This window comes from Sus scrofa, chromosome 8, assembly GCF_054392235.1.
Source record: "Sus scrofa isolate SSC_HxYL_T2T_F1_AM1 chromosome 8, Sscrofa_HxYL_maternal_Yorkshire_Landrace_v2.0, whole genome shotgun sequence".
NCBI classification, from domain to species: domain Eukaryota; kingdom Metazoa; phylum Chordata; class Mammalia; order Artiodactyla; family Suidae; genus Sus; species Sus scrofa.
In genome coordinates this window covers 32,903,192-32,969,787 of record NC_139390.1, presented here as the reverse complement: position 1 = coordinate 32,969,787, position 66,596 = coordinate 32,903,192, and the positions used below count along the sequence as shown (strand labels likewise).

General features: G+C 40.2%; 1 protein-coding gene and 2 pseudogenes across 6 annotated transcripts; 1 reads left to right on the top strand and 2 right to left on the bottom strand.

The window, feature by feature from the left end:
- Positions 1-1,850: 1,850 nt before the first annotated feature.
- LOC106504636 (large ribosomal subunit protein eL33 pseudogene) lies at positions 1,851-2,362 on the top strand (annotated as a pseudogene).
- Positions 2,363-9,170: 6,808 nt separating this feature from the next.
- TMEM33 (transmembrane protein 33) lies at positions 9,171-33,049 on the bottom strand. Of its 6 annotated transcripts, none has more exons than XM_021100356.2 (8): positions 32,921-33,049; positions 32,709-32,777; positions 29,395-29,489; positions 29,003-29,190; positions 23,290-23,357; positions 22,563-22,696; positions 19,482-19,565; positions 9,171-14,539 (listed from the first exon to the last, which is right to left on the bottom strand). In XM_021100356.2, the coding sequence occupies exons 2-8, from the start codon at positions 32,748-32,750 to the stop codon at positions 14,410-14,412; spliced, it is 741 nt and encodes a 246-aa protein (XP_020956015.1). In that variant the 5' UTR covers positions 32,751-32,777; positions 32,921-33,049; the 3' UTR covers positions 9,171-14,409.
- Positions 33,050-52,809: 19,760 nt separating this feature from the next.
- On the bottom strand, positions 52,810-58,193 carry LOC106504635 (heterogeneous nuclear ribonucleoprotein A1-like 2; annotated as a pseudogene).
- Positions 58,194-66,596: the final 8,403 nt, after the last annotated feature.

The window sequence follows — 66,596 nt, the reverse complement described above, 5'->3', positions numbered from 1 at the left end:
AATCTGCCTCACTGAGCTTTAAGACATGATGTGCTTCTCCCTACTGTTTGGGCAGAGAGTGGCCGGCTTTTCTCTTTGCTTCCATATGAGCTGTATAACTACTGAACGAGAAGATGAGCAAATCTGACAGCTGCTCCAATGCTGAGTGTTTGAACTGTAGTAATGAACACCAGGAGGGCATAATACTCTGAGCCCAGGAATGGAGTGGAAGTGAGGACCCAAGACCAGTGAGTCAATTTTTTATTCAAATGCTGGACAGCGCAGCTTGCTGATTAGAATAAAGACCCCAAAAAAAACTTGTCCAAGAAAACTTAAATAAATAAATAAAATATGACTCACAACCACAAAATAAAAATGTAGCTATCTGTATAAATCTTCATGGTGTGCAAACATGTTCACCTCAAGCAATCCTCAAAAGAATTCTCCACTGGCCACATTGTACAAATGAGGAAACTGAGGCCCAAGGAAATTAAAAGAATGTCTAAAGACTGGAACCACCGTTTGTGGACTTTGTGACACTTACTTCTGATGTTATATATATTTGTAATTCCTTGGTCGTGTTTTAACATTTGAGCTAATAAGTTGAATCCATCACCAGAAAGAAAACCAGACATCCTGAATTAAAAAAAAAAAAAAAAAAGAGCCCAGAGGATGTGGCAAAACATTTATTTACTTTTCCCCAGGAGTCTCTTATCCAATCATATCACAGATTCCACCTCAGACAGTAGGCACTTTTCTCTCTTGGCTGCAAGTCTCTCCACCGTCTCCTTCCCTCTATACATCTGTTCTCCCAAATCTTTCCCTACCCCATGCCTCCTCTTATCTGGACTGCCAATAAAAGATCATTCAGTTCCCACCACCAAACAAACCTTTTCTTGTGAATGCTGACTAGTTCTCAAATCTCAAAGCCTAACTTTGGACTGATTTTGTTTCTAATAGTACGACCAACCAGACATTCCAAACTTTCAGCTAAGATCAACCTGAAAATATCAATTACATAAGAAAAAAAAACCACATTAAAAGCAACCCTAAGGTGGCAAAATATAAATAATTTTCAGAATGAATGAATACACATGGGTAATCTATTCTAGCTCCTGGTAAACTTGGGTTAAGGGGTGGGAGCCACAACAGGACACTGAAGGCAAGAGATAAAGAAGAGGCCCCACCCAAGGAGGGGAATCTTACAGGAGACCTTTGCACAGCAAACAATTGCATCAAAAGTCTAAAGAGACTTCTAGGAAAGTTGCCTTTTTTTTTTTTTTTTTTTTTGTCTTTTTTTTTTGCTATTTCTTTGGGCCACTCCCGCGGCATATGGAGGTTCCCAGGCTAGGGGTCGAATCGGAGCTGTAGCCACTGGCCTACGCCAGAGCCACAGCAACTCGGGATCCGAGCTGCGTCTGCAACCTACACCACAGCTCACAGCAATGCCGGATCCTTAACCCACTGAGCAAGGGCAGGGACCAAACCCGCAACCTCATGGTTCCTAGTCAGATTCGTTAACTACTGCGCCACGACGGGAACTCCGCCTTTTTTTTTTTTAATCTTGGTGCCAGATGGAAGAAAAATCTCCCCTAGTAATTCATAACCACAAGCCAGTATTTATAACATTTGTGCCCCAAATTTATAATTCCTCTGGGGAAAAAAAAACAAAACAAAAAAACCTAGAGCTAAGAATTGAATGTAGGAGTTCCCTGGTGGCTCAGCAGGTTAAGGACCTTGCATTGTCACTGCTAAGGCTCTGGTTATTGCTGCAGTATGGGTTCTTCTCTGTTCTGAGAACTTGCACATGCTGTGGGTGTGGCCAAAAAATAATATAACTGGAAAAAAAAAAAAAGTTTAAAGTGGTTCCAGAGCCATCTTGGAGCCTGTGGAGGCCTGCTGGGAACAGGACATCTAAAACAACAAATATGTTGGGGAGGTTGTGGTCCAAGGCCATTTTTGATGGTTATAAGTGGGATCTCCAGAACCAGAGGGAGCACATAGCTCTTCTTAAAATTGAAGGTGTTTATGCTTGAGATAAAGCTGAATTTTATCTAGGAAAGAGATGTGCTTTCTTACAAAGCAAAGAATAACACAGTGACTCCTGGTGGAAAATCTAATAAAACCAGAATGATCTGGGGAAAGGTACCTTGTGTTCATGGCAACAGAGGCATGGTTCGTGCCAAGTTCCAAAGCAACCTTCCTGCTAAGGCCATTGGACACAGAATCAGTGTGATGCTGTACCCTTCAAGGATTTAAACTTATTGAAAAGTAAATAAATAAAAGTGGATTTATTCTCTTGTATTTTTGTTAAAAATAAATAAATAAAGTGCTCCCAGTTTGGTAGTGGCCCAAGGCACATGACAGAAGCACGTTTAAGTTCTTTCACCTCAACACTTTAAGTATGCATGTTCAAATTTCTAAAGTTTAATGGGAAAAAAAGTACCAGGTATTTATCATTCTAAAATGGTAGAGGGGAAAAATGGGTAGGGAAAAAAAAAGGGAGGAAAATACAAACACAAAAGACAAGCAAGAAAGGAGGGGAAAAGAAACAAAGTTGGGACAAATAGCACAAAATAAGACACTAGAAATAAACCCATATATAACAACAGTGACAGTAATTATAAAAGGACTAAACTCTTCAGTTGAAATCTTTGGCTACCCCTTAGCAGGTGGAGTTCCCAGGCCAGGGATCAGATCCAAGCTGTAGTTTGCCACAGCTTCGGTAATGCTGGATCCTTGACGCACTGTGTGGGGCTGGGGATCAAACCTGTGTCTCAGTGATCCTGTTATGCCACAGTGGAAACTCCTCAAACTATATATATATATATATATGTATATATATATATATATATATTTTTTTTTTTTTTTTGTCTTTTTGCCTTTTCTAGAGCCGCTCCTGCGGCATATGGAGGTTCCCAGGCTGGGGGTCCAATTGGAGCTGTAGCTGCTGGCCTACACCACAGCCACAGCAACTCGGGATCCAAGCCGAGTCTGCAACCTCCACCACAGCTCATGGCAACGCCGTATCTTTAACCCACTGAGCAAGGCCAGGGATTGAACCCGCAACCTCATGGTTCCTAGTCGGATTTGTTAACCACTGCGCCACGACGGGAACTCCATCAAACTATATATTTTTAAATGTAGCTACACAGTATTGCTAGTCAGGGTTCAGTCAGGGAAGCAGAACTGCTGAGTTATGGGACAAGGGATTTATATTAAAAGTAGGCCTGATACAGCTGTGGGAGGAGGTAGAGACCTGAGTATCCAGAAAGGGGAAATAGAAAATAAAAATAATGACTCCTGCTCCTAAGTCATTTTTCATGACTGTTGAAGAAAATTATAGGGGGGAGTTCCCTTCCTGGCTTAGCAGTTAACCATCCCAACTAGGATCCACGAGGACCCAGGTTTAATCCCTGGCCTTGCTCAGAGAGTTAAGGATCCGGTGTTGCCGTGAGCTGTGGTGTATGACACAGACACGGCTGGGGTCCCCTAGTTGCTGTGGTGTGGGCCATGGCTGCGGCTCCTAGACTGGAAACCTCCGTGTGCTGCAGGTGCGGCCCTAGAAAGATGAAAGAAAAGGAAAGAGAGGAAGGAAGGAAGGAAGAAAAAATTGTAGGGGAAAAAATGAGAAAGAATATCCCATTCATCTGCAAAGTGGGGACACAACAGGAATTTGTGGAGTGTCCTATGGGAAGTCATTGCTCCTGTGCGGCTACCAACTCTGTGAGTCCACAGCCAAGCAGCAGAGGCCTGCCTGGAGCAGCATTCAGGAGGAAGAGCTGGAAGAAGCACACAAAGCACACAGGTTGGACTCCGTTGGGCATCAGCTGCAGTTATTTGTCACCCTACTTACAAATTCAAAGTAAAGGCCACTCCTTCACATCTACCTGCCGACCCTGACCTAGAAAGGCAAACTGGGAAAACAGTTCCCAGCCTGGCTGAACTGACATCAAAACAATCTAGAATAGCTGTTTATAAGAAACACACCTGAAGCATAAAGGACAAGAACAAGAAAAGACACACGAGGCAAAAACTAAGCTGAAGAATCTTGGTGTATTGATATTAAAATGCAACAAAATAGACTCTTTTTGTTTTTGTCTTTTTAGGTCTCTTTAGGGCCACACATGAGGCACATGGAAGTTCTCAGGCTAGGGGTTGAATCAGAGCTACAGCTGTCAGCCTACACCACACAGCTCACGGCAATGCCAGATCCTTAACCCATTGAGCGAGGCCAGGGATCGAACTCACATCATCATGGATACTAGTCAGTTTCCTTAACCACTGAGCCACGAAGGGAACAACCTTTAACTTAAAATTTGAATGTCATTAGGGGAACCATGTACTTTTTGACTCAGTTCAGTCTTCCCACTTCTCCTGACACTCCAATCATTGGCCAGTTCACCTATTCTTGTTAGAAAACCTAAGTACGTTGGTATCTGTGGCATTATCCTTTCAGTTTATTTTTCTTGGGTAAGAGCAAATACTGAGTTGAAAACTTGGGATCCTGGCCATCAGTTTCATTTTAAGAGCCTTGATCAACATCAATAGCAACAATAAAACCCCAAAACAAAAAAAATCCTCAAAAAATCCTATGTGATTTTGTGCTGTGATTTACAACCAGATTTACTAAGTGGTTAATTACAACCCAAATTAATTTTGTATTTTTCAAAGGGCTTTTGATATATTCCATTTAATAGTAATAATAAAGTGAAAATATAGGGGATGGTCTAAACAGTCTGTAAATAAAGGACTATACAAATGTTATAATAAATAATTAAGCAGGTCTTGATTATTAAGTTCTACTGGTGTCTGTGGGTGAGAATGTATTATATACTTCAAGGTTAAAAAAAAACCTGAGTAAATGGTACTACACAAAATTTGGTATAAATGGTAAGAGTTTTTTTTGTTTGTTTGTTTGTTTGTTTTTGGCATGGTAGTTATCCATTTACGAGAGAATCCTACAACAAAATGTTCATTTGCAGGAGAGTACCTACTTTCTCCTTGTTCAAAACTCTGAAGATAGGAGTTCCTTGTGGCAAAGTGGGTTAGGGATCCAGCACTGTCACTACAACAGCATGGGCTGCTGCTGCAGCACAGGCTCAATCCCTGTGAACTTCTGCATGCTGCAGACTTGGACCAAAAATCCCCCCAAAAAACAAAACCTCTGAAGACACATTGTCTAAAATGACCTTCTAAGGTTGGACAAACAGCAAATGTATGGAGGTATCTAAGTATTGAATAATTATTTTACAAATTTAAAAAAAGAACTAATCTTATGAATACCCAAATTATGATGGGATACCAAAGAACATCCATGGGCTGCTGCCCGGACTCCTCCTTAGACTATAAAAATGTGTGCTAAGCGGACATGGTCTGAATGAGGTTGGACTCTAATGATTTCCTTCACAAATGCTCAGGCAGGAATTCCTGCTGACCTGTCTATGGAATTTGGATTTCTGTTTTAAAATAGAGATAAAAAGTCTACGGGGAGAGTTCCCATTGTGGCTCAGTGGAAACGAATCTGACTAGTAACCATGAGGTTGCAGGTTGGATCCCTGGCCTCACTTAGTGGGTTAAGGATCCAGCGTTGCCATGAGCAGTGGTGTAGGCCGGCGGCTACAGCTCCAATTTGACCCCTAGTCTGGGAACCTCCATATGCTGTGGGTGCGGCCCTAAAAAGACCAAAAAAAAAAACAAAACCCACTACTTGTTTCATAAATATAATGAAAAAATTCACTGGCTCACTTAGGCACCTTGAAAATTAATAGTGATTATCAGCCAATTAAAATGGTCTAAAAACTCTGTAACATTAAAATGTTGAAATCATTAAGAAGCCCTTTATATCCTTGACTGAGTGTTTAATGTAAAAACCAACTGGAGGAGTTCCCGTCGTGGTGCAGTGGTTAACGAATCTGACTAGGAACCATGAAGTTGAGGGTTCGATCCCTGGCCTCGCTCAGTGGGTTAAAGATCCAGCGTTGCCGTGAGCTGTGATGTAGGTCGCAGACGCGGCTCAGATCCTGCGTTGTTGTGGCTCTGGTGTAGGCTGGCAGCTACAGCTCCGATTGGACCCCTAGCCTGGGAACCTCCATATGCCACAGGAGCGGCCCAAGAAATGGCAAAAAGACAAAAAAACAAAAACAAAAACAACCAACGGGAGAAGTTCCCTCTGTGGCGCAAAAGAATCAGTGTCATCTCTGCTGGTACCAGGAGGCAGGTTTGACCCCTGGCCCAGCACAGGGGGTTAAAGGATCTAGCAGTGCCATTGCCATAGCTGTGGCCTAAGTTGCAACTTTGCCTTGGATCTGATCCCTGGCCTGGAAACTCCATATGCCACAGGGCAGCCAAAAAATAAATAAAATAAAATAAAATGAAACCAATTGGAAATCAAATCAAATCAATCTATGTTCCTCTTTCCAGCCCCCTCGCATGACTCTTTATCATAGGAAAAATGAGAGCCAATAGAATTATTTTTCCAAAAATATGCCACCAAGGAGCAACTTGCCTGTACCATAGTTAATATAAGATTCTAACATTTTATTATTTTTTATTATTTATTGTCTTTTTTTTTTTTTTTTTTTTTTTTTTTTTGAGGGCTGCACCTGAGGCATATGGAGGTTTCCAGGCTAGGGGTCTAATCGGAGCTGTACCCACTGGCCAATGCCACAGCCAAAGCTGTGTCTGCAAACCACACCACAGCTCACGGCAACCTGGATCCTCAACCCGCCAAGTGAGGCCAGGGATCGAACCTACAAAATATGTCTAGTCGGATTTGTTTCCACTGTGCCACGAGGGGAACGCCAAGATTCTAATATTTTAAAACTTGAGAATCTGAGAACTACCAGTATACAGAAAATAGACTAGGAATGATTTTATAAACCACCTTAAAAGTTGCTTGTGCATTATATTATCAAAGGTTTAAGAGATACTTATGTTTTTCTTTTTTTCTTTTTTTTTTTTGTCTTTTTGCTATTTCTTTGGGCCGCTCCCGCGGCATATGGAGGTTCCCAGGCTAGGGGTCCAATCAGAGCTGTGGCCACCGGCCTACGCCAGAGCCACAGCAACGCTGGATCCGAGCCGCGTCTGCAACCTACACCACAGCTCACGGCAACGCCGGATCCTTAACCCACTGAGCAAGGACAGGGATCAAACCCGCAACCTCATGGTTCCTAGTCGGATTCGTTAACCACTGCGCCACGACGGGAACTCCATACTTATGTTTTTCTAAGTGTATTAGTACTATATAGATGTGTAGTTAATTAGATCTGTCACAAAACCACTGTAGAGCAACTATAATGAACATAGAAACCCAAATGGATAAATAATAAACCTTAGAGATCCTCTGACTTTACCACAATATAAACATAAAGAAAATAAGCCTTCTGCTAGTTGCAATTATAAGGGTAATTTTTTTTTTTTCTCCTTTTTGGTCATGCCCACAATATGTGGAAGTTCCTGGGCCAGGGAGAAACTGCAACACAGCAGCGACCTGAGCCACTGCAGTGACAACACTGGGTCCTTAACCTGGTGAGCCACAGAGGAGTTACCTAATTTGAAAAAAACATTTAGTTGCCAGCAATATAACCATATAACTAAAAATATCAAAGACCTCAAAACATTTTTCTAAAAACTGTTCTTTTTGTAAGAAATATTCTGCTTTTGAGATTGAGGACTGTCTTCAGGAAAGGCAAATATAAAGTTTATATAAAAAACATCAGTTCTGAATTCTCTTGTGACTCAGCAGGTTAAGGGTCCTGCGTTGTCTTGGGTTGTTGCTATGGCTCAGATTCGATCCCTGGCCCAGGAACTTCCACATGCCACAGGCAAGGCCAATAAACAAACATCAGTTCAAAATATGCCTAATAATACAGTAAGCCCTAAAAGGAAGCTTAATCTTTCAAATAAAGGGATTAAAAAGGTAATTTCTACACTCTTCAAAAAATGATACTGGATATCATCTTAAATTGGGTATTACTAAACTGAACTGCAAAACATGAACTTAGTAATTCGTAGTATCAAGGACCATTATTTCAAGTCAGAGACACCTGCACAAAAACCTTTGTCAACAAATCACCTGTTTAGTCAGCTAACTCAAGGATCTCGGCTGACCAATTCTTCAAGATGTCTGTCCACTCAACCAGGCTTGAGGAATGAGATGACCTTTCCCTTCCCAAAGCTCGGAATTACTTTATCAACAGCTTCAAATATGCTCATATGTCAAGGGAAAGAACATTATGAATTAACAACATATATACTCCTAGAGTTCTTGTAGTGGCTCAGGAGTTAACGAATCCGACTTGGAACCATGAGGTTTCAGGTTCAATCCCTGGCCTCGCTCAGTGGGTTAAGGATCTGCCGTGAGCTGTGGTGTAGGTTGCAGACCCAGCTTGGATCCCACATGGCTGTGGCTGTGGTGTAGGGTGGCAGCTGTAGCTCCGATTGGACCCCTAGCCTGGGAATCTCCATATGCTGTGGGTGTGGCTCTAGAAAAAGGAAAAAACAAAACAAAACAAAAAAACCCCCAGTGTATATACTCCTAAGATCCTATATCACTAAGTCTTCAGGAGATCAATTCTCTTAATACTTTGTATTTACAGAGCTATCAAACACTTTTCCCCTTAAGTGGACAACTCATTTACTAATTTAGTATTTATTGACCTGTCAAACTGTCTTTACAACTGATTTCCATAATGCCTCTTAGACTATAATCTCTAAGTGGACAAGGATTTAACTTGTTTGTACACTGTTTTGCTTAGTTAGCATCAGTTATTAAAATTGCCACAGAAAATCTCTGCCGACTCTAAACATCTGGAAGAGAAATACATCCTCTATGTTCTTCTCTGTTGATTCATGACTTTGAATATATTGTATATTGTGAAATCATTTAGGGTTACAAATAACTCATCCACTAGGCTGTAAATTTCACTAAACAAAAGAGTACAGGAGAGCAAGCAAATAGCTGAGAGATCCACTGTAACTTTTCTTTTTTTTTCCAGTTTTACCGTAGAGCACATTTTTTCCCAGTTTCATACTAGATCCAAAATTACACCAGTTCTATTACTTGAGATGAGGTGAAGACAATAGAAGAATTCAAATTTACCTTATTCTAACAATAAGGCAATGAAGCACAATGGAAGGCTAAATTCTAACTAAATGCTTTTTTGCAATATTAACATTTTCAAATCAGCTTAAATCCAGAGAGATTTTTTATTACACAATTTGATTTTTACATCAATAAAATCTTAGCTATAACAGTACAGATGAAGGAACAATTTAATTTGTATTGAAATAAATATTAGATATACAAAGCACATACAGTGAAACAGGGTCACAGTAAATTACAAGTGGAGACATTATTTTGCTCAATCACCAAAGAGAGCCCTTGACACTTCCAATTTCACACCATCAAATTTATCATTCTTGCTGATTTAAGTAGAACAGAAAACAAATATGGATCCCAGGGCTTACTTTCACAGGTACCAGCATAGATAATTTACTATGGCGATCCAATTTGGAAATCAGTAGGGACCAGTAAACCGCTGCATAAAAGAAAGAGTGAATGAGGTCCTTTTTCCTTAGTGTCAGCAGGCTATGATTATTATGTTTATTAGATTTTCTTGAAAGGACTTCACATTTTCTCAAATATTCAGGAGCAATATATTTCCCCTCTGAGCCCTACATTAGCATTTATGTGCTTTGGTCTTGAATACAGGGGAATGATGAATTTTTCAATTTATTTCATAAATTTATACAGTCTGGATGGTACTGGCCTGAAGAGTATATAACTCCCCAACCTGTATAATATTAGATATTAAAAATGGATTCAAGAGAAGTTACTAAGAAATGCTGACATACTGTATATACAAAATTTTTTCAATATATCCCATTATATAGAGCACCACAAGTAATGCATTTATATATCAAGCAGTCATTTATGACTCTCTTTCTACTCTTTGTGACCCTTTTACATTTGTTCCAGTACAAACACATCACAAATGTTACCTACCCAAGACTTTGCCCATTTGGTCTCAACTTACAAATACATACATAAGCAAAAATTCATGTCAAAAGCACTCTATTTTAAAGTTACAAAAGAAAATAGTCAAAGTTTGAAATTAAACTGTCGTGAATTAAGAAAAAAAGGTTTGAAAAAGGACTGAGCATCCAAAAAGGTAGCGTTACAAACTATGATGGAAAAAGTGAAATGACTCTTGGGCCTTTCCTTTTCCTGGCATAAGAGCTAATTTTTAGATTCCAGCAAAGATATCCAACAATAATTTTTCCTATTATCTTCTAAGAAAAAGAATCTCCTGGACTAAAAAAATACTGTATCTCTCGTCACATCAACTCAAATTCAATGCAGGTCAGTGTGAAATGCACTGCACAATTTTACTGCACAAGAGGAGAAAGACCAGAGTGAAGTCCCTCCCACAGGAACGTGTTCCTTCTAAGAATCCCTCCAAAAACCATCTTAGAAGATAGACATATCCTAGAATAACTGCTACCAGGAAACCTCCCAAACTTTTAGAAGCTCTTTTCTAATCCTTAACACCAGATCCAATCACAACTTTCCACCCAGAATATTTTAAGAGGAATGCTCATTAAAATGATCTCTGGAAATAACCCCTTGACTTATAAAACATGCCTGCCTTTGGTATTCTATCTGTTGAGCCTCATATAGCCTCTACAGAATTCTGAATTCTAGAGAAATTCCAAGGAGGTGTTCAGTGAAACAAATTTCTGCAACTCAAACTGAATTTACAAATCTAGATACTATTCTTAATATCCACAAATTTCAATAAGCTTGTGTATTATTGTGAAAAGTCTAAATTTTAAGAGATGGAATGCGCAATACCTTGTGTATCTACAAAATGACCATGAAAAAAATTTAAGGACCACTTTTACAAACCTGAAAATGAAGAGAATAATTTTATAATTGATGAGTTTACATGATTTAGGCACTTATGAAAACAAAAACAGAAACAGCAGAAAGACCATGATCTGAGAAATGCCACCAATTGTGGCCTATTTTACTTTTTACCTAGAAAGCAGATATTAATAGGGTACTTGTTCTGGTTTTTGAACATTTTGGTATTTTAAAATTGTACTCACAGCAAATGCTTACTAAATATTTACTGAATATTGAATAACTGCATATTAAAGAGTCATAGAATTCAGGTCCTTACCTAAGTCAGCATTTAATGGTATTTTACCTTCCAACAAGGGGTGTAAAACAGCTGGGGACTCCTCAAGGAAAGAGTGCCACCTACTGCTCATAAACATAACTGTGGTTACTTTCTCCCATGAGGTCTTCATTACAGAATAAAACTCAGTCTCAATTTAGGTGAGAGCTTTGAGTCTAGCAGTGGAAAAGGGATTTGGTTGGGTGGGTGGAGGGGAGTTTCGGCACTATATTAATTAAATCAAATTCCTATAACTTTAGATAAGGATCTTTACCACAGTGCTTCAAAATTAACTTCATTCATTCTGATTTCAAACTTTAACTCACAAACTTAATCTGAATTTTTGATCCTGATTTTTTAGGAAGAAATGAAGTATTTCAAAAGTTTTATAGTTCTTAGCTTTACAACAGACTTCATAAAACTTTCACAACTTCTGGCTTAATATTAGCATGCCTTGATTTTCCCTGGAAGGGAGGTTCCTAAATAACTAAATTTAATAATGTTAGCTTTCTTTCTTGCTTGCTTCTTCCAGGAGCATCTAACCATAGTGACTTTTACTCCAAGAAAATTTAAGTACAAATTGTTATTTAAGAAATTTCTCTTTGGATTAATGTTAAATAGAGTTAAAATTCATGAGAATCAAGTGTACAAAAGAATATAGAATCTGTGTTAGACTAAAGTAGGTTTTATATGAGGCCTCCACCTGTCCAAGAAGGTTTAATATCTAAAAGTGCTAGTGGCACTATACCACTTCCTAAAGAATTAAATATTCTAGATGTTAAACCACTTTTTTGTAAATCTGTAAGTAAAAATAAATTCAGCTATGCAGCTATAATTTCTCCTAGTACATTCATTCTATATACTGCTATTATATTTCCTTAATGTAAAATCTGATATACAAGTTACACTGTAATTTCAGATGTTAAATTGGCTCGTTGTTCATACTCATACTGCACATTTTCTAACTACAATTTCATGCAAACTAAACTCTATTAATGCTCAAATTGTAAGATTTATTTTTTCATGAGTTTGAGTATTTTATTTATAAATCAAGCCTTCCTTTAAAGAGCATGAACCTATCAGAAATATAGCCCCATTATGTGGGGTTGACTTTTGAAGCACAAACTGTTTTAAATTGTTGTAATAGTAGTTTTAATGTTAAATTGTTTTTTAAAACCAAGATAAATTATTTCCTTTAGGAAAATCTTTTTGACCAACAGTAATTTTTAAAATAGGAAAAACTAAAAACAGAGGCATATAGATCATTAAAAGAAACAAGGTAAAGAACAGAGCACACAAAAAGAAAATAAATGGAAAATCTGGTGAAATATGAATAAATTCTTTACCTTAATAGCCAATAGTTAATAGTATTGTTATAAGGTTAAATTCTTAGTTTTGGTAAAAGTTGTACAGGTACAGAAAATGTTAACATAAAGGGAAGCTGAGTAAAGGGTATACAGGGACACTTTACTATTTTTTTACAACTCTTCTACAAATCTAAAATTATCTCAAGATTAAAAAATTATAGAAAACAAAAAGACTCTAGTAACTTAAAAATAAATATGCCTTCAGCTGCCAAAATTTCTTGATATAATTCAAATTTTTAGAAACATCGTTAGAAATCAATAATATATTGTTTACTTAACGTTACAGTTACTTTATTGCTCTAGAAAAGTTAGTTTTTAAAACCATCAAATTACATATATAGTGATGAGACTGGCCACACACACATACACACACTACACACACATAATCGACTGCATATTATGAGGCTACTTCTCTAACTTAGTAGATAAATATTACAAAATTACAAAAATAGCTGGTTACAGTTGAGCTATTGAGTAGGTATCACATTTCCATAGACTGAAAAGTTGAATAAAAAGAAAACTGATGTTACTGATAAGTCACTGAGTGTATTTGAAAAATCCAAGTTACATGCAGACAGAAGAAAACTGGTTACAAAAACCATTACATGACTCTAAATTAACATTTTGCAATATTTTAAACATTTCCAACCATGCAACAGTAAAAGATCAGAATGAATTTTATAAAAGTTGATGGAAGCTCAACAAATGGATTTAACATATTATACAACTCAAATCACAGTTGCATAATACATCCAATTTCCCCAAATTTATCTATGCATTACAAAATTGAAATGCACACTATTTCTCCCACAACTCTTCTTCCAGCCCCACTGCCAATCAATAACCTTACCTATAAACCTTTCTATTTAGTCTTTTAAATCAGATTTGATGGGTATTGTGTAATCTTCATTATTATTTCAGAACAGACACCAAGTTTAGTCATACACTCAATCTTCAGTTACATTCCTTTCAAAAGGCATGTGAACAGCTACAATTGTCTATGGAAATTCAAGCCTAAGTAAGAAACTGAGAAAACCGGCAGTCAAGAATCTGCCCTAATTCTGTAAACTACAATAATACTAAAAGCTATGTGTCCACATTTCTAAAAGAAGGATTTCCTACTTGAGAAATATTATTCAGTGGGTCTCTGAAAGGAAAACTACTACTTCTCTCTGACATAAAACACTTAGGTGACCCCAAAAATTTATACCCAATTAGCTAACTAGCTTACAGTTGGGCTTTAAAAAAAAAAAAATTCAAAGCCAAAGAAGTAATTATGAAAATAAAATTTTGGAAGGTCATTAGCATAAGACACATATAAAATTCCTCTTATAATGGTATATCCAAAATAAATCTGTCCTCACAAAGCGGCACAAAGTCACTTTAAAAACAATCTGAAATTAAATACAGTGCAAAATGTTTCTGTTAAAATCATCAACCAAAATTACTGAATGGCAAAAGAATACTGTCTCAAAATATACTGAATTTACATGTTAGTATTATCTTAATGAACTCATGCCAGATACAAATTCAGATTACCAATTAGATTGCAACAAATTTTAGAGCTATTTTTAGAGAAATAAAGAACTTCATGATAAAGGCACAGCAGCATCTAAAGAATTTTTGATACATTTATCACAAGATCCAGACTTCCTTAGCTATTAACAATACATTACAATAAAAGTTTCTCAGAAAATGTTTAAAAGGCTTGATTTAACATGCCAGGAAAATGATTATTTTTCTACTGAGATGCATTTATGTTAATTATATAAATTGCATTGAGGTCAGTTTTACACTTGGAATTAACCACCCCTAGCAAAAGTACCAGCAGCTAATAATGCTTATTTATATTACATCTAACTTAGCTGGTTGTTAAACTATGCAACTGTTGGTGCCAATCTGCTTATAAAGGCAATGCTCTGGAGACAAAGTCTTCTCACAAACAGTGGGCAAGCAGGTTTCATTATTAGATGTTCGACAACAATCCTCAGTTCATTAAACAAGGTCCTGCAAAATAAAATAATTGTCTTTCAGAAACCCAATGAAAAAGTACCATAATGCAAGAGCGAACACTGGTGAAGGACTTTCCCATAGCCATTAAAGACTGTGAAGTAGAAGAAATAACCAGGGTACACTGTAGGGAACACACAAAATAAAAAGTCTCAAAATCAGCACCTGTGTCCTTTTTCAGAGAAAAGGTTCACTTAACAAAAGCATTTAATAAATGGCTCTCTCAGAGGGCTGAGATTAGAAATGATTTATATCATCTTTACAGTTGAGTTACATCATTTTCACATTTAACTTAAGCAAATTCGACTAGTTCTAAAAAAGAGCATGAGAGTGAAAATTATATAACAGGAACAATCCCACCTATTTCCTTAAAAGACCATATTGCCTCTAAGAGCTTTTCTTATCTGAAAAAATGGGAATATGTACTTATTAGAATCATAAGGGAGTTTAAGTGAGACAACACATTAGATGCTCAATAACTGTTACCTTCCAAATAGATCATCCCACTGATCAAACTGGCTCTTGTTTGCCTTCAAACTAAACCCCATGTCCCCAACATCAAATGCCCTGTACAATCTAGTCTCGGTCGAATTTCCTGCGTCATCTCCTACTACTACTCTCTGCCGTTACACCCATGTTATGCTGCATGTTTGCATCCAAACAGGTAGTGGACCGTGACTTTCCCTAACCGTGCTAGTTGCCTACAAAGTACGCTCTATTGCATACTGTAATCACACACACGTAACACATACGGGAGACACTGGCTAGTAGACAGAGAATCATGTGTATTGCACTGTAGTGTATAAGTGCTTTAAAGAACCATCAAGGGTAAGCTTGGCTGTTCACAATTTTAATACGCTGACTCATCTGACATAAAGGCACAACTTCTACGTTTTTGCTTTTTTTAAAAAATTTTTTTAGGGCTGCACCTGTGGCATATGTAAGTTCCCAGCCTAGGAGTCGAATCGCAGCTGCAGCTGCCACCCAACACCACAGCCACAGCCACAGCAACTTGGGATCCGAGCCGCATCTGTGACTTACACCACAGCTCATGGCAATGCTGGATCCCAACCTTCTGAGAAAGACGAGAGATCAAACTATATCCTCATGGACACCAGCTGGGTTCATTACTGCTGCACCACAATGGCAACTTCTACCTTTTTGCATGTTTTTTGTTTGTTTGTTTGTTTTCGCTGCGCCTGTGGCATGCCAAAATTCCTGGGACAGGGATCGAACCCATGCCACAGCAGCAACCCAAGCTGCTGCAAGTGACATGCTGGATCTTAACCTGCTGAGCAACACGGGAGCACTTGTGTTGTTATTCTTGTGGTTAAAGGCAATAATTTGTTTTTAAAAAGGACATAATACACTCACACACAAAAACAGGAAGGAAATTTGGAAAGATGCACATTTATCCAAAACTTTGCCTTTCCTCGTGGATCTCCTATCTTTGTGACAAACCCCACTGCCCACAACTCTGTACAGTTCCTAGACCAGAAATCTGAAGATGTCTTCTTTATCTCATTCTTCTTTCCTATGCCCTAATTTCCTACCCTCCTAAATCTCTCTCAAATTTATCCTTTTTATTTTACCACTGAATTAGTTCAGACTCTGGACTAGTCTAAGAGTCTCCAAGCTGGTCCTTTTAGTGAAGCTGAAATCCATCTTCTGGAACAGTATTTCTAAATCAGATCTTACCATGTTCTCTCTTTTTTTTTTTTTTGTCTTTTGTCTTTTTGTTGTTGTTGTTGTTGTTGCTATTTCTTGGGCTGCTCCCGCGGCATATGGAGGTTCCCAGGCTAGAGGTCCAATCGGAGCTGTAGCCACCAGCCTACGCCAGAGCCACAGCAACGCAGGATCCGAGCCGCGTCTGCAACCTACACCACAGCTCACGGCAACGCCGGATCGTTAACCCACTGAGCAAGGGCAGGGACCGAACCCACAACCTCATGGTTCCTAGTCGGATTCGTTAACCACTGCACCACGACGGGAACTCCCATCTTACCATGTTCTCAACCCCTCCACATGACAAACTTCCAATGCTCTTCCTATCTTGGCATAAAATCCAAGCCCTTTTATGTCTAGTTCCCATCAACCTGTCTAGGCAGAAATCTTTACTATGTCCCTTTACACTCCCTCAGCTCAAATGACATGTAACTACTGGCACGCCAAGTGCATTCAAGCGCTCGTGTGCCAGAACTCAGACTGAGGAAGCCTTCGCTTAAATTACCACCTCCTCAGGGAGTTCTCATGTCTCCCTCTGTTCTCTGTGCCTTCACAGCACCTCCATCATCATGTTGACATATGTAGCCCTCTAATTCACCCAGCTCTGAGTCCCACATAAACTTGTTATGGTAACACACAATCACTGTCTACAGAAAAAAATGAGTCTAATAAATAAAGTCAGAGGGCACCTTGAAAACATTATCGTTCCACTGTTTTGATTAAACATGTGCTAATGTGAAATGTTTATTAATACATATGCATTATCTTGATCCACTGCTATTCTTTCTTTTTTAATGCAAGTGCTGATATCATTTAAGGGCATGTGGAAAAAATGCGAGTAGAGAAGAAGAAGATAAAGAGAAGAAAAAAGCAAATCTGCTGATGAAAAGCTGATCTCAGGGTAGGGAACCAGAATATGATGTCTAAAATGAATGCACGGACTAGAAGAAAAAGGGGGAAAATTCATGCAATCAAGTAAAATTAAAGGTTTACTTTTAACTAGGGATTTATTAAAAACCTGTACCTAAAGAAAGTAAGCTCTATTTTAGGAAGTACTGTAAAAATATAAAACCCCCTTCAGGAGTTCGCATTGTGGCTCAGCGGGTTAAGAACCCAACATAGTGTCCATGAGGATTCAGATTCCATCCCTGGCCTCCCTCAGTGGGTTAAGGATCTGGTGTTGCAACAAGCTTGTGGCATAGGCCACAGAAGCAGCTCAGATGCAGCATTGCTGTGGCTGTTGTATAGACCTGCATCTGCTAATCCAATTCAACTATAGTCTGGGAACTTCCATATGCCCCAGGTGCAGCCATACAAAGAAAAAAAAGAACCATATAGAATCTAAGCTCTTTAGGAGTTCCCATCGTGTTGCAGCAGAAATAAATCTGACTAGGAACCATGAGGTTTCGGGTTCGAGCCCTAGCCTTGCTCAGTGGGTTGGGGGTCCGGCGTTGCTGTGGCTGTGGTGTAGGCTGGCAGCTGTGGCTCCGATTCGACCCCTAGCCTGGGAACCTCCATACGCCTCAAGTGTGGCCCTAAAAAGCAAAACAAACAAACAAAAAAAACAATCTAAGCACTTTAAAAAACACTAATTCATTTTATCTCCAGGTTTTTCTCTCTGCCAGTAAGGAAATTAAAATTTACATAACTTACCTAAAGTCACACACCTGACAAATGATAGGCCAGCATTCAAATTCATTTTTACTTTGTTTGTAAAAATATAATAGAGAACACACTAATACACTCACTGGGTATCTGGCTAAATTCTACTACATCATGAAATTATTTAAAGTGTGAAAACAAAACCTATGTTAACATTAGTATCTGAGTAACATAAGAAGCTATTAAAAATAGCTATTCATTTATGTTTTCCTTTAATTTTTGAGATCAGAAGGTATAATTTATTGTATATTAATTTAAGCCCCATTCCTGAACAGTATAGTAATTTACTAAAATACTTCTCTGCTTCTTCGTTTTTTCACTCCAAACAATTCTACACAAGGCTCCCATTATGATCATGTCAAAATTGTCATTTCTATACATCTACTTTTTTCTTTTTTTGCTTATAAGGGCTGCATCTGCAGCATATGGAGGTTCCCAGGCTAGGGGCTGAATGGGAGCTATAGCTGCCGGCCTACACCACAGTTCATGGCAACACCAGATCCTCAACCCATTGAGCAAGGCCAGGGATCGAACCCGCAACCTCATGGTTCCTAGTCGGATTCATTTCCACTGCGCCATAACGGGAACTCCTCTATACATCTAAAAAGTAAGTTACAGAGTTCTCTTATGGCACAGCATATTAAGGATCCGGTGTTGTCACTGCAGTGGCTCACGTTGCTGCTGTGGTATAGCTTAGATCCCTGGCTCAGGAACTCTGCATGCTGCAGGTCTGGCCAAAAAAAAAAAGGAAGTCCCAAAACTTCATACCCTGAAACTCAATAATTTTTATGATATGGCTCCAATATACCTTTTGGTTTAAACCTTTGCTCCAACGACTCTCCATTCAGAATCCCCCTGAGAGTCAAACAGGTCAACTCAAGCCCCCTTAAACTCTGCTTTATAATCTTCTTGCCTCTGAACTTGTGCTCCTACTGTTTACCTACTTAACTTTTCCCTATTCTGTCTATTCAAAGAATTTAATCCTTGCAGAACAAATTAAAATCTCTTTTAAACTTTCCTGGGCTTTGCTTTTCCCTATTCTGTCTATTCAAAGAATTTAATCCTTGCAGAACAAATTAAAATCTCTTTCAAACTTTCCTGGGCTCTTCTATCTTCTGTCTCAATGACCTCTCCTCTCTTACTGACTACAGTACTGATACAACAGAACAAACATAACAATTTATCATAGACTGACATGTGAATATTGTATCCTGAGCTATTGCTTCCGTTTTTATTATTTGACATGTGTTTTTGTTTCTTCAAACTAGAAAAGTTCCATCAGAGTGGGACTTACATCCTGCACATCTTCAAATTCCTACGCTTTAGCTGTTTTAGAGGGGATCAAGAAAACTCCAGTCTTACTGTCTGAAAAGAAAAACAATCACCTCTTCATCAATCCTAGACAGTTCTAAGGCCTAACACTTAAGTTTACAAAAACACTGCTTGCTTCTAAAGATTCTAACATAAAAGTTAAACAACTTTTAAAAGTTAAATACTCTTTATCACAATACCCTTAATAAATAATACAGATTTAAACTCATCACCAGCTTACCGACAATATGGATTTCTGCGAGAGGAATACCGAAGAGTAAGGAATCTATAGTATATAAAAGGCTGAAGCAAACTTCCTTGACCACTGAAATAAACAAATACAAGAGGAATAAATACATTATGAATTCATATGCATGCTCACAAAACTTAAAAGGCAATTTAATTGGAGAATGTGGAAATGAATCTGACTAGTATCCACAAGGATGCAGGTTCGATCCTTGGCCTTGTTCAGTGGGTTAAGGATCTGGTGTTGCCATGAGCCATCTGAGTTGTTGTAGGCCATAAATGCAGCTCATATCTGGTATTGCTATGGCATAGGCCAGTGGCTACAGCTCCAGCTGGACCCCTAGCATGGGAACTTCCATGTGTGGCAAGTGTGGCCCTAAAAAGACAAAAACAAAAAAACAAACAAAAAAACCCTGTATTTTAAAACTTTTTTGGGAGGGAGTTCCCTTGTGGCTCAGTGAGTTAAGGACCTGGCATTGTCACTGCTGTGGCTCTAGTTACAGGAATGGTGAGGGTGTGATCCCTGTCCCAGGAACTTCCGCATGCTGCAGGTACAGTCAAAATACCCTCCAAAACAACAACAACAAAAACACAAAACAAAAGAAGCCCAAATAACCCCATCCCTAAAAATCCTACCTTTTGGCAGAATAAATACATTAAGGTGCTAAATGTGATTCTCTTTTTTTTTCTCTCTCTTTTGCCCACCTCTGCAGCATGTGGAAGTTCCTGGACCAGGGCTTGAATCTGAGCCAGAGTTGCAACCTATGCCACAGCTGTAGCAATGCTAGATCCTTATTTAACCCACTGCACCAAGCCAGAGACTGAACCTGCACTCCACAGAGACAAGCCAGATCGTTAACCCACTGAGCCACAGTGGGAACTCCTGGTTTGTTTATTAGGTAAAAATTTTTTGGCCTTTTATCCCTAAATTGTATATTACTTTCATAATTAACACAATTACAAACTTATAATTAAATGTTATATCCACCATTTCCCAAATACAGCTGCATCAAATCCTATATTCAACATTCACAGAATGTTACACCTGGATGGATTTCTGACAATTATTTATTTCAACTATTAGCAGTTTTTTAAATGTGGAAAAATCAAGGCTCAGAAAGTAAAGTTAATGGTCAAATCAACCAGAATCCAGCTCCCTAACATCCAGTAAAGTCTTTCCACTGTGTCATTCCAGGACCTTATTTAGATTATATTATCTACTTTGGAACCCTACAACTTTAAACATGTGATCCTGGACTTTTCAGAGGAAAATATTATAAGAATGGTATAGATGCATTTAAAAGAAAAATCTAGAAAACTCTATTAGTAGCTTAAAGAAAGACTGTTAAAGAAAGGAGTAACAACTGTCAAGTATATAAAACCTCACCAGTTAACAAAGACAAAGAACATTAAAATATTTCATAGACCAAAATGAATTCATTACAAATCAATGAGATTATGGAAAAAAGGTAATGAGATTATGGAAATCAGGACAAGATAGTACAGTCTATTAAATATAAAGTGCACCTCGGAGTTCCCGTCGTGGCTCAGTGGTTAATGAATCCAACTAGGAACCATGAGGTTGTGGGTTTGATCCCTGGCCTTGCTCAGTGGGTTAAGGATCCGGCATTGCCACGAGCTGTGGTGTAGGTTGCAGAAGCGGCTCGGATCCTGCTTTGCCGTGGCTCTGGTGTAGGCCGGCAGCTACAGTTCTGATTCGACCCCTAGCCTGGGAACCTTCATATGCCACGGAAGCGGCCCAAGAAATGGCAAAAAGACAAAAATAAAATTAAAAAAATAAAATGCACCTAGCTCAGACTCAGCAAAAGTACAGACTCACACAGAAGTAGCAGCAGACAGGTTAAAAAAAAAAGTTTAGTGCATTAACATCTGGAAAAGTAAAAATCTGGAAACAAATGGGCATCAGTGGGGGAATGGGCAATAAAATACAGCATACTCATATGACAAAACACTATACAGCCATTAAATGAAACAAATCAGAACTGCGAATGTCAATATAAGTCACAAAAACAAATTGTGTGAGTGAAAAAAGCAGGATGCAAACAACTGATGCATCATGATGCTTCTGATGTAAAATAAAAACGAAACAAAGCCTCATACCTAAAAATAATAATATATATTTTCTACCTATTTGTGTATTTTATTTTTCTGTGTAAGTATTTTAAAAGAGCTACATACATGTACACATATCAAACTCTTTACCTCTGGGAAGGAGAGGACAGAATTGCAACTAGGATTCATAGTCAAACAGTATTTCAGCTTTTATCTGTAATGTCTTATTACTTGAGAAACCAAAAATTGAAAAAGCAGTAATTTGGGCACAATTACAGCTTTTGTTTTGTTCTGTTTTTGCTTTTTAGGGCCGCACCCGGGGCATATGGAGGTTCCCAGGTTAGGGGTCAAATCGAAGCTATAGCTGCTGGCCTACACCACAGCCACAGCACCTCAGGATCTGAGCCATGTCTGCGACATATACCACAGCTCACTGCAGCGCTTGATTCTTAACCCACTGAGCAAGGCCAGGGATCAAACCTGTGTCCTCATGGATGCTAGTCAGATTCGTTAACCACTGAGCCACGAAGGGAACTTCCCGGGCACAACTGCAGTTCTAAAACTTAAATGCAAAAATATACATAGATATATCAATATTATTCTAATGTTCCAACTTTTAAAAGGAAAGTTTCTTTATTCATGCATTCCTTCTATAATTAAGATACAAAAGCATGGAGCACCTGTTAATACCAGAGCTTAACTTTTCAGATTTTTCTTTAGGATGGGAAAAATCATCTCAGTAATGTTAGAATGGACTAAATTAGCCTTCCCAAGATTCTTCCAAAAATAGTTTTTCTGAAATTAATTTTCAAAATGATAAGACAAATTCCAAGGTTTACTATAACATCTTAGGTTCTCTACCTATTATCATGGGAAAAGATGATTGCTAAGATCCACCCAGCCCTGCATAACAGGAGCTACTACAACACATGCAAGCAGGATAAAATACTTATTATGTTCACTAAGACATCAAGCCTCCTAAAACAAATCTGTTGATTCTTACCTAAAAAGCATAAAAACTGTAGCAGGCATCAAGAATATTTCATTACAAGCAATGAATTTCAGAATATTCTGTTGATTAGCACTTAATTTATCCAAGACAGATCTCAGCAGAGGTAAACTATTTGAACCCTTAGCCTAAAACATAAGAAAACAAACATTAGAAGTAACAAAACACTTTGATCAATTACTTTTTTTTAGAAAAACAGCATATCCAATACATAATACAACCCATAGACAATTATTTGAAAATGATGATATAAAAATTTACAAAAATTTACAAACTATTTAGGAACAAAAGTTAATATATTTTCCTGCTTTATTGTATTTTCTGAATTTGAAGAGTTCAAAAGAGAAACAACTTTAAAAAAAGTCCTCATTCACAGGTGTTCTAATTTTCTTAAGAAAGACTAAATTATTTCACAGAAAGTAGTTTTTTGTTTTTTGTTTTTTTTTTTCTTAAATAGATCTATTTCAAACTTCAGAAATTCCTCCAGGAACTGGGAGTAATTTGTAATTCAATCACTTATCTACAAAATGCACTATTTTTATTTTACTAAAACCTAAAACAATAAAAAAATTCCCAAACTTTCAAATCACTAATTTAGAACAAGTTTGTAAGAAATACAGGAACTTTTTGTGACAAATGCCCAATGTCTTAAAACTCAAATTTGTGTTAACTACCTGTAAATTCAGGAGTCAAAAATGAAAACAAGCACCATTTTACTTACATCAAGGACCTTTTTCGTGTATGTGGCAGCATGAAGCAAAGAAAATAACAAAACTGGGAAAATACTCACTGAAGAAAACAATTAAGGAAAACATTTAAAACTCATCAAGCACTTTGCAAAACAGGCTGTGGGTTATGTTCAAATACACAGATTTGAGATGTCATCTACTAAAATGAGTTCAGTGATGGCTTTTTACTGGTAGACTTCATAAATTTTTTTTTTTTAAATCTGTGAAGAACAAAGTCAACTTTCATTTTTTGAAGTTCACAATTCTTTTCATGAATAGTAAAAAAATTTTTTTGTTTTTCTCTTTTTTTGGGGTCTTCTTCCAGGGCCGCACCTGTGGCATGTGGAGGTTCCCAGGCTAGGGGTCCAATCAGAGCTGTAGCCGCCAGCCTACACCACATCCACAGCAATGTGGAATCTGAGCCACATCTGCAACCTACACCACAGCTCACAGCAACACTGGATCCTTAACCCACTGAGCAAGGCCAGGGATCCCAACCCGAAACCTCATGGTTCCTAGTTGAATTCGTTAACCACTGCACCACAACAGGAACTCCCAAAAAAAGTTTTTTTACATCTATTTCTACTAGATAAAATATTGTAAATATGTGCCTAATTAAACTGAAATCTAGACCATCCCAAAGCGTTAAGTAATACAGCTTTTAATCCCACAATGGCCAACCTGGACAAAATGACTTAGCCTTCAAATACCAAGACAGTCTTTTGTACTGCTTTCATCAACTCAACTGCTTAGTAAAGGATAATGATTTAAAGAGTAGTTTCCTAATTTTCCTCAACTAAAGATCTTTCATTTCTTCCTTACAAGGAGCCGATTTTCTTTTTCTTTTTTTTTTGCTTTTTAGGGTTGCACCTGCAGCATATGGAAGTTCCCAAGCTAGGGGTTGAATCGGAGCTGCAGCTGCTGGCCTACACCACAGCCACAGCAACAGGGGATCCGGACCATGTCTTTGACCTACGACACAGTTCAGGGCAACACTCACATCAAAGCCAGGCCCTTAACCCACCGAGTGAGGCCAGGGATCGAACCTGAATCCTCATGCAAACTAGTAAGGTTCATAACATGCTGAGTCACAATGGGAACTCCAATGACCCAATTATTTTGATACTGTTCCTATCAAGCTTTTACAGTTCACATGCTCTCAATTTGCCAAAAAAAAAAAAAAGACTGTATATTTGGTTTTCCATACAGACAACTGAAAGTCTCACCAATTCAATTATAGATATAAGCAAAGAATCCTTATATTTAAGTTTCATTGTTTGGCTTTATGTCATGAAAAAAACATGCAATTTCCATTCAGCTTTCTGAAAATGGAAACTGCTCAAAAGATTACTTACCGCAAATTCTGCTAGGTTGATAACAACAAAAAACCCAGTTGTATAGACTTAATCATGCATAGCAAAAATACTTGTCCTAAAAATAGTAGCAATTTCTAAGAAATAAACCATTATATTTTCCTACACCAATTGGAAGCTTGGTGTGAAGAAAACGGTGACCACTACAACACAATCTGAGTATCAAATTCATTGTAACCGTATCTCATCATTTAGGACCCAAACGATCCTAATTTCCAATTGGCAAATAAAACACTGACCTAAAGCCAAGTATTGTAAGAAAGTAATTCTCTAATATAAAAGTTTTCCAAATTAATAGCCTGATTAATTCTTCCCCGCCACTCATAAAAACTAAGTAAAATGCCAATTTCTTAAGGAGAGATCATATACATATAAGGTTTTACACTTCTTGGAGTTCCCGTTGTGGCGCAGGGGAAACAAATCCAACTAATAACCCTGGCCTCGATTGGTAGGTTAAAAATCTGGTGTTGCTGTGAGCTGTGGAGTAGGTCACAGACATGGCTCGGATCCTACGTTGCTGTGACTGTGGTTTGGTCAGTGGCTATAGCTTTGATTTGCCCCCTAGCCTGGGAATCTCCATATGCTGAGGGTGTAACCCTAAAAAGCAAAAAATAAATAAAGTTTTACAGCTCTTAATGAATCACAGATACTACTGAAACTGATAAAAGCTACAATCCTCTCCTCTCGAAAGCCAATGTAAAACTCTGATGCTTCTTAAATAATTCCATTTAAACTTTAGTATGTATCCTAACTTGAAGCCTCGTTCAATAGAGAAGCAATGTCAGGTAATAAAAACAGAATCCTGAATTCAGAGTCAAAGATACCTGAATCTCACTCTTGGCTCTGACACCAACCTCATTTCCCTAGGCCAAGTTCCATCTTCCGTCATATGAATTTGCAGCCAGCAAAGCTAGGGATTTCAAATGAGTCTTCAATCTCTAACATTCTACGGTTCACAAATCCTCCATAAGAGATTAAAAAATCTTAACGTACTACTTTTAAACTATTTAGAAAATTTAAGGGAGCAAAAGTCTACAAGAGGAGATATCCCGTCATGGCTCGGCGGAAATGAATCTGACTAGAATCCATAAAGACGCAGGTTTGATCCCTGGCCTCGCTCAGTGGGTTAAGGATCCGGCGTTGCCGTGAGCTGTGGTGTAGATCACAGATGAGGCTCGGATATGGCGTGGCTGTGACTGTGGTGCAGGATGGCAGCTGCAGCTTCAATTAGTCCCCTAACCTGGCAACCTCCATATAACATGGGTGCGGCTCTAAAAATACAAAAAAAAAAAAAAAAAAAAAAAAAGTCTACAAGAGAACAAAGACAATGTATCACCTTTCTAAGAACAAAGATGTGAAAATGACTTTGGGCTCACTTTTATTAACATAATACCCAACGACTGTAGGAATCAGATCCCTATCTCTTGCCAATTAATAGTTTGTTATTCCCACTGCTTACGCCCCCCTCCCCTCCGTATAAGAACTTAAAGAACATGAAATCTTTAATCTTCAACATTCCCTAGAGATGGGCTAGCAAATAACTGGATAGAAAAGGCAGAGATGTTGCCATCACTGTCATGAGTCATTGAGCACTGTCTCAGGATCCACTCAATAAAGCTGTCCCAGAGGGCAATACTGATGTTCTCGACAGCTCTATATCAACAATCTAGAAAACACAGTTTCTATCATTTCTATTTTTCTCTTCAAAGAAATTTTAAGCTACTAAGGGCAGAAGCAAGAACCTATAATTTCCCATTACATCTCAGAAAAGCAAGAATTTTAATATTAGTAATTGTAAAGTACCTCAGTGAATGTGGCTGACAAAAGCAGGTCAATCCAGTGACGTGCCAAACAAATGCGATTATCATTTACAGTTTTAGTACAATAATTATCTAGAGAGTTTTACCTTAAAAAGTAACAAATACAAATTATGATGCAACATTACAGACAGACTCATGAACACATTGAAACATGAAAAACTTTTTCTTATATTCCAAACCACTTATATTTTCTTGGTAAAGCAAAGAATTTAAGCAGAATATCCACTGGGGTCAGTAGATGCAAACTATTACATTTAGAAGGGACAGACAATGAGGTTCTACTGTACAGCACAGGAAACTATATCCAATCTCTTAGGATAGACCCTGATGGAAGATAATATGAGAAAAGGAATGTATATATATGTATGGCTGGGTCACTTTGCTGTACAGGAGAAACTGGCACAACATTGTATAACAACTCACTTTAATAAAAAGAATATCCATAAATATATATACAGAAATATTTATATATGGAACTACCAACTTTGTCCAGGTTCAGTCAGAAATATTTTAAAACTACATTTAAGGAGTTCCCGTCGTGGCTCAGTGGTTAACGAATCTGACTAGGAACCATGAGGTTGTGGGTTCGATCCCTGGCCTTGCTCAGTGGGTTAAGGATCTGGTGTTGCCGTGAGCTATGGTGTAAGTCGCAGACTTGGCTCGGATCTGGCATGACTGTGGCGTAGGCCAGCAGCTGTAGCTCTGATTAGACCCTTAGCCTAGGAATCTCCACATGCCATGGGGGCGGCCCTAGAAAAAAAGCAAAAAGACAAAAAAAAAAACAAAAAAAAACCAACCCTACATTTAAGTGTTAACCACCCATTAACTATTGCTAAGGTAGACCCTTTAAGTCAAATAGACCTTGTCAGCATTACCACTCACTTGCCAACATGGTTATCAGGCAAGTTATTGTAAACTCTTTGAGCCTAAGTATTCTTATCAATACTATAATGCTCACTATAATTTTCTTGTGTTGCAAGGATTAAATATGTAAAAGTTTGTATATACTGGTAAAACAGGAGCCCCCCAAATTTTCACTTTCCTCCTATTTTCTTTTCCTTAAGACTAAGAAAAATTTTATTTAAAATTTGGTACCTCATGAACATAAAAAACACTACCTAAATAGGTAGTATTCAGTGTTAGAAACATAGTTTATTGTGCTTTTCATTATGTATAGTTGTATCACAAATATTTAAGCACACTTAAGAGCAACACTTCTGAAGTATAAAATACTTTCCTGAAGGATGATTCATTGGGGAGGGGGAGTGGGGAACCTATTAAAATGATTAACTTTAGGAAACACTGGTAACTCAGTCTCACAATGCACACTACACACTACCCTATCAAAGGTCCCACGATAAAGAAATCTACTTAACAACGTTTAACCTATTGCTTCCCAAACATACTAAACTGCAGAATCCGTTCCTCTCCTTTTTAAGAATACCTATTAGCCCACAACAGATTTTTGAAATACATAAACACACAAATTCCAAATGAATTTCTTACTAGCTCCAAAGAGTATCCATGTATCCTTATTTTCTACTCTATCCATAGCAAATACTCATTTCTTTTTATTTTATTGACTGATTAATTATCTCATTCTCAGCTTAAATAAGTATTTCTTGATGAATTTCCATTTGTTTCTAACTTACTGGGAGTTAAAAGAGCTGAGGATTTTTCTTTTTTTAAAGCAAGACATAAGGACATTTTCCCAAAGATGTGAATTAAATGGAAGAAATTTAGATATTAAAGCAAGTCCTCCACAGGCTGGTGCTGTGAATCTGAATTTTTAAAATATCCATTACTAATGGAGAAACTTACAAAAGGCAAGAACAAAGACACGAAATTAAAATTCCCAAATCAGCTCTTCAAAATTTAGATTTTACATCTTATTTATTTTGTCTTTTTTTTTTTTTTATTTTTTATTTTTTTTGGTCTTTTTAGGCTCCCACCTGCAGCATAAGGAAGTCCCAGGCTAGGAGCTGAATAGGAGCTGGAGCTGTCAGCCTACACCACAGCCATAGCAACCTAGGATCTGAGGCGCATCTGCGACCTACACCACAGCTCACGGCAACGCTGGATCCTTAACCCACTAATCAAGGCCAGGGATCAAACCTGCATCCTCATGGATACTAGTCAGATTCATTATCTCTGAGCCATGACAGGAACTCCTACATTTTATTTATTTATTTAATTTTTGGCCGTGTCCATGGCACACAGAAGTTCCTAGACCAGGGACTGAACCTGAGCCACCACAGCAACCCAAACCACTGCAGTGACAATGTTGGATCCTTAACTCACTGTGCCACAAGAGAACTGGACTTCACATTTTAGAGTCAGAAATTCTTACACTAAATGTATCTTCTTTCAAATGAAGTGCCAACAAACCAAACAACCCAGGCTTCATGGAACACCCTCATTGTGAAATCATTCCTATAGCAAAAAATAATCAGAAGAGATCTCCTTATACACTCACTGGACAATTTCACTGTCAAAAAATTATAAAAGGATACTTGTAACCGGGTAGGAATTGACAAAGATGAGTGAATACAACAGGTAGTGGCAGCTGTCCTCTAACAAAGCCTGGGCCAGGAATGCTCTGCTTAACTGGAAGTGTGGTAATCTCTGGTGCAGCCTCAGAGCACTAGTCAGAGCATTTGCCAGCAAAGCACGTTGGTAAAAGCTTGCCGCTTCATGCAACCTGCAAATTACCAGGGGAGAGGTTATCATGAGACATAAACAGCTACCATTGTCTCTTCCTCCTATGTGAATTGCATCATAATTGCACAACACCTAAATCTATTACTTGCCAAGAGGAAAAAAAATTACCTGACCCTATTACACCTTTTTAGAAGTATCACTATATATATACAAATCAAAGGCAGAAACAAGGTATAATACATACCCAAGAAGAGGCAGAACAAACAAAGCAGAGCAGTAAACTGTGAACAAGCGAGAAAGCCACATTGCTGTGTCCAGTTTGTTGGCCATCATGAATTGCTAAAATTAAAAAGAAAAATACTGTAGGAAACTAAGCATGCAAATTATGTTTTCAAGGATATTATGTAGTTTTATTCCTATTCAAAATGTCTTAATGCCCTTGTAGCAACTGTTTTCTTAAGATCATTAAGTGAAAAAAAATCCTTAGGACAATTGTTTCATGTATATGCTCACTAACAAGGCCAAACGTACACGGGAAGCACAGGAAGTACATAAATAGAAAAATATCAGCTGACATTTAAAAAAAATAAAAGTATGGAGTCCTCCAGTAGCACAGCAGGTTAAGGATTCAGCGTTGTCCCTGCAGCAGCTTGGGTTACTGCTGTGGCTCAGGTTCGACCCCTGGGCCCCAGGAATTCCACATGCAGTGGGCATGGCCAAAAAAATTAATAAAAAGATGACTTAGGCAAGAAAAACCTGAACAGAAATCTAACTACAACTGTCTGTATTCCTTCAATGCTTGTAATCCTGGCTTCATCTACTTTAAAAGAACATTAAATAAGAACTAACTGCTCTCAAGAGAACCAGAATGTCTATTCTTAGAAAAATCTCAAATTCAAATAGAAGAGTCTCAGATCTGTGAAAAAGGCATCTCATAAAGCCAGTTTGGATGAAACCAATCTTACGAAAGAGAACAGTTATTCACTACCGAACTCATTAGCCCATGAAAAGATTTGCCACCATACACACAAGGGCCTGACACACTATAGGGGCCCAAAACATGGCCATCATTAGTGGCGCCTGCCTCTGATTTTATGACTTTCTTTATCCTCTTGCATCTCCTTGACAAGTCTTACCCTGGTTTCTGCGGCTCTGGATTAAACTTCCACATATCACTTTCTTTTCCGTTTTTTCCTCTATCTTTTCTTTTGCGGCATTTTGCCAGGGGATGTGTTCATCGCCACTAATGCAATAGCTTAGAATCTGTTTTCTCAAAGTGTATTTTATATTCAAATTCTAAAGTGGCCTTTACATTATTTTTTTTGGCCACGCTCAGGGTAGGTGGAAGTTTCTGGGCCAGCGATGGAGCCTATGCTACAGCAGTGACAATGCTGGATCTTTAACCCACTAAGCCACCAGGGAACGCCAACTCTGATATTTTTTGAGACTCTAATTGATTTTTGCATTAAGGCTCAATACAGACATGTGAGTATATGAACTAAACAAAAATTTCACTAAACAATACTTATGTCTACTATGTGTGGTGTATTTTGGTATTTTGTATTCTATTTAATGTTTTAGAAATACTATTTCCACTAAAAATTTCGAAACTCACTAATAGGGCTTAAAGTGGAATCTAAAACACTACTCAATCTAATTATCTTCTGAAACAAGACATAAACTTCTGGGAAAAAAATACAAGTATATTTTAAAATTCAAGGATTTTTTTTATTGCATGCTTTCTAACAGTGTGCAAGCAATTTCAGATAAATGCCTCCTCTGGTTTATTCTATCCAAACCTACTAAGCTGTGACTCCTCTAAATTTAAATGGTCACCAGTAGTCAAGGGGAAGGATTAATCCAGCTTACAGCACTCAGTTTCTTTACAAACATTCAGATTCTACATGATAGTCTGAAATTTAATTTTAGAACATTTTCTTTCAAACCTGTTGTTGGAGTTCTCTGGTGGCCTAGCAGTTAAGGGTCGGGGTTGTTACTGCTGTGGTATGGGTTCAGTCCCTGGCCTGGGAACTTCTGCATGCCACCGGCACAGCCCAAAAAAAAGCAAAAACCAAACCCAAACCTATTTGTTTAGGGTGTTCATTTTGTGATAAATAATTGAGCTTTGCATTTCATCTTGTATACTTTTACGCGTGTGTATTTTACAACACAATTAAGAAAGGTTTTAAAAAAGGATACTGGTTTATATTTTAAGAGTGAACTGAATGACCATGTTATAAATAATTCAAGCAAAAAATATCAAAGGACCTTTGGGTGAAAAAATCGATTAAGGTGAAAAATTATTCACACAATCTCTGTCTTACCACAGAATATCTTTTATTTACAAAAGGAAAAAAGTTACCTTTACAATAGAAAGTCTAGTGGACACCACCTTAACCAAATGATCAAACTTAACATCTCCAATGAACATCAACATAAAATGCTTCCTGATAAATATATAATATATATACACAGTTCACTAAGAATGGAATATCACTTATGTAATATTATTACCAAAATACTTAACCTGAATCTAGTCATGGTGGTTGGGGGAGGGGGGGAATCAGACAACTCCAATTTGAGGAACATTCTTCAAAACAACAGGTCTGGACTCTTAAAAGACAAAAAATGGCAGGAGGGCAAGGGAACTGTTCCAGACTAAAAGGGACCAAAGGCCAGTAAATGTAATAATGCACTTTTTCCATCCAGTGTCGATAAGGAGGAAGCAGCTTTAAAGGACAACTTTGAAAGTTCGAATATGAATTGTATATTAGGTAATAACATGTATCAATGTTAGGAATTTCCCAAAATTAACTGCAAAAAATGCTGCGATAACTGCATTGTGATCACGTAGAATATTTAAGTCTCATGGGTTAATCATCATGATGTATATACATGGTTCAGCAAATGGTTCGGCAAAGTAAAGAAAAAAAGAAAAAGTGTGCATATAAAAAGAGGTTAGAAATGTTTAAAAAGAAAAAAGTGACTCGCTCAATTCACGTACAGTGTTTAACATTAGAGGGCAATTATGCTTCCGGTACAAACACGTAGTAAGCAGCAGATCTGCATTTTAAAAATAACATTTACAAAGCGTAACGATATTTTTCTTCGTAAAATGACAAATGGGGGGGAAGATCGCTCTCCCCCCTTTATGTAATTTCTATCTAAAGGCATAAAACAGGCAGAACGGTTCTCTGCCAGCACAGGTGTACAGAATGAAGCGTTTATCTTGATACCTCAGGCGGCATCTTCAACCTTGGGACCTAGGACAGAGACCGAGGGGTGGGAAGGGACAAGAAGGCCGAATTTCCACGGCGTACAGGTGCGCATACAGGTGTGGGCCACTGTTCAAGGCCGGCCTGTTGTCGCTTCCGAAAGAAACTTATAGCTCCCTCTAACATCTTCGCTCTCAATCAGCCTCTCACCACCCTCACCCCAAGCTCTAATCCCAACCTGAAAGCAATGAGCCTCTGGAACGCCGCGAACCCGACTTGCAACATTTCCTGCTCCTTTCTGACGCTAGCAAGTCAAACCAGACGACCCTGCCTGCTCACTTACCACCGCGCCCCCTTGGGGGCCATTCGGAGCTGTATCCGCCATGCGGGGCTCACACGCGCGCCTGGGACGCTGCAATCGGCAAGAGTAAAGAAAGAAGGAAGGTCAGCGCCTGGGCTACGACTCTGGGAGCCGGCTTCCCTGCCCCGTGCCAAAGCTCGCCGCTTCGGTGCAGCGGACAGTCCCGCAGGGCTCCCGCAGTGTCCGGGAAATACCTGTCCCGCACAGCCAAGCTCAAAAGCTGGGTTTCTAGAAAGAACGAATCGAAGGCGGAGCTTCGGAACAAGGCCCTACAAGACCGATCCAACGCACCCGGCTCCAAGTTAATTGCCGAACCCGGAAGTGCTCCCTTTACTTCCGTGGGGAAGATGCGGTGACGCAGAGAGGAAACCCGAAGGGGTGCCCTGAGGCATGACGGGAAGTGTAGTTTTTCTGGTTTCGGCTCGGCTTCCCTCATCGTGCACGCCCATTGATTGGCTCTGTAAGCTAAGAAGCAAGGTTGGCGACACAACTTTTCTCTCATCGTCAGCTCACAGGTTGTTCTTCCTGCCCATGGCCAAACCACATAGTCTCTCTGCTTCCTAATATAGATGCCTTATAGGTGTTTAATTTGCTGTTTTCTTCCAGGGGCTCGCGAGGCCCTGTGGTCTGCTTCTAAGGTTGATTCTTTCAATGAGCAATTCTTGAGACCTACTATGTGACAGGCTCCATACTTGGCAGGGAAGATAAAAAGATGATTATGAGACTGCCGCAGAGATACGTAAACTGAAATTACAGCACAGTACTTGTGTAATATGCACAGAGCCCGAGTTAATCACAGGGAGCACATAGAGAAGACCTGAATCTGACAGGTCCCGGAAGGGTTCCTGGAAAATCGAATTCTGGCCCTAAGTTTTGAAGGACAAAGAAAAGTTGGCTAGGTTGGGGAGGAGATTCCAGACAGCAGCAGAAAGTGCTGGAAACAAAAGGGCCACAATGAAGGTGCCTGTGTGTGTGTGTGTGTGTGTGTGTGTGTGTACATGCACACGCAAGATTTGAGCTAGAGAGGCTAAACATTCTCTAAAGAATTTTTTTTTCTTTTTCTTTTTAGGGCCACACCTGTCACATATGGAAGTTCCCAGGCTAGGAGTTGAATTGGAGCCGAAGCACTGGTCTCCACCACAGCTGGATCCTAGCCAGGTCTGTGACCAACACCACATGTCACAGCAACGAGGGATTCTTAATCCACCGAGCAAGGCCAGGGATCCAAGCCGACTCCTCATGGATACTAGTTGGGCTTATTACTGCTGAGCCACAATGGGAACGCCCTCTCTAAAGAAATTGTTGACAGAATATTTACTCTAAATCTAATCCAGCCCATCTAGACCTAATTTACCATTTATAAAAATGTGAGGAGACAGAGTACCACGTCAAACAACATCATGAGACAAAAATCAAAATGCAGTATCTTCTACAAAATAATTGGCCTGGACCCTTCAAGAAGTATCATTTTAAAGTGTGGGAGAATTATTTCAAATTAAAAGCATGTACAAAGTCATAGCAGCCAAGTACATGGTTTGATTGTCTAGATTCTAGGTTGGGAAATAGCAATAAAAGAAATTTGGGGATAATTATAGACATTTGATTATGGGATGATATTAGAGGATATGTAGTTATTGTTAATTTTTTTTGAGGGGTATATGACTTAGAGGCAAAGTTTCAGGATGTGACATATTCAAAAGTTTCAGCAAATTAAAATCTAGGTAAAAGAATGGACAGATCAAACAAAAGCAAATGTGGAGAGATATTAATAATTGTTAAGTCAAGATGGAAAAGATAAGTATTCATTCTGTTATTCTCTGATTTCATCTCTGTGTTCAAATTTTCCATATTAAAATTTTTTAGAAGAGAATAGAATTTTGTAGTAGCAATATAATGCTTTCTGAGGTTTTTTAATTTTTTAAAGAATAGTTGATTTACAGTGTTCTGTCAATTTCTGCTGTATAGCAAAGTGATTTAGTCATATGTATATGTACATTCTTTTTCTCATATTATGTTCTATCATGTTCTATCACAAGTGATTGAATTATAGTTTCCTGTGCTATACAGCAGGTCTTCATTGCTCATCCATTCTAAATGTAATTGTTTGCATCTACAACCCCAAACTCCCAGTCCAAAAAAAAAAAGCAGGAGTTCCTGTCATGGCTCAGTGGTTAACAAACCTGACTAGTATCCATGAGGACCCAGGTTTGATCCCAGGCCTTGCTCAGTGGGTTAAGGATCTTGGTGTTGCCGAGAGCTGTGGTGTAGGTCACAGACGCGGCTCAGATCCTGTGTTGCTGGGGCTATGGTGTAGGCCCATATCCATAGCTCTGACTTGACCTTGTCTGGGCCCTAAAAAGAAAAAAAAAAAACCCTCCCAGTCCATCCCAGTTCCTCCCCTTCTCCCTTGCTAATCACAAGTCTGTTCTCCATGTTTGTGAGTCTGTTTCTGTTATTTAGATAGGTTCGTCTGTGCCATATTTTAGATTCCACATATAAGTGATATCATATGGTATTTATCTTTCTCAAACTTGCTTCACTTAGTATGTGAATCTCTAGTTGCATCCATGTTGCTGCAAATGGCATTACTGTGTTCTTTTTATGGCTGAGTAGTATTCCACTGCATATATGTATCACATCTTCTTAATCTAAATGCGATCTGTCGATGGACATTTAAGTTGTTTCTATGTCTTGGCTATTGTGAATCATGCTGCAATGAACATAGGGGTGCATGTATACTTTTGAATGAAAGTTTTGTCAGCATATATGCCCAGGAGTGGGATTGCTGGGTCATATGATAGTTCTATATTTAGCTTTCTGAGGAAACTCCATACTGTTTTCCATAGTGGTTGTGCCATTTTACATTCCCACCAACAATGTAGGTGGGTTCCCTTTTCTCCACCCCCTCTAGAGCATTTGTTATTTGCGTGCTTCCTGAGTTTTAATATGCCAAAAATCATATAGCCATTTATTTCCCAGTATCATATGTAATGATCAGTCATCTGCCAACTCAGTTTGGTTCTCCAATGGCATTGAAAACAAATAATTGAAAAGTGAACAACAGCAAAATATGTCACTTTGGCATAAGGGTTATTTTAAGCTGAAGGCAATTGAGAAGCAGCACTTACAAGCTCTCTGCTCTCCTCCCATTTACCGAAAAACAGGACATAAATTTGTAAAGTCCTTCTTCTTCTCTCTACCTGGAAGGACGAGAGTTGCCTTTTTTAGTCCAGAGATAGCACCAAAGCAATCCACTTAATAAACTTTACGAACTAGCCCTTATTTTCCATTAATCCCCCCTATATATTTCCCTTCTCACAAGTTGCCATCATCCTTGTCAAAGTCCTTTTCCTTTGTTAGGATGGTACATAAGCCCAAGTTCTAACCATCCCTTTGAATCACTCCCATGTGTATGGATCATGCACATGTTAATAAACTGTGGTTTATTTTTCTCATGTTACTCCTTTTTGTCAGCCTAATTTATAGGGCCCCAACCACTGAACCTAAGAAAGGCAGAGGGAAAAGATTTTTTTCTTCCCCTACGAAAGTCACCCAGACTGTAAAAGTATTTGTTTACATAGTTATTAGGAGTCAAAAAATTTCTCAACATCTAGCCTGTTATTTCAAATTGCCCCTCTGTTCAGTGCCCTGGAAAAATTGATAGCTACTAAGACTTAGAAGATTTAGTAAGATACTTTTCAAAATGTGAAAAGGAGGTCAGAAAGTACCAGTGTGACCAGTTCTCAAAAAGATAACTTACAGGAAAAACACATGGAAGTTATGATTTGTTCCATTCTGTTAAAAATATCAGTGCCAGTACATCTTTTAGAGAGCCTTTTTTATACTTGCAGGGGAGTATCACAGAAGTTAATCTTTTGCCTTATTTACCTTGTATTTTTCATTTTCATAAAATAGTATATATGCAGTTGAAATTCATTCCCCTTCCATTATCCAAACTATACAGAGCTACCTCTTCACTGAAATTAGTATATTCTTTCTGCTCATCTTTTTAGTTTTATTACATATGTATTTGTTACCTATGTTCATGGAGAATAAACCATACATAGTATTGTATCCTTTTACATTTTATTAGATGAGACCATACTTCATGTATTCTCTTGGAACCTACTTTTTCCAGTCAACATTGCATTTAACATATATCTACGTTAGCATACCTAGGTTTAGTTCACATATTCTAGTGAAATACTATATCCTATAGTATTTTATTTATGAATTACTAAGTAATTATTATTATTTAATGATTTATTAAAATTAATCTTAAAGACAAACATTTAATTTTTCACCTTTCAAATCAGTTCTGCAGTGAACAGCTTTGCATGGGGTTTATCTAGAGTAACTGTTTAGAAGTGGACCAGGTAAGCCATAGGCGATCTTCAACCATGCGTATTAAAATAATTGCAATTTTACTCCCCTGAGTGGTTGTCCTTAGTGTATGAGAATATCCCTAATCCCTGCCAACATTTGTTATTTTTAGTTCTCACCAATTGTATGAAATGGCATATCATTGTTTCAACTTGAATTTTCCTAAGGAGCAGTGAGGTTGAGCATCTTTTCACAAATGTATTGGCCATTCATGTTTTCTCTTCTTTTCCTCTTTCTCTGTTGTGTTGTCTGTTATTATTATTATCCATTATTATTTGTTTGTTGTTAAATGTTAAAATTATATTTTGATATTCTTTGTTTTGAGTTGAAAATTTTCTTTTCCCCTTCAAAGGTGAATAGAAAAACTAACTGAATGTATGAGAGGACGACGGAGGAACAAGCTGTCCTACAGCCTTAGACACCAAGCTGAGCTAGAAACGGTCAGGCCTGGCCCTGTGAAGCTGCTAAATTAAGATAAATGAAAAGGGGGCACAAATTGGCTTGCTTTCCAAAGCTCGCTGCTGATTTTTGAAAGATGATACTCCCCATTAAAACTCTTTTTAATAGGTTGACTTTGTTTTGCTGACCGAATCAACTTAATCATGTTATTCTAACAATTGAGTTATTTTGATTTCATTCCCTTTGCTTCTTCTGCATTCTCAGATGTGCTGAAGATAGGCTAAAAAGGACCACAGATGTAGGCCTACAATGGAGGTTCGAAAAAGATTTCAAAGAAGTAAGTTGTTTTGAGTGGATAAAAATAAGGGGATAACTACCTATTAGGTTGGTACTGTAATTATTTTTCCAAATGGTGCTCACTTATAAAGACAGTAAATTTTCTTTTTCTTTTTTTCTTCCTTTTTAGGGCCGAACCTGCAGCATATGGAAGTTCTCAGCCTAGGGGTCAAATCAGAGCTGTAGCTGCCAACCTACACCAGAGCCACAGCATCACAGGATCTGAGCTACATGTGTGACCTACACCACAGCTCACGGCAATGCTGCATCCTTAACCCACTGAGGGAGGCCAGGGATCACACCTGCATCCTAATGGATACTAGTCAGGTACATGACCCACTGAGCCATGATGGGAACTCCTACATTTTCTTTTTCTGTTGTCTTTCTCTAGAGCATAAGCCTCTCAAAGGCAGACTGTATTTTCTCCATTCATGTGTCATTTCCTCAGACTTTAAACAAGACTACAGATGCAGATGTGCAGCTTAAGACTGTTTCAGGCAATTTAGGGACAGCACAAAATATGCTGAGGTCATAGTGGGAGAAGCTGAAGCCACTTTGCCAAGACATATGGATTCTATGAGAGTTTTCATGGTTAATATTAACTATTGACTATCATGACATCTCTCATTGTTCTTCTGTGGGAAGGCTTGTAAATAGTTTTATGATTTATGTGATGTTTAATGTATGAATGATATTTAACCCCCTTCTTTTATTGTTTTTGTTCTTTAACAACTGGAATTTGTCTCCCCCCCTCCCCCAGTGTGTTTTTTTATTGTCTTCTTTGGTCAGTCCGTTTGGTAGGGTTAAGTTAATTAAATAAGGAGGCCCTTCGACCAAGGGGATTTCTAATACCTGATTAGCCTACTAAGCAAACCAAAACCCAAGCCTGTTAATGCCTCAAGGTTAAAAAATCAACACCTAAGAGCAACCAGTTACAAACAGCCAACTAGGCTTTTCCAAATAAAGCAAACATTTAAGCTATAGCCAATCAAATAGTTTCCTTGCTTTGCTTCTGCTTCTCTACAAAAGTCTTTCCCCTAGCTCCTGTTGGTGGATCTCTTCTAACTACTTCCAGTTTGTCAGTACCAGATTAGAATCAGTTTTTGCTCAATTTTTTTTTCTTTTGGCCACATCCGCAGCATGTGGAAGTTCCTGGGCTAGGTACTGAACCCTCACCGCAGCAGCAACCCAAGCCATAGCAGTGACAACACTAGATCCTTAACTGGTGAGCCATAAGGGAAATCCTAAACTCATAAAATTTTTAATATGCCTCCATTTATCCTTTACAGAAGTGGGACAGCTTCCCAAATCTACATGGTCACCTTAGGACTCTCTTGATTCCAAGTAACAGAAATTAAACCCAAACAGACTTATAGGGGAAAGCGGACAAAATAATTGGTTACTTTGAAGAGACCAGAGGTAAATGATCATATAACAGGCATGATTGGACTTAAAAGTACAAATGATACCAAAGGAATCTGTCTTCTGGTTTTTTCTTCCCTCTGAGTTGACTTCCCTGTCAAGCTGATTCTCCTTAACTCCAGTTTATAGTCCACCAGGTTAACAAGATCAGTTCGGAGAAAATGCTTCTTTCGATGTTATTCGAAAGCGTTAACAAGCTTTCGAATAATGATCCAAGCTTGATTCTTAGAGAATCAAGTCTGGTCCCAAAATTATTAAGCCAGTCATTGAGACAGAAAGGCCAGGCTTGGGTCATTCGCCCACAGTTGTTTAAATGGAGGAGTAGGTGGCATATGTCTGGGATCAGCCTCATCTGAAATGCTTAAGTGTGTTGCTATGAAAAGAATGGATGCCAGAAAAGCAAAAACAATTTAAGTCTACTTCAATCATCATTTTTATCTAAAGCTTTTTATAGTTTTGCTTTTTTTTTTTTTTTTTTTAGGGCTTCTCAATCAATTCTACTTGATAAAGAGTTTCCATAAGATGAAGGTCAAGTCTGAAGTGTTACCCAGCTTGTTTTAACTGAAAGAAAGAAAATTCTGCTGTCACACAGACCACGTAATTATAGCAGTTGGCTACCAAGAGGCCATTACTCCTTTGGCTAGAAATTGGCTGATGGTGCAAGAATTGATTCCAGAGTTATTGATGATTTGGCTCTCCCCAGTTTTCAAGGAGGATTCTACTGAACCATAAAGTCGTCAATTTCCTCATTACTGCTTCATCAGTGAGTAAAGATCCAGTGGTTGGATAGGGCATTTTTGCAGTTGCTAAGTGCTGATTCATTCATCTCTTTGGGAATCTGTTCCTACTTTTATTTGCTGTCCCAAAATAAGCATCATAATCTCTGCAGGTAGAGTAAGAGTGTGACGTCTTAATTTGTGTGTGGATGTGAGCACCTGCCTTTGTCTTTGACTAGGCTATTTTTAAACCCTAGTAAATTGTAGATAACCGATAGCAGTGCAGTCAACAATGGTTATTATTTTAGTGTTCTATTTCTGCTTTAAAAATTACTACTACTTTGGTGCCTTAAAGCAAAAGAAATTTACAATCTTACCATTCTGAAGGTTGGAAAGCCCACATAGGTCTCCCTGGGCTAACATCAAGGTATCTTCGGAGCTCTATTCCTTTCTGGAAACTGTAGGAGGAAATTCATTTCCTTGCTTTTTCCAGCTTTTAGAGGCCACTCCATTCCTGGCTTCTTGGACCCCTTTCTCCATCTTCAAAGCCAGCAATGCTGCATCTTTCTGACCATCCTTCAGTGGGCACAGCACCCTCTTAGTCTATTTGGCTTACTCTCTTACACTTTTAGGGACCCTTGTGATTCCATTGGCCCTACCTCGATAATCCAGACTAATATCTCTGTACTAAAGTCAGTTGATTAGCAGTCTGCTACTGCAAACTTAATTCTCCTTCGCCGTCTAACTAACATACTTAGAGGTTCTGAGGATTGGAGTGTGGGTATTTTGGAGGCAAGGGGCGGGGGTGGGGTGGGGTGGGAGCACCTTTACGCCTTTCACATCCATAGACATGTAAAAAATTCTGGATGTGGAATTGACTTCTCCACCCACCCACTTCTGTAGAAAAATCCAGCTTCACTTCCATTTGTAAATTCACTTCAACATTTTGTTACTGTCTATAAATTTGCAGTTCTTTGACTTATCCTTTGAACCAATTTTAGCAAAATTTTTCCCAGTTCTCTTGTTATTTAATGAGCTATATAAGATCTTTGGTATATGTTTATTTTTTATATGATTTTTATTTTTTCCATTATAGTTGATTTACAGTGTTCTGTCAACTTCTACTGTACAGCAAAGTGACCCAGTTTTATGTATATATATATTATTTTTTTCCTCTCGCATTATCCTCCATCATGTTCCATCACGAGTGACTAGATATAGTTCCTTGTGCTCTGCAGCAGGATCTCATTGCTTATCCACTCCAAATGGCGTATGTTTATTTTATACATAATGTAATATCTTACTTTATAAATATTATAGATCTATAATATATGTCATCTTTTTACCTTATTTTGAAGGTATATCAGACACTTAGCTAGTAGAGATAGAAACTATATATATATATATATATATATGTATACACACACACACACACACACACACACACACACACACACTAGAGATGTGCTCTAGGGCTTCAGAAAATGAGAATATCCATCACTCTCTTTCATCTTCTTATAAATTTCAACATGGGCAGGTGATGGACCCGGCTGGTTGAATGCCTGCTTTCATTGCCTGCTGGTTGAAAGTCAAAGATCTAGTTACTTCCCCTGACATTTGAAACATGTTTGCATCATAGTCAATTCAAGGGAATTGTTTAACATTATATGCTGGATCCCAGAAATTGTACAATCTACATCTTAGAAAGCAAGCTGAAAATTGGTGAATCACCCTACCTCTAGTCATTGACCTGCAGATACTGTTTTTTGCAAGACTAAATGAAAAGTCTGTGTGTCTGCTTGAAAATGTCAAGTATCCAGTTACTCTTCACAGGGATGTTGGAGATGTTCTCTGTTCTGATGAGTAACATTCGCCTAGATCTATTTTCTTTCATCTCAAGCACCTACACTCACTGTCACAGAGTTACTTGCTATAAACTTTACCCTATTGGAAGAGCATCCCAATAGATCAAAATTTCTAGTAGTGTAGAAGAAGCAAAGAAAACATAAGACAATCAGAGTTCCCTGGTGGCTCAGTGGGTTAAGGATCAGGCATTGTCCCTGCTGTGGCTTGGGTCGCTGCTATGGCTGGTTCAATCCCTGGCCCAGGAACTTCCACATGCCACAGGTATAGCCAAAAAAAGAAAAGAAAAGAAAAAAATATGAGACAATAAACTTGACACTTCCTTATTACTGTGAAAATTAATAAAGGGAAACCTCACTAAGATAGAGTCAGTTCAGGAGCCCTGAAGGGGGAGCTTTCAGGCACAGATCACTCAATGCCAATACAGATCCCAGTAGGAAGCATTCCTTGCATCTCCAGCAGAAAGTGACACCACTTGGGGAGTTCCCTTTGTGGCTCAGTGGTTAACGAACCCAACTAGCCTCCATGAGGACGCAGGTTGGATCCCTGGCCTCCCTCAGTGGGTTAAGGATCAGCCATTGCTGTGAGCTGTGGTGTAGGTCACAGACATGGCTCAGATCTCGAGTTGTTGTGGCTGTGGTGTAGGCTGGTGGCTACAGCTCCAATTAGACCCCTAGCCTGGGAACCTCCATGTGCCGAGGGTGCAGCCCAAGAAAAGACAAAAAAAGACAACAAACAAACAAAAAACCTGTCTCTTCCTACCTCCCTCTGATCTCCTACCAGGGATCTGCATTGGCCAGATCCAGACTGAAGCTAGAGAGCAAGGGAGGAGGCCACTGATGCAGCTCATATGTAATCAGATTTTCAGGGCCAAGAACAGCAGAGAATGGTAGAGAGTGGATCTGGAGGGACAAACAAGATATTCATCACAAACCCTATGATATGGGTAGTATTCTTGTGCCCATTTTACAGATGTGGAAACTGAGGTACCTTTCTAATGTGCCCATTAGATAAAGGCAGGTGGGCAAAACTGGCATTTAAATCTAGAGTCTGTATTTACCATGTACACTGCTAATTTTTTCTCCATAATTTCTCCCAAATAGTGCCATACACAGTAGAGGTCCTCAGTAAATACTTTTTTGAAAGGAAGAAAAAGGAAAGAAGAAATAAAACTATCTGTGAACAATTCAGTTAGCTCTCTAGGAGAATGTCCTGGGTTAACAAGGCAGCAGATGCTCATCTGGCAAGTTTTCATGAACTGGATAAATCCTTGTTTTTAAGGATTGCTCAAGTGTACTCTGCCTGGAGGTGTGCGATGTGAATCAGGTCCAAGGCCCTGTCTCCAGCATCCTCTCTAATCAAAAAAAATTTTTACTGTAGTAAAATAACACATGCATAAAATTTACCATTTTTAAGTGTACATTTCAGTGGCATCAAGCCCATTCATCTTGTTGTTTAAACATTACCACTCCTCTCCAGAAATTCTTCACCTTCCCAAACCGCAACTCAGTAATCATTAAACAAACAAAAAACTTTCTATTCCTCCTCCTCAGCCACTGGCAACCATCATTCTTCTTTCTTTCCTTGGAAAGTTCCCAGGCTAGGGGTCAAATCAGAGCTTCAGCTGCTGGCCTACCCCACAGCCACAGCAACAAGGGATCCAAGCTGTTCTGTGACCTACACCATAGCTCACGGCAACACCAGATCCCTAGCCTACTGATCAAGGCCAGGGATCAAACCCACATCCTCATGGACACTAGTCAGGTTTGTTACCGCTGAGCCACAATGGGAACGCCTCATTCTTTTTCCTGTGTCTATAAATTTGACTATTCTGTGTAACATGTAAAAATAATCATACATGGTTTGTCCTTTTATATCCAGTTTATTTCATGTAGCATAATGCTTCAAGGTTCATCCCTATAGTGTGTGTCAGAATTTCATTCCTTTTTAAGACTGTATATTGCCTTGTATGTAAATACCACATTTTATCTATTCGCCCATGGATGGACAGGTGGGCTCTTTCAGTCCTTCGGCTATGCTGAGATGCCACTGTGTACATATATCTGTTTGAGTTCCTGCTTTTATTTCTTTCAAATATGTACCCAGAAATGAAATTGTTGGATTGGGTGGTAATTCTATGGTTAATTTTTTGAGGAACCTTCATACTGTTTTCCACAATGGCTGCACCACTTTACATGCCCACCAGTGCACATGGGTACCAGTTGCTCCCTAGGCTTGTCAGCACATGTTTTTTTCTGTTTTTATTTTTTATTTTTTATTTTTATTTTTGTCTTTTTGCCTTTTCTAGGGCTGCTTACCGTGGCATATGGAAGTTCCCAGACTAGGGGTCTAACTGGAGCTGCAGCCACCGGCCTACGCCAGAGCCACAGCAACGTGGGATCCAAGCCGTGTCTGCGACCTACACCACAGCTCACAGCAACACCGGATCCTTAACCTACTGAGCAAGGCCAGGGATCGAACCTGCAACCTCATGGTTCCTAGTCAGATTTGTTAACCGCTGAGCCAAGACAGGAACTCCTTTTCTGTTATTTTTGATCATGACCATCCTAATGGATGTGGAATGGTCTCTTATTCTGACTTTGATTTACATTTCTCTAATGATTAATGATGCCAAGTGTCTTTTCATGCACTTATTGGCCATTTATATGTCTTTGGAAAAACATTCAAATCTGTCATCACTTAAACTGTGTCCTCCCCACCAAAAAAAATCTTATATCAAAACCCTAATCCTCAGTTCCTCAAAATATGACTGCTTGTAGAGAGAGTCTTTAAAAAGGTACTTAAGTAGGGAGTTCCCATCATGGTTCAGCAGTAACGAATCTCACTAGTATCCATGAGGACTCGGGTTCGATCCCTGGCCTTCCTCAGTGGGTTGAGGATCCTGCATTGCTGTGGCTGTGATATAGGCCGGCAGCTGTAGCTCTGATTCAGCCCCTAGCCTGGGAACTTCCATATACTGCGGGTGAGGCACTAAAAAGCAAAAAAAAAAAAAAAAAAGTAATTAAGAACAATGAAGCCACTAGGGTGGGCCCTAAGCCAGTTTGACTGGTATACTTAACAGAGATTTGAAGACACCAGGTAGATACCAGGAATGTGTGTGCACTGAGAAAAGACCCTGTGAGAAGGTGCCATCTGCAACCTGGAGAGAGAGGTCTTAAGACAAACCAAAGCTGCTGGCACTTGATCCTGGACTTCCAGCCTCCAGAACTGTGAGAAAATAAATTTCTGTTGTTTAAGCCACCCTGTCTGTGGTATTTGTTATGGAAGCTCTGGCAAATTAATATAAAATCCTTGCTCGTTAAAAGTATGTATGGGAGTTTCCGTCGTGGCTCAGTGGTTAACGAATCCGACTAGGAACCATGAGGTTGTGGGTTCGATCCCTGCCCTTGCTCAGTGGGTTAAGGATCCGGCGTTGCCTTGAGCTGTGGTATAGGTTGCAGACGTGGCTCGGATCCCACGTTGCTGTGGCTGTGGTGTAGACCGACGGCTACAGCTCCGATTCGACCCCTAGCCTGGGAATCTCCATATGCTGCAGGAGCAGCCCAAGAAAATAGCAAAAATACAAAAAAAAAAAAATGCATGGATGTATAGTTGATTTACAGTGTAGTGTTCATGTCTGCTGTACAGCAAAGTGATTCAGTTAAACACATATATACATATTCTTTTTTGTTGTTGTTGTCTTTTTGCCATTTCTTGGGCCACTCCCACAACACATGGAGGTTCCCAGGCCAGGGGTCAAATCGGAGCTGTAGCCACCAGCCTACGCCAGAGCCACAGCAACTCGGGATCCAAGCTGCGTCTGCAACCTACACCACAGCTCACGGCAACGCCGGATCCTTAACCCACTGAGCAAGGCCAGGGATCGAACCCGCAACCTCATGGTTCCTAGTTGGATTCGTTAACCACTGCACCACGAAGGGAACTCCCATACATATTCTTTTTCATACTCTTTTCCATTATGGTTTATCACAGGCTATTGAATATAGTCCCCTGCGCTTATAGAGTAGGGAGGACCTTGTTGTTTATTCATTTTATATGTGTTAGTTTGCATCTGTTAATTCCAAACACCCAGTCCTCCCCTCCCCCATGGCAATCATAAGTCTGTTCTGTATGCGTGTGAGTCTCCTTCTCTTCCGTAGATAAGTTCATTTGTGTCATATTTTAGATTCCACATCTAAGTGATATCATATGGTATTTGTCTTTCTCTTTCTGACTTCGCTTAGTATGATAATCTCTAGGTCCATCCATATTGCTGCAAATGGCATTATTCTATTCTTTTTTAGTGGCTGAGTAGTACTCCATTGTACATACCACATCTTTATCCACATTGATGGATGTTGATGGACATTTAGGTTGTTTCTGCATCTTGGCTGTTGTACATAGTGCTGCTGTGAACATTGAGGATGCAGGTATCTTTTCAGATTATAAGTTTTTTTCTTATCCAGGAGTGGGATTACTGGATCATATGGCACCTCTTTTTACTTTTTTAAAGAAATCTCCATACCGTTATCCATCATGGCTGTACCAATTTAAATTCCCACCAACAGGGTAGGAGGGTTCTCTTTACTCCACACCCTCTCCAGCATTTTTTGTTTGTAGACTTTAATGATGATCATTCTGACCACTGAGAGATGGCACCTAATTGCAGTTTTAATTTGCATTTCTTTATAATTAGTGAAGATAAGCATCTATTCATGTGTCTATTGCCTTTGCCCATTTACAAACATTAATTAATTAAGCTGCACCCACAAACAGGTGGCTAGGGATTGAACCTGAGCCACAGCAATAACAACACTGGATCTTTAACCTGCTGAGCTGTGAGGGAACTCTCCTTTTGCCCATTTTTGCAATGAGTTGTTTGACTTTTTGTTTTTCAGTTGTGAAGAGTTTTTAAAAATATATTCTGCGTAGTAATCTCTTATTAGGTATATGATTTGCAAGTATTTTCATTCAGTGGATTTCCTTTTCACTCTGTTGATAGTGTCCTTTGATGCACAAATGTTTTAATCTATAATGAAGTCCAGTTTATCTATTTTTTCTTTTGCTACCTATGCTTTTGGTGTTACATCTCCACCTTATGTCAAAGGGCCCTAGAGGCTATAGGAATTTTAGGATCTAGGGGAAGTTGATTTGCAAATACAGTTACTTTGGGTTTACTGGGGTGTGGTTAGGTGGTCTCTAGTCACTTTGATGTATAGTCATTTCGGTATAATAAGACATTCAGCTGGAGTTCCCATTGTGGCTCAGTGGTTAACGAACCCGACTAGCATTCATGAGGATGAGGGTTTGGTCCCTGGCCTCGCTCAGTGGGTTAAGGATCTGGCATTGCCGTGAGCTGTGATGTGGTTCGCAGATGTGGTTCAGATTCCTCATTGCTGTGGCTCTGGTGTAGGCCAGCAGTTACAGCTCTGATTGGACCTGTAGCCTGGGAACCTCCATATGCTGCCCATGCGGCCCTAAAAGACAAAAAGCCAAAAAACAAAACAAAACAAAACAAAAACATTCAGGCTTAGGAATGGCTTCCAAAAATATTCCTACCACTGTGTGGACTTACTAGGGTCGCGATATGAATGTGTAAGAGTAGAGGTGGTTTGAATGTGACTTATGGCATCTTGCAGTAAAAAAAACTAAAATATGTGGAAGTAGAAGCTGTCCTATGGAAAATTCTACTGGTCATTTAAAACTGTAAGTGAATGATTGGTTTTCATCAAGACTTAGTCAAAACGGAATTTCTCTCCTGTCAGCAACACACTTGATAATGCAGCTAATGCAATTAGAAATGTGCCACCATGGATAACTTGACAAGCTAATTAATGAACAGGAGTAAATCATATGAAGACTTTGGAAAAATAAATTTAAACTTCTTGCCGTTTGGACGTGTAGTACTGCCGTCAGTAAGATTAACACAAAAATTCATAATGTCAGAATTCCCCCTGTGGCTCAGTGGTAATGAACCCCACTAGTATCCATGAGGACTCGGGTTTGATCCCTGGCCTTGCTCAGTGTTAAGGATCCAGCGTTGCTGTGAGCTGTGGTGTAGGTCACAGACATGGCTTGGATCCCGTGTTGTTGTGACTGTGGTGTAGGCCAGCAGCTGCAGCTTTGATTTGACCGACCCCTACCCTGGGAACTACCATATGCTGCACATGTGGCCCGAAAAGAAAAGAAAAATCTCATAATATCCCACTATCATGAGTCTCATCAATTCAAGGATTATGTAGTCACCACATAAAAAACACTTATTTGACAGGCCCTCATATATTCTTATAGTTTATATGTGAAAGAAACTCAATGGGAATTTTCTCTGATTTGACCATAATTCTAAAAATTTAATTACCAATAATATCATGTGAATCTGAAAGGAAATTTCCTAAACTATTTTTTAATCAATCATGCTAAAGGAAAGACCAAATGATCTTTCTGATCTCTCTATAGAAAATAAGATTGCAGAACTGCTGTCTTGGAGTTCCTCTTGTAGCTTAGTGGGTTAAGGACCCAACATTGTCTCTGTGGGGATGCCGGTTTGATCCCTGGCCTTGCTCAGCTGTCGCTGCAAGCTGTGGCGTAGGTTGCAGATGCAGCTCGGATCTAGTGTTGCAGTGTAGGCTGTGGCTGTAGTGTAGGCTGTAGCTGGAGATCTGATGTGACTCCTGGCCCAGGAACTGCCCTTTGCCGCAGGTGCAGCCCTAAAAACATACTAATAAACAAAACTGCTGTCTTGTGAAGAGGAGGTCAGAGATTTTAAAGCTAAGACATGTATGGAAAAAATTATTAGAAAAATGAGGCAATTAATTAATAAACATGCTACATTACTTGCCTAGGTTTGTTTTTTTTTTTCCCCCGTCTTTTTGCCTTTTCCAGGGCCGTACCCATGGCATATGGAGGTTCCCAGACTAGGGGTCTAATTGGAGCTGTAGCTGCCAAGCGTACACCAGGGCCACAGAAACACGGGATCCGAGCCTCGTCTGCAACCTACACCACAGCTCACGGCAACACCGGATCCTTAACCCGCTAAGCAAGGCCAGGGATCAAAACTGAAACCTCATGGTTCTTAGTCAGATTTGTTAACCACTGAGCCACGACAGGAACTCCTACTTGCCCAGGTTTTTATGATACTTGTACTACTTGTTAGTCCTAAAATCTCAGGATATTTTTAATTTTTTTTCACATGCTAAATAAATTTTCATTTGTGTAACCTAACTTTGTATTGCCAATGTGGGGTTTTTCTTAAACAATGTCCCCAATGTGTATATGCTTGAGGCTCTTCAAAAATCTGCTCTTCATTCATTTGTACAACATGTATTTGTAGAATACCTGCTATGTGTCAGGTACTGTCTGGTGCAGAGAACATGAGCAGTGAGCAAATCAGATAAAGGCAGCCTCATAGAATTTCTACCTACAGTTTCACAGAGTCTCTCCTGAAGAGTCACAAAAACTTCTGGCCCTCACCTGCCAAACTGGAGAAGATTAAACAAGGTTCTGGGTGGGAGGAAAATCAGACTCCATACTAGCCCTAATCTTCAGCCACCTTCTGGGGGAAGATTTTCTTCTCATTCAGGTTACATGTCCCTCAAGGGTCAGCTATGGCTCTGCTCTGGGTTGTCATTGTTCTGGTACCCAGGCTGCAGGAGCATGTCATCTTGTGGCATAGAGAAAAGAGAATTGGTAGACTATGGGAAGGCTTTTAAAGCACCTGCTCAGGAGTTCCCATCGTGGCGCTGTGGAAATGAATCTGACTAGGAACCATGAGGTTGCGGGTTCTCTCCCTGGCCTCCCTCAGTCGGTTGAGGATCTGGTGTTGCTGTGAGCTGCGGTGTAGGTCATCGATGTGGCTCTGATCCTGCGTTGCTGTGGCTGTGGTGTAGGCTGGCAGCTGCAGCTCCAATTTGACCCCTAGCCTGGGGGAACTTACATATGTCACAGGTGTGGCCTTAAAAAGCAAATGAAATATAATAAAATAAATAAAAATAGAGCACCTGCTCAGAGTGGTATATGTCACTGCCACTCACATTTCATTGGTCAAGGTAAGTTACATGACCAAGTCTGCAGCCAATGAGGTGGGAAATACAGTTCTCCAATAGGGGCGGGCTCATGGCTTTACCTATTTGGCACAATAATACAGTCTACTTCATAAGACCTGAGGGGTTGATTAGAGAGAAAGCTGTTTGAAATGTGCATGTTGGCTTTCAAATATCCATTTGTGGGGTATCATTAAAACTAATGCCATCCTATCCCTAGTTTTCAGCCACCTTTACCGTGGTTACATATGCACACACATATATAATCATGTTGTTTTTATTGAGGCACTTCTTTTGTTTTTTATTACGTTGTTGTTGTTGTTTGTTGGCTGTGTCTACAGCATGTGGACGTTATGGGGCCAGGGATCAAACCTGAGCCATGGTAATGACAATGCCAAGTCTTTAACCTGCTGAGCCACCAGAGAACTCCTGAAGGACTTCAAAGTAGGTTATAAATCAGGACTGTCCAAAAGAGATATAATGCAAGCCACATATATAATTTAAAATAGTCTATTAAAGTAAAAAGTGACACATGAAGTTAATTTTAATATATTTTATTTAACCACTGTATACCCAAATGTTACTGTTTTTATCATGTCATCAGTATAACAAAATATTAATGAGCTAGCTCACATTTTCTTTTTCATAAAAATCTGATGTATGTTAGAGCACACATTAGTTTGGTCTAGTCACATTTCAAGTGCTCAGAAACCACATGTAACTAGTGACTACCATATGAGACAGTGCCTGTCTGGGCAATGTCTTTGTGTGTTCTCAGAGAAACAGACCAATTATTATTAGACTCATGGAGCTAGATGTCAACATCCTTTGTAAAATGCAGGTTCAGGAGTTCCCGTTGTGGCTCAGTGGTTAACGAATATGTCTAGGAACCAGGAAGTTTCGGGTTCGATCCCTGGCCTTGCTCCGTGGGTTAACGATCCGGCGTTGCCATGAGCTGTGGTGTAGGTCAAAGACGCAGCTCGGATCCCGAGTTGCTGTGGCTCTGGTGTAGGCCGACGGCTACAGCTCTGATTAGACCCCTAACCTGGGAACCTCCATATGCTGCGGGAGCAGCCCAAGAAAATGGCAAAAAGACAAAAAAAGAAAAAGCAGGTTCAATACCTTTCATAAAAAGCAAGCAGATTTTAGGTATACTATTTTACTATTTAGTACTTAGCTATATCCTCTTTCACCTCATGAAGAAATATATCAAAGCAAATTAAAAAACTTTTGCCTGACTTTCATTGATCTTTCATCAGCCTTTGATTTGGTGGACAGGAACCAGCTGGCAGAAAAATGTATAAACTTGACATGGATTTCTTTATTAATATTCCTGCCAAATCTACCTTTAAATATCATCTACAGAACTAGGGTGGGGTGTTCCCGTCGTGGCACAGTGGTTAATGAATCTGACTGGGAACCATGAGGTTGCAGGTTCGATCCCTGCCCTTGCTCAGTGGGTTAAGGATCCAGCGTTGCCATGAGCTGTGGTGTAGGTCAAAGACACGGCTCGGATCTGGCATTGCTGTGGCTCTGGCGTGGGCTGGTGGTTACAGTTCCGGTTAGACCCCTAGCCTGGGAACCTCCATATGCTGTGGGACCAGCCCTAGAAATGGCAAAAAGACAAAAAAATAAAAAAATAAAAATAAAAATAAATTAGAAAAAAAAAAAGAACTAGGGTGGGCAGGAACGGCCTCTTGACAGACTACATTATTTAAAAGAAATTTTTTGGAAGTATTGTTGATTTGCAGTGTTTCGGGTGTACAGCAAAGGGTTCAGTTATGCACGTGTACATGTACACATATATATTCCTTTTCAGATTTTTTCCATTATAGGCTCTTACAAGATATTTAATATAATTCCCTGTGCTATTCTATTGGTCCTTGTCTTTTATATTATTTTATGTATAGTAGTGTGTACCTATTAACCCCAAATTCCTAATTTATTCCCCCACCTCCCCTTTCCCCTTTGGTAACCCTAAATTTGTTTTCTATGTCTATGAGGCTACTTCTGGTTTGGGGTTTTGTTTTCTGGGCTTTTTTTTTTTTTTTTTTTTTGTCTTTTCAGGGCTATACCTGAGGTATATAGAAGTTCCCAGGCTAGGGGTCAAATCAGAGCTGTAGCTGCCGGCCTACCCCACAGCCACAGCAATGCGGGATCCAAGCCGCATCGGCCTACGCCACAGCCACAGCAATGTGGGATTCAAGGCGCATCTGTGACCTACAGCACAGCTCACGGCAGCTCACCGGGTCCTTAACCCACTGAGTGAGGCCAGGAATGGAACCTGTGACCTCATGAATTTTAGTCAGATTCATTTCTGCTGAACCACGACCGGAACTCCAGTTTTTAGGGTTTTTTAAGACACATTTATTCAGCATCATGATCAGACTATCACATTTAGCAATCAATTGCATGGGTGTAAAAAAAAAAAAAATTAGAGAGTTCCCGTCGTGGCCCAGTGGTTAATAAACCCAACTAACATCCTTGAGGACATGGGTTCGATCCCTGGCCTCGCTCAGTGGGTTAAGGATCCGGCGTTGCCGTGAGCTGTGGTGTAGGTTGCAGACTCAGCTCAGATCCCATGTTGCTGTGGCTCTGGAGTAGGTCGGTGGCTACAGCTCCGATTTGGCCCCTAACCTGGAAACCTCCATATGCTGCAGGGCACCTCTATATGCCCTGTAAAGACAAATTTTCTTTTTTAACCTTAAAACTCTTTGTTGGAATGCTTTACACTTTCCATGGAACAGAAACTAAAATAACCTGTTATACAATTAGTCACAAATACAGTCCTTGAGCTTTTTACACATAAGCATTGGATAAAACATATTCTTTGCAGCAGCTAGGCCCTGCCACCACTGTGCTTGGCTGAGTTCACAAATCTTTTGTAACCCGTAGCTTCCCTGTTGCTTGTCTGGCTCCCCTCTCCTGCCGAGCTTTGTTTCCTGGCAGTAATAATTAAAACCTTCTGCCACTGCCATAGCTATTGCTGCTGCTGGCACCACCATTTCCACCTTGGTTTTGTGGTTTGGCAAAGTATTGGCCTCCACCACCACAGGGGCCTTATTGCCTCCAAAGTTTCCTCCTTCCATGGGTCCAAATTTGAAGATTGATAATTGTTTTTTTTTTTTTTCATTTTTTTCTTTTCAGGGCCACACCTAAAAAAGGTGGAGTTTCCCAGGCCAGGAGTCGAATCGGAGCTATAGCTACCGGCTTACACCACAGCCACAGCAATGCCAGATCCCAGCCATGTCTGCAACCTACACCCAGCTCACGGCAATGCTGGATCCTTAACTGAGCGAGGCCAGGGATCAAACCCCCAACCTCATGGTTCCTAGTTGGATTCGTTTCCACTGCTCCATGACAGGAACTCCTGAAGATTGATAGTCGTAAGTGCCAAGCTCGTGGTGCTTCTGTCATCTCCAGAACTGCTTCCATCATTTACCAAATCTATTATCACCATCCCTGCTGCCACCTTATCCATCACCATGACTGCCACCAGAGCCACTTTGACCCCTGAATTTTCCTCCATGACCAAAGATGTCATTTTGATCAAAATCACCTCCACGACCACCACTTTGACTTTTCCAGAACCACTTTGACCTTTTTGGCCAGGTGAAGCACTAGCCATCTCTTGGCTTGGATGGGGCCTTCCTTACATCACCGTTGTGGCCATTCGCACGTGATATTTCTGAAGGACAGTCTTGCCTGCAGAGTCATGGTCATCAGAGGTTACAAAAGCAAAGCCTCTCTTTTTCTCACTGCCTGGGTCAGTCATGATTTCAATCACTTCACTTTTCCCACACTGTTGGAAGTCATCTCTCAGGTGATGTCCTTCCATGGCTTCTGTATTTTTATTTTATTTTATTTTATTTTATTTTTTATTTTTTGTCTTTTTGTCATTTCTTGGGCCACTCCTGTGGCATATGGAGATTCCCAGGCTAGGGGTCCAATCGGAGCTGTAGCCGCTGGTCTATGCCAGAGCCACAGCAACGCCAGATCTGAGCCCCGTCTGCAACCTACACCACAGCTCACAGCAACACCAGATCCTTAACCCACTGGGCAAGGCCAGGGATAGAACCCGCAACCTCAAGGTTCCTAGTCGGATTCATTAACCACCGAGCCACGAAGGGAACTCCCTTCAGTGTCTTCTTTAATGCCACTGACAGCTTCTTTTTCACAGCAAAGTGGGCACCGGTTCTTTGAGAATCTTCTCGAGATGATTTTCTGGTTTCACAACACTGATGTCCACTTTGCCTGGCCTCACATTCACGGCTGCACCCTCTCCTCCACAGGGTCATACGTGACAAACCCAGAGCCCCTGGAGCACTTGGTGTTTGGGTTCCTCGTTGCTACACTGCCTGTGAGCCTTCCCCATTGCTCACAATGGCTCTTCAGACTCTTATCAGTTGTTTGAAAACTCACACGTCTGATGAAGCGCTTCTGCAGCTGTTCTGGCTCTTTGGGAGACTCGGACTTGGATGTGACGGCAGTGGGGAAGAGGCCATAATGAGGCTTACTGGGTGGCGTTCGCAGGCAGAAAGGCTATTTCTGTTCTGTAAATAAGTTCATTTTATCATTTTTTAAGATTCCACGTGTGATATCTTATATTTGTTTTTCTCCCTCTGACTCAGTGTGATAATCTCCATGTCCACCCATATTGCTACAAATAGCATTATTTCATTCTTTTTTATAGCTGAGTAATATTCCATTATATATATACACCACAGCTTTTTATCCATTCTTCTGTTGATGTTTCGACTATTGGCTATTGTGAATAGTGCTGCTATGAACATAGAGGTACATGTATCTTTTTGTACTGGAGTTTTTGTCTTTTCTAGATATACGCCCAGGTGTGGGATTGCTGGATCACATGGTCACTGTATTTTTAGTTTATTTGTTTGTTTGTTTGTGTTTTGCCATGCCAAGGCATTTGATTCCTGGGCTAGTGATCAAACCTGTGCCACAACAGTGACCAGAGCCACAGCAATGACAACACCAGGTCCTTAATCTGCTAGGCCACCAGGGAACTCCTATTTTTAACTTTCTAAGGAAGCTCCATACTGTTTTCTATAGTAACAACTTACATTCACATCAACGGTGTAAGAGGGTTCCCTTTTCTCCACACCCTCTCCAGCATTTATTGTTTGTAGACTTTTTGATGATGGCCATTCTGACTGGTGTGAGGTGATACCTCATTGTGATTTTGATTGTCATTTCTCTAGTAATTAGTGATGTTTAGCATCTTTTCATGTGCCTTTTGGCCACCTGTATCAGAGCAATTTATTTTAATTGCAGTTATAAACAGTGTGTCTTGACACCCCTCTCTTTAATGTATATGCTAATAGTTTGGTATTATTTTGGATGAAAGGAAGTAAACATTTACCTTCTCTCTCTCTTTTTTTTGCGGTGGGGAGTGGGGTGGGCAGGGGAGTGCCCTGAGTGCAGCATGTGGAATTTCCTGGGTCAGAGATTGAACTCACACCACAGCAGCAACCCCAGGTGCTGCAGTGACAATTCCTAACCTGCTGTACCTCAAGGGAACTCCTACCTTCTCTCCTTGGGTAGTAAATAAGAGTGTCCTTGTAGACATGGATGGAATTATTTTAGTGTCATGAATTAGTATCATCCAGGGGAAGGGATCATCATTAACTGTGAAAAGAAGAATTTTTAAAAACTCAAAACTAGTGGTTCTTTAATTTTTAAGTGTTCGGTGTAAAATGAAGCCACACAGCAGATCAACGTATTCACTTAACCCAGAGGAGTGCTCTGTAGTTAATTCTTGTTGATAGGACCCTATTTTAAATATGCTTTTATCCCTGACATCTACCACAGAGCAGGACACCCAGTGTGCAATCCATAAATCTTTGTGAATTGTACGAATATTAACTACCCAGAAGCCTGTGGTGTGTGTCAGAGGGAGAAGGTAGAGGAGTTGGGAATTGGAAGAGGAATTTATTTACTTATTTTTTTGGCCACACCTCAGGCATGTAGAAATTCCCAGGCCAGGATTAAACCTGTACCACAGCAGCGGCCCAAGCCACTGCAGTGACAACACTACATCTTTAACCCACTGCACCACAAGAGAACTCCAGGAATTCTTAACCAAATGGTAACAATCTGGGAGACATTCATACAGAATGCAGAGATGACTTTAAATTTCTCTCAGGAACCGCAAACTTCAATGTAGATACATCCTGATAATAAGAAAACCATGTATAGCCATTATATTCAGTTTAAAACCTTTTTTTTTGCATTTATTTTTGTATTTATTTTTATTTTTATTTATCTATTTATTTTGTCTTTTTGCCATTTCTTGGGGTGCTCCTGCAGCATATGGAGGTTCCCAGGCTAGGGGTTGAATCAGAGCTGTAGCCACCAGCCTATGCCTCAGCCATAGCAATGCGGGATCCGAGCCGCGTCTGCCACCTACACCACAGCTCACGGCAACGCTGGATCCTTAACCCACTGAACAAGGCCAGGGATCGAACCCGCAACCTCATGGTTCCTAGTCGGATTCATTAACCACCGCGCCATGAAGGGAACTCCTCAAAAATTTTTTAAATTGTAGTTGATTGACAATGTTCTGTCAACTTCTGCTGTACAATAAAGTGACCCAGTCATACACACATATACACATTCTTTTTCTCCTATTATCCTCCATCATGTTCCATTACAAGTGACTAGATATAGTTCCCTAAAAATCTTAAATATTAAAATTCCGTGTGTCTTATTTTGCAGATTCAAAGGAAGTTTCTCTGGTTTTGGTCATTAGCCAGGCTTTACTACTATTTTAGGTGCCTAATGTCTTCCGAAGCAGCACAACAATATGAAAGAATTTATGTAGGTCCCCAAAAGGGATACAAAAGACTCCAACATCTGCAGCCCCCACCCCATGTCAGGAAAAAGGAGTCCAATATTTTTCAATATATTTCTTATCTAATAAAAAAACTCAGATGAATGAAACACACTAACATAGAAAAGAGAATGCAGGAGTTCCCATCATGGCTCCACAGAAACAAATCTCGCTAGCATCCATGAGGATGCAGGTTTGATCCCTGGCCTCGCTCAGTGGGTTAAGGATCCGGTGTTGCCATGAGCTGTGGTGTGGGTTGCAGACACGGCTAGGATCCTTCACTGCTGTGGCTGTGGTGTAGGCCAGCAGCTACAACTCCTATCGACCCCTAACCTGGGAATCTCCATATGTCATAGGTGCAGCCCTAAAAAATATTAAAAAAAAAAAGAGAGAGAAGAGAATGCAGTTAGGATTCAACTATTTGCTTTCATGAAAAGTATCAATAAGGAATCATTTTGAAAGTTCACAGGATGTTAGGGATGAAAGAGTCTCAGGAGGAATTTTCCAGCTGCCTAGTGGTTAGGATTTGGTATTGTTGCTGCTGTGGCGCAGGTTTGGTCCCTGGCCCAGGAACTTCTACCTGCCACACGTGTGACCAAAAAACAAACCAACAATGAAGGAGTCTTTGAATATCTTTGGGCACAATCCCTCTCCTTTTACAAGTGGGAAAACTATGGCCAAGAGCAGCGCGGCGAGTCAAGCCTTCAGTCTCCTGATGTGATCTGACAGCGATCTTCAACTCACCATTAAGAAAGCCCTGCAGGGAGTTCCTGTCATGGCGCAGCAGAAGCAGATCTGACCAGGACCCTTGAGGACGCAGGTTCAATCCCTCCCTGGCCACTCTCAATGGATTATGGATCTGGCATTGCCGTGAGCTACAGTGTAGGTTGCAGATTCGGCTTGGATCTGGCGTGGCTGTGGCTGTTGCATAGGTCAGCGGCTACAGCTCTGAATCAACCCCTAGCCTGGGAACCTCCATATGCTGCAGATGGAGCATAAAACAAAATATTAAAAAAATAAAAGAAAGCCCTGCCAACCAACAGTGTCCCTGACTCCATGAGGGGGACACATTGTTTTTTTTTTTTCTTTTCTATTATGGTTCATTGTAGGATATTGAACAAGATTCCCTGTGCTGTACAGTAGGATCCTGCTGTTTATCCCTTCTGTATGTTGTACTTTGATCGCTTCTCGGCCTTTTGGCTGAGATCAAGTGTATATGTCGTACTTTGGCTCTGCTAACCCCAGATTCCAAGTCCTTCCCTTACCCACCCCCTCCCCCTTGGCAACCCCAACTCTGTTCTCTGTGTCTGTGAGTCTGCATTCTTAAATCACAGCTGCAGCATCAAAGGCACTTTTTCTTCACCCACCAGTTATTTGGGACTTTATTAATTATATTATAGTCCAAAGAGTTCAGGAGCTTGTGTGCACAATTCGGGCTCTTCAAAGAGGGGCCCATAGTCATAAATCTGTGTGTATATGTATACACACAGATGTATACATGTATATGTGTATAAATATATGAATTCGCACATAGTCATATATGTACATAGATACCAGCTGATACATAGAGACATCAAGGGACATTAATAGCATGCCTCTACACTACTGCAGGAAAACCCTTGTTAAATGTATTGGAAAAGAGCAAGACAAATTTCCTACTTATCAATATTTCAAACTGTTTATGAGAAACGACGCCATGCTCCTGTTAGGTTCAGTTGTCAATTCTTAGACTTTTACCATCCAGTAATAAGCCTTAGATCAATTAACACCAATGAAAAGGGAACCCCCCTGAGATGTGTGCTGACTGTGAATAACCCAGAAATGTTTGTGAAATCATCAACTTTGTTTTCCATTTTTTAAAGTTGTTTGGAGGTATAGTTGATGTACAAGGTTGTGATCATTTCTGGTGTGCAACAAAGTGATTCAGTTGTGTACATGCACACACCCTTTCTTTTTCAGATTCTCTTCCCACATAGATTATCACAGACTATGGAGGAGAGTTCCTTGTGCTATACAGAAGGTCCTTGTTGGCCAGTCATTTCATAGACCTCAGTGTGCATATGTCAATCCCAAACCCTTAGTCCATCCCTCCCAAGCTCCAACTCTGATGGCAGTCATCTTTTGTCAAGTGTTAGTGATGTAGCTCTAACTTAATTAATCTCCCAATTCCCCCTTTTCTAAAAAAGTGAGATGGGTATGTTCTTACCCTGTACCATATATGGAAGTCTAAATAATAAGCTGTGAGGAAGCTCTAAGCTATTTACACATGAACTGGATCTGCTTCAGAGTATTGTTTGAATTATGATGGTTTCAGGTGATAAGATTTTTTTTTGCCCTTTGAAGGCAATGATGCCTTTCCTCAGTAATACGGTTCTTTTTGGTAATAGTACAAATATTCTGGTATGTATTAGCTGAAACATTGAGTGTATTTCTGGCATTACCAAAAAGAACCACGTTACTGGAGTTCCTGTCATGGCTCAATGGAAACAAATCTGACTAGCATCCATGAGGAAGCAGGTTCGATCCCTGGCCTTGCTCAGTGGGTTAAGGAACTGGTGTTGCCTTGAGCTGTGGTCTCAGACAAGGCTCGGATCCCTCATTGTAGGCCAGTAGCTACAACTCCGATTCAACTCCTAGCCTGGGAACCTCCATATGCCGAGAGTGTGGCCCTAAAATGACAAAAAAAAAAAAAAAAAAAAGAACCACGTTACTGAGGAACGTGTTATTGCTTAGAGATTAGTGGTTTGATTCTTAGATGTGGAACTTTACTACGGGGTCAGATAGCTAAGAGATCAAGATGTCTCAGGACCTCATTTAAATCTAATGCCTCCCAACAACCCAAATGTCCATTGACAGATGACTGGATTCGGAAGATGTGGTATATATACACAATGGAATACTACTCAGCCATAAAAAAGAATGACGTAATGCCATTTGCAGCAACATGGATGGAACTAGAGAATCTCATACTGAGTGAAATGAGCCAGAAAGACAAAGACAAATACCATATGATATCACTTATAACTGGAATCTAATATCCAGCACAAATGGACATCTCCTCAGAAAAGAAAATCATGGACTTGGAGAAGAGACTTGTGGCTGCCTGATGGGAGGGGGAGGGAGTGGGAGGGATCGGGGGCTTGGGCTTATCAGACACAACTTAGAATAGATTTACAAGGAGATCCTGCTGAATAGCATTGAGAACTTTGTCTAGATACTCAGGTTGCAACAGAAGAAAGGGTGGGGGAAAAATGTAATTGTAATGTATACATGTAAGGATAACCTGACCCCCTTGCTGTACAGTGGGAAAATAAAATAAATAAATAAATAAATAAATCTAATGCCTCCCAAAGGTGCATCTCCAAATTCTACCACACAGCACTCTGGGGATGGTGGTGGTTTGAGATTCAACTTGTGGGTTTTGATGGAGAGGGGGAAAAATGCATTCCATGTCAATCAGGAGACCCACATGTACCAGATTTTTCTTTTTTCCAAGTATTTGTAGTTGATGACACGATCCTGAACAGACAGGAGAAATATAACCCATTTACTGCCTAAACCTCAGCTCTGCCTGCTGTATCTTGACTAACGTTATACTGCCTCTTCTTGGGGTGTTGCTGAACCTCATTCAAGCCTTTCTCTCAAACTGCTAGACCAACATTTTCTTCTAAGGAATACTCTTAATAATATAATTGGCATTAACTGCTCTATACAAATACTTGTTGATTTTTTTTTGACCGTGCCCTTGGCATGCAGAAATTCCCAGGCCAGGGATCAAACCCACGCTACAGCAGTGACAATGCTGAGTTTTAACACATTGAGCCGCCAGGGAACTCCACTTGTTAATTTTTAATAACAAAATAGTTCTTATAGGTTGAATTCTGTCCCCTCCCCACCCCCCAAAAGATAGGTTGAAGTTCTAACCCCTAGTATCTCAGAATGTGACCGTATTTGGAAATAGGGTTGGTGCTGGTGTAATTAGTTAAGTGAGGTCATACTTTAGTTCATATTAAAGGTCATGCTAATCCAATATGACTGGTGACTTTTAAGGTGGCCATGGGGAGTTCCTGCTGTGGCACAGGGGGTTAATGATCTGGCTCGTCCCTGGGGTGTTGCTGGTTTGATCCCCTGCCCAGGAACTTCCATATGCTGGGGTGTGGCTGAAAAAGGGAAAAAAAAATAGGGCTGCCATTGCAAGTACTACAGACTGGTGTTCCCGTCATGGCTCAGAGGAAACGAATCTGACTAGTATCCATGAGGACACACCCTTGATCCTTGGCCTCGCTCAGCAGGTTAAGGATCTGGTGTTGCCATGAGCTCTGGTGTTGCCAGATGCGACTTGAACCTTGTGTTGAATCTGGTATTGTATCTGTGGTGTAGGCTAGCCGATACAGCTCCGATTCAACCCCTAACCTGGGAACCTGGGAACCTCCATATGCCGCAGGTGCAGCCCTAAAAAGACAAATAAATAAATAAATAAAAATAAAATAAAACAAAGTACTACAGACTGGGTGGTTTAAACAACAAGAAGATGGCCATGTGAAGACAGAAACACAGGCCACGTGAAGACAGAAGAATGAGACAGAAGCCAAGGAACACCAATGATCTGACAGACCACCGGAAGCTAGGAAGAGGCAAAGGATTCACCTACAGGCTTCAGAGGGAGCATGGCCCTGCCTTGGTTTCAGACTGCTGGCTTCCAGAACTCTGATACAGTACATACGCATTGTTTTAAGCCACCTAGTTTGTTTTGTTTTGACTTCTTTTTTTCTTTTTTGGCCATCCTGTGACATATGGAGTTTCCGGGTCAGGATCAGATGTGAGCCACATATCTGGTGGCAACACCAGATCCTTTAGCCCACTGTCCTGAGCCGGGAATTGAACCCACAACCTAGCTGCAGAGATACTGCCAGTCCATCATGCCACAGGAACTCCATAAGCCACCTAGATTTTCATACTCTGTTATGGCAGCCCTGTAAAATAAATGCCATTGTGTAGCCTCTGGAATTGGGTTGTAACAGGCTGGTTAAATACATTTTATATATATATATATATAGTTTTTTGTTTTTTTTTTTGTTTTTTTTTTTTTTTGTTTTGGCTTTTTAGGGCCAAAGGTGTGGCATATGGAAGTTCCCAGGCTAGGGTGGTGACCACTGAGCCACAACGGGAACTCCAAGACACTTGGTATTCTTCTGTTTTGTTTTGTTTCTGTTTTTTGTCTTTTTAGGGCCGCACCAGAGTCATGTGGAGGTTTCCAGGCTAGGGGTCTAATCAGAGCTACAGCTGCCTGCACCACAGCCATAGCAACACAGGATCCGAGATGCCAGACCTGGAGCATCTGTGACCTACACCACAGCTCACGGCAAGGCCCATTCCTTAACCCACTGAGTGAGGCCAGGGATCGAACCCGCAACCTCATGGTTCCTAGTCAGATTCGTTTCCACTGCGCCATGACAGGAACTCCGACACTTTGTGTTCTTAAGTTAGAATTTATCTATTTATTTTTTTCATTTTCAAATATGGCGAGAAGACAAATGGTGATCAGAAATTTACTCTTTATTTTTAAAATTCAGAGCTGGCAAAGTAAGTCACAACAAGTAAAAACCAAAGAAAGATGAGGGTTGTATTATTTAGTCCAAGAAAATAAATAAAACATTTGCTGCATAGCGTGGCTTATTGCCAGAGCAGTGGTTGGAAAAAGAGTTACAAGCACATTAAAAATGACAGTTACAGAATCAACTATCAAATTATTTTTAGGATACATTAAAAGTGAAATTTTCATCTCCAACTCAAAGAACATTATTAATGTCATTAATAATGTTAATTCTGCAAAGTAGGTGGAGGGTAGCAGACTCACAAATACGTTGCCAACTTAGATGGAAACTATTCACTCTCAAGAGTTTTAGAGGCATCTTTGTAGTACCGCTTGCTTCAAATATAGGGAGAATCTCAGAGATTCACAGTGGCTTCTAGAGCCTCACACTTTACCTGTGTCATTTTTGAAGCTAAAACATTTCTTTGGTGTTCCTGTTGTGACTCAGCAGTAATGAACCCAACTAGTATCTATGAGGATGCGGGGTCCATCCCTGGCCTTGCTCTGTAGGTTAAGGATCTGGCATTGCTGTGAATGTGGTGTAGGCTGGCAGCTGCAGCTCTGATTCAACCCCTAGCCTGGGAATCTCCATATACCTCTGGTGGTACAGCACCCCTTCCTCCAAAAAAGGACAAGCAAAAAAAACCCCCTAAAACCATTTCTTTACATCCTGTCACAACATAAAATAAAACATATCCTCTATTGACTTTTATGGGAAAAAAATCCAAGAATGACCAAGTCAAGTTCTTTTGTTAAGTGTGGAAAACAGGGATTCCTAAAGGGAGAAGTGACCTGCAGTATAAGCAAGACTTATTCTGAGTATGACTTGCTGGTTAGTGCTCATTCGCCTGGAAACAGAGGGGGATAGTGACTATATATATACATATATATATATTTTAAGGCCTAACCTTCAGCATATGAAAGTTCCCAGGTTAGGGGTCAAATCAGAGCTGTAGCTGCCAGCCTACACCACAGTCTCAGCAATGCCAGATCCGAGCCGCCTCTATGACCCACACCATAGCTCACAGCAACACCAGATCCTTAACCCACAGGGCGAGGCCAGGGATCGAACCCACATCCTCATGGATACTAGTTGGATTCTTTTTTCAAAAAATAATTAATTATATTTTAATTTTTTTTTGGGGGGGGGTCTTTTTAGGGCCACACCCACAGCATATGGAGGTTCCCAAGGTAGGGGGTCAAATCAGAGCCGTAGCCACCAGCCTATGCCACAGCCATAGCAATGCCAGATCCGAGCTGCATCTGCAAAATACACCACAGCTCATGGCAATGCTGGATCCTTAACCCACTGAGCGAGGCCAGGAATTGAACCTGCATCCTCATGGATGCTAGTCAGATTCGTTTCCACTGAGCCACAATGGTAACACCACTAGTCAGGCTCTTAACCCACTGAGCCACATCATAATTCCATCATGAAGACAGAGCCTTGTGGGAGCTCAGTGTGTCCCCTCTTCCCCAACAGTCACCCCTCAGCTCCACTGCCTTTCCCCCAGGCTCTGAGCCAGCCCCTGCCCCTTGAACAGCAATGCCAGATTTGAGCCGCCTCTGTGACCCACACCATAGCTCACAGCAACACGGGATCCTTAACCGGATCCGGTTTGGTGAGTGACTGGTCACATCCCTCACAGGTAGCACCTGTGAGGTGCTAACCACAGGACCTGCCCCTGTTATTCTCATCAGAACAGAGGCCTCCTTGCTTCTCTCCAGCCCCTCCCCCAGGGCCTTGCTTGTGGGAGAGGCCCGTCCGGTCCCGTCATCGAGTCCGTCGAAGTCAGGTTTGGCCTCTGGAGGGATTTGGGGGAAGGCACACGATGATAAAAATCTCATCAGAGCAATGAGAATTCTGCGACGATCCCATGTCATGGGGGTGGCTCAGGCTTCAGGGACAAAAGGGTTGGGGCGGGGGTGGAGTTCAGACTGACCATTTGTAATCGTATCAAATAGGGGATCTCAGAGGGAAGAAAAGGAAACGTGTCCGCCCCGTCCCCAGAGCTTACTTGTTCATTGTGGTGAGATAGGACCTAGGGCATGCTCAGTTTTGCTGCTGAGAAACCCATACTCACGCCTTTATTCTTTTCCAAAAATGACTGTTCATCATAGGCATCTTTCATGTGCACAGAGATCACCCAGGAGCTTGGTCAAATGCAGATTCTGACTTAGTAGGTGTGGGTGAGGCATGAGAGTCTTCATTTCTTTTTCATTCTTTCTTTCTTTCTTTGTTGTTGTTGTTGCTGTATTTTTAGGGCCACACCTGTGGCATATAGAAGTTCCCAGGCCAGGGGTCGAAGTGGAGCAGCAACTGCCACCCTACACCACAGCCACAGCAATGCTGAATCCTTAACCCACTGAGTGAGGCCAGGGATGGAACCCGAGTCCTCATGGATACTGGTTGGGTTTGTTACTGCTGAGCCATGAGGAGAACTCCGAGATTCTGCATTTCTAAACTTCCAGCTGATGCTGATGCTGATGCTGATGCTGCAGGTCCACGGATCACATTTCCAGTAACATCAATAAACCATATGGTTGAGGAGGAGAAAACTGCATAGAACCTTTCCCTCAGTGTTGCGGAATGAACAGGTGTCCAGGCCCAGGAAAGTCCATTCCAACTTGAGGTGTTTTAAGAGTAGTGGCCATGGCAGAGTTTCTCAACAAAGCATCCCCTTACTCCCTCTGACCCCCGACAGGTAACAGTGGAGAGGATATTTGTTACTATGTAGAAAGCAAATAAGAACTGTTTATCCAAACCTGGAGACAAATTAATCACAAGATGAGTAAAATTACTTGGACAGGTAGGGATAGGCTGGAGGTTCAGGTTAGGTGAATCTTAAAAGTGGATAGGAGTTCCTTGGCAGCTTGGTTGGTTGCAATGACTTGGGTTGCTGCTGTGGCGCAGGTTCAATCCCTGGCCCAGGAACTTCTACATGCCGTGGCTGTGGCAAAAAAAAAAAAAAAAAAAAAAAAAAAAAGATAAAAAAAGTTTGCGTTACATTTCTTTGAGTCTACAATAGACTAATTGCATCAGAATCATCTGGAATGTTTATTCAAATTCTGGCTTCTGGGTTCCACCCTGGATATAATGAATCACAAAATTTATAGGGGACCTGTGCACCTGAACCTTTAAGAATGGTATTCAAGGAGTTCCCGTCGTGGCGCAGTGGTTAACAAATCCGACTAGGAACCATGAGGTTGCGGGTTCGATCCCTGGCCTCGCTCAGTGGGTTAAGGATCCAGCGCTGCCGTGAGCTGTGGTGTAGGTTGCAGACGCAGCTCAGATCCCACGTTGCTGTGGCTCTGGCGTAGGCTGGCAGCTACAGCTCCGATTCGACCCCTAGCCTGGGAACCTCCATATGCTGCGGGAGCGGCCCAAGAAATGACAAAAAGACAAAAAAAAAAAAAAGTGGTATTCAAGCAATTGTTACATTAAAATTCAAGGGGTGTGAGTGTAGAGCCTTTGTGGTGTCTGATAAGACTTCCTTTCTTTTTATTTTATTTTATTTTTTTGTCTTTCCTGGGGCAGCAGCACCTGTGGCGTATGGAGGTTCCCAGCCTAGGGGTCTAATCAGAACTGTAGCCACCAGCCTACCCCAGAGCCATAGCAATGCCAGATCCGAGCCACATCTTCGACCTACACCACAGCTCATGGCAACGCTGGATCCTTAACCCACTGAGTGAGGCCAGGGATCGAACCCACAACCTCATGGTTCCTAGTTGGATTCATTAACCACTGAACCACGACGGGAACTCCTGATAAGACTTTGTCTATCCAGATCTCAAAATCCCTTGAATCCACAATGGTGTGAATGATAGTAGCCTCAATTCTTATCTTGCCCTGAGATATTCTGTGCTTTCAACATTTTTTTTTAACCTAAATCTTGAAGGACTCTTTAGACTCATGTACATATGCTTAGAATCCACGGATGATCTGGTCCTATTCTTGGTGTTTCTTGTTGACATTTGGTAAATACCGCTAGTGCATATATAATACAGCCAAGTCAAAGTTGTTTCCACAATTTGTACACTTACTGGAGTGTTGAATTACTCTCCTCCTCTTTATAGCAAACACAGAGTCAACTAGATGAAGTAAATTTCTACCAAAACCCACAACGATTTACTTGGAAATATTTTCTTCCCCCAATACATGGAAAAATGGGAGCATCTAACAGAGAAAGGCAAATAAATTCATGATGTCTCTGGAATGAATACCACCCTTGACTAAGTGACTGTTCAAGAGAGAACAAAGGCCAT

Excerpts from the sequence above, each read along its gene's own strand:
- TMEM33 (XM_021100356.2), bottom strand. The coding sequence starts at position 32,750 with ATGGCGGATACAGCTCCGAATGGCCCCCAAGGGGGCGCGGTG. Across the intron at positions 22,697-23,289 it reads ACACGAAAAAGGTCCTTGAT|GCTAAGGGTTCAAATAGTTT; the intron begins GTAAGTAAAATG and ends CTTATGTTTTAG. Across the intron at positions 14,540-19,481 it reads CGCAGAAATCCATATTGTCG|GACCTTGTTTAATGAACTGA; the intron begins GTAAGCTGGTGA and ends TTTATTTTGCAG.